General features: G+C 43.7%; 2 protein-coding genes across 2 annotated transcripts in view; one reads left to right on the top strand and one right to left on the bottom strand.

Moving 5' to 3' along the window:
* Positions 1-11,641, top strand: part of YPEL1 (yippee like 1) — a 16,960-nt gene extending 5,319 nt beyond the window's left edge. The window contains exons 2-5 of the mRNA XM_066603506.1: positions 91-369; positions 2,848-2,891; positions 5,284-5,392; positions 7,051-11,641. Of these exons, the coding sequence (XP_066459603.1) occupies positions 253-369; positions 2,848-2,891; positions 5,284-5,392; positions 7,051-7,140 (360 nt within the window). The 5' untranslated portion in view covers positions 91-252 and the 3' untranslated portion in view covers positions 7,141-11,641. The remainder of the gene's footprint in view (positions 1-90; positions 370-2,847; positions 2,892-5,283; positions 5,393-7,050) is intronic.
* A 23,325-nt stretch (positions 11,642-34,966) lies between these two features.
* On the bottom strand, positions 34,967-66,662 carry PPIL2 (peptidylprolyl isomerase like 2). The gene is made up of 20 exons (XM_066603504.1): positions 66,548-66,662; positions 64,071-64,120; positions 63,276-63,321; positions 61,306-61,368; positions 60,596-60,647; positions 55,630-55,681; positions 51,504-51,595; positions 51,230-51,319; positions 44,283-44,358; positions 42,909-43,069; positions 42,741-42,816; positions 42,424-42,530; positions 40,986-41,075; positions 40,524-40,557; positions 40,295-40,412; positions 40,141-40,197; positions 39,982-40,054; positions 39,579-39,641; positions 38,166-38,305; positions 34,967-35,847 (listed from the first exon to the last, which is right to left on the bottom strand). The coding sequence occupies exons 1-20, from the start codon at positions 66,577-66,579 to the stop codon at positions 35,757-35,759; spliced, it is 1,563 nt and encodes a 520-aa protein (XP_066459601.1). The 5' UTR covers positions 66,580-66,662; the 3' UTR covers positions 34,967-35,756.
* Positions 66,663-72,089: the final 5,427 nt, after the last annotated feature.

Below are 72,089 nucleotides of genomic sequence, written 5' to 3'. Positions count from 1 at the left end.
CATACAGCGTTAGCTTAGAGTTGGGTCTGTTCTCAGATGTCTTGATGTTGCCTTCTAACTTTTTTTTTCTTTCTCCTTTTCGCTCCACAGGTTGACTTTCTCCTTTGGCATCTGTGTGGGAAGTGCCACACACTCCCCAAACCAACAACGGCTTTTGCTTGCATTTTCCAGTGTTTCTTTTGTCAGAGAGTGCAGCAAAGTTGTAATTCTTCCAGTGCCAGCCCCGAGCTGAGTGAGGAACCACCGACAGACATGGTAAAAATGACAAAGTCCAAAACTTTCCAGGCTTATCTGCCAAACTGTCACAGAACCTACAGCTGTATTCACTGCAGAGCACATCTAGCCAATCATGATGAGTTGATATCCAAGGTAAGCTGTCATTGTGTTTCCTAACACTTTACCGCATATGCTTTAGAAAAAATCTGATCAAATCTTAAGACCGTTTTAGGTGACTGCAACAAAAGTTAGGAGTCAGCAATGACCTGCTAGACCTACAGAACTTTGTTGATTAGTGAGTGATGCACATACCCCCTGTGATGCACCCTCTGCTGGCAGGAAGCTACACATGGAAAGCCTGTAGTTGGCTGCTCTATGTAGTAGCTTCCTTCACTGGCCTCTGCTAATAGGAACACACACTGCTGTTATAGATCAATAGAGATGTCTAATCACTGTGTTCCTTCTCTGCCTGGCAGGATCAGTCAGCGGCAGGATGGAAGTCACCAATTGCCTATCTTGGTTGCCATGGTGTATTTTCTAATTCTCATGGTGACCAGGCCATTGGATAGTCTTACTTGAAGACAAGTGGCCTTTCTCAATTAATGTCTGTGGAGATGGAATCGTTTTGGGTTTTTTTTGGTATCTTTCATGGACTATAATGAAGAATGACCTTGCTGCTTCTCACAGCATTTAAGTTACATAGTAAATGTGGCTTTACACATTAGTGCAAAGTTGGTCAAAAAGACAGTTGCAACCAAAACAAATTATTCGTCCGGTGACATTTTAACAGCAAACTATTGTTTTTACCAATCAATGCCGGTCTTCATCTGGAGGGAAGTTGGCTATGTTTACAATATCTATTCGCTAGTTGGTAGTTCATGAATGATCTTTCCATGAAAGAACATTCATGCTTCGCTCAGTGTCACGGAGCATTTACTATCAGTTTGAATGACTATAATGGCCAATACAGAAGAAATAATGTGTATGGCTGCATCAGCATAATGTGTGGTGTTCAACCATCAACCTACTTCTATCTAGTGTGTACGGTCAATTTTAGTATGGTTGATAAAAAGATGTCCATGAAGTTTAAACCAGGAGATGGCAGCGGGTGTGGATGATCAGTAGGAGTTCCAGCAGTCTGAGCCCCCATTACTCCAACTTTTATTGCTTCTCAGTACATATGTGTTTCTGTTGAGCAATTGCAAGGAATCCACAACAAGCTTTCCCACCCATAATAAATAAGAGCTGGGGAGATGCGGGTGGCAGGGAAATGGATGGTGGATTGGAAAAGGTTAATGGTAGGTCTCATGAAGACGACCCCTGTCCATATTCTCTATAAGGGCATATAGATGTCATGAAGGGGTGGGGCTCGCATTCAGAAAGGGGTTGTCTACGGAAGGAACTCTTAGTAATAAGGAAAATACTTTTAAAAAGTATCTTACTAAGTTTTATGCTGGGGAATACTGCAATTTGTGTCTTGAAGATCAGCTGATGGACGCGAATCCTGAGCGGTTCATGCCTGTTGAATAACTACTGATGACCTATCAAGAGGAATTGTAATATGCCCGAATACCCCTTTAATGACTAAGGCTGCCCAAGCTGGTGGCAATAAATAGATTTCCTGCTGCGTACACGGCGAGGTACTCCTCCTCCAGCAGGCCTGCCGCGTACACGGCGAGGTACTCCTCCTCCAGCAGGCCTGCCGCGTACACGGCGAGGTCCTCCTCCTCCAGCAGGCCTGCCGCGTACACGGCGAGGTTCTCCTCCTCCAGCAGGCCTGCCGCGTACACGGCGAGGTCCTCCTCCTCCAGCAGGCCTGCCGCGTACACGGCGAGGTCCTCCTCCTCCAGCAGGCCTGCCGCGTACACGGCGAGGTCCTCCTCCTCCAGCAGGCCTGCCGCGTACACGGCGAGGTCCTCCTCCTCCAGCAGGCCTGCCGCGTACACGGCGAGGTTCTCCTCCTCCAGCAGGCCTGCCGCGTACACGGCGAGGTTCTCCTCCTCCAGCAGGCCTGCCGCGTACACGGCGAGGTCCTCCTCCTCCAGCAGGCCTGCCGCGTACACGGCGAGGTCCTCCTCCTCCAGCAGGCCTGCCGCGTACACGGCGAGGTCCTCCTCCTCCAGCAGGCCTGCCGCGTACACGGCGAGGTCCTCCTCCTCCAGCAGGCCTGCCGCGTACACGGCGAGGTCCTCCTCCTCCAGCAGGCCTGCCGCGTACACGGCGAGGTCCTCCTCCTCCAGCAGGCCTGCGAGCATTTTATTGCTTTTCAGGAGCTTTTTTTGGCACCCATTTCCTGTTTATTTACCAATAAAACATTTAGCTAAAGTCATTTTGTATTTCTGCTAATCTTCACTTTTTAAGCTCCTTCATCTGTTCTGAGAAAGTTGAATGTCTTTATTTCATTAAAATCAGCTCTATTACTTCATTATGTTCAGTGTACTAGGAAGTGGTTAGAAGCAGGAAGGAGCCTTAACAATAGTGAAGAAGAACATGTCTTTTCACCAAAGCCACTCTGATACAGTGTTTCCCCTGCACAAATCAATGCCAGAAATGTCCATTAGTAGATATTCATGTATTGTGTCCGTTCTGGCATAATGACCCATCTTGAGGATTTTTTTTTCTCCCCTACAGTCATTTCAGGGAAGTCAAGGGCGAGCCTACCTCTTCAACTCTGTGTGAGTATGTCCACAACCTTCTTGCTTTCTAAGATTTTCTCTGTCCTGTCTAGTCACCTGCATTGCCAGGCCTCTATATTTATCACCCCACTCCGGTATATGTACCCTTGGACCAGCCCAGCTTGTTTCCTATGGGTGATGAGGCTAGACGTTTTTTATGTATTTTTCTCTTTGGAGAGCATGGGACGTGTTTGACAATATATCTATGCGTTCTCTCATTAGTATCATACCTTTTATCAATGCAGAACGATCTCTGCACTTGGTTGATAAAGCAGTCTCCCACCTTGCATTACAAATTGCATTCGGATCACACCTAGCGGGGGCTATTTTGGGCTGGAGTGCAAAGCTCTTCTCAGTCGGGTCATTTCCTTATTTATGATCTTGAGAGGAGCTCTTCAAGCTGTGTGCTATAAATAGGTTACGTGAGCGAGAAGTCTGCGCTGCGGTCGGGCCCGTCTAGAGAGCACCTGGCGTAGATCGCATCTGCTGAGAATGTTTGTAGGCTCTACGAGCAGGAAATTCTAGAGGCCTCGTCACCCGCTTGTTCCATGTAACTTACACAGTCAGATTAGGAAAGTATCTGAAATGCTTGCAGTATTCGCTTCTGCTTGCCAAGATTTGCTGCTTTGGAATCTGACTAAGCTTTACCCCTCTGTCCTTAAGCAGATAGAAGTGGCTAGCGTGCATTAACCCCTTGTAGGTCTTAATGTGCGCATTCCTCGAGCGCTGCTGTACAGTTATTCTATCCATACTCTGCACCTTACAGGAATCTACTCTTCTTGGAGGCGGCATAGAAATATAATGCTTGTTCTTCACAACGTTCAGAAGTCTCCTGTTTGGGAAATTGGATGACAACCCCTATGAGTACGTTGCTGTTAGAGCCTGTCATCCATCACCTGTCAGCAATGCTAGGAAACTGTAAACATGACTTCAGATCGAAGCTACCTAGGGACTTGGCAATCCAGATTTTCAGGGGTTCCTTTTTTTATCTTAGGAATTAATATATAATGCTTAGACAAAACCATAGCCAAAAGGTTTTATTTATATTTTTTTTTTATGTGAAATAAGAGTTCTAGAAAATGTTTGCACAACTTTTAAAGTATTTTCCAGTTGAAGTCAATGAGGAAAAAACTCAGAGAAATCGTTCAAAAAAAAAGATTGGACTAATGTCACTCCTGGGTCTGCTCCACACAGGTGTAGGCGTATCTACACACACATTCGTGCGATGGGTGTTGTGTTTGCGTGAATCTGTGCATATGTTACTGTAACGTTTTGTGCGCACACAACACACATCGTGCTCCCATTGATTTCATTGGGCAATTAAGTTTAATTGGTTTAATGCGCTATTTTTGTGCATGAACATAAACACGCTGCACAAAATGCGTTCATGTGAACCAACCTATTGAACTCAATGGGTTCTATTTATTATGCGCACAGATTTTGCAGGCGTAATATACAGCACAAATGCGTTTGTGTGAATAAGCCCTTACGGTGTATTCACACAGGCAGTTTTGAGCATGCGAGGGAAAATAACCTGTTCATTAAAATAGGTAAATTTTTTTTTTTTTTTTTTTTTCTTGGACCGATAGTCTAAAAAAAATCGCTGCAAATCCTATCGAATATTTTCAAAAAGCGCCTCACAATCACATGTCATACAATTTGCATTGTGCAATGTGTTTTTAACACAAGTTAGTATGGAGACTACATGGGAAAAAGAAACAGGAAGTGTAGATCAAAGAAAAAAATGCACAAAAACTTCTTTTTTTCATTCGTGTGAGAATAAAAGGAAAATCACATGGAGAAAATGGGACGTTCTTCACCGGCCAAAATCCCATTCGCCCATGTGAATACAGCCCTATGTATTTGGCATCTGGAGGTTACCTCCAGAAAGAATTGGCCTCGGGGTGTCCCTCTATTGAAGTTGATAGGCCTGAATAACTTCTCCATTAGGCGGTGTTGCCTTGAAGTAAAACATTGCAATGTAAAGCCTTTATTCTTGGCCATTTATACCCACAGCCCTATTTAGTCCAGTTGCAACAGTTTTTTTTTTAATTGAAAATGGTCACTAAAAATATATTACCACACAGCCAAATTTCCAACGATTCAGATTAATTTCTGCCCCAGATCTGCGGTGTGTGAACCCCTAAATGTTCGGACAGATGGAAAGCTGACATTGTTTTGGGTTCCGTAGCGACTGTTGCTGGCATCCAGAGATGCCACTCTGCGCCTGTGATAAGCTATGGCCTGAGGAGGAGGCCGTAGCTCCTGGCATAATGTATATAATACTGCAGATTTGTTCTTTGGTGTTATATAAAGGGATCTTAAGATTTTCTAATGCTATTATTTTTTTTGAGAATCTCCGGGCTGACGATCTTCTGCTTTTCTCCTACAGGGTAAATGTCGGCTGTGGTCCAGCAGAAGAGCGGGTCCTTTTAACCGGGTTGCATGCCGTGGCGGATATATACTGTGAGAACTGTAAAACCACACTTGGCTGGAAATATGTGAGTAGTTAATACAGAACTTGGGCACAAAACTGCTTCTGATTCTTCAGGTTTTGGGAAATATTTTCATAAATGTCCTTTATGAGACTTGTCTATTTCTACAACTTTACAGAATAAACTAAGAATGTTAATAATATTTCAGTATTTGCTGACACAGTATTAGATCTACATTTGCATCTTGATGAGAAAACTACATTTTCGTGGTGGAACTCATTTTTAAGACCGTACAATCTAATTTCTTTTATTGTCCAGTGGATTATTGAGTGGCCGTTCCCTGTTAAATCAACTGTACTTGTTATTTAGAGTAACGTGTCCTATAAAATGGATGCTTGCACTATATGAATACCATATTTATTCTAACCCTGGATAAGACTCTGAAATTAATGAAGATCTGTTTGTTCTCCAGAAACAGCGCCACTGGTGCCCATGGGCTGTGTCTGGGATTGCAGCTTGGTCACTTACACATAAAGGGGAATGAGTTGTAACAACATATAAAGTCAATGGGTGAAAGTGGTGCTGTGTGGGGAAAAGAACCCTGACCCTTTTTATTCCCCCCAATAATGGACAGCCTCTTAGGAAATGTACATGTGATCTACTATGTAACTTACTAGGGGCTGTCCTATGGATACCGCAACCTAAAGCACTGGAGTTTGCCTCGCCAGCCACAGTTTGGTCTTGTTCTCTGAAATTTATGTTTAAAAACTGTCTCACTTTACCCCTTCACTTGCCTCCTGGACCCAGTAGTATGGTAAAATAGGCACACAGGGAGTCAATGTTGTTGCTAAACCACAGATTGGTACAATCGTAGAAAGGCCTGTGCAGCACAAGGCCCTTTTACACAGGCCAATCATTTGTTTCCAATAGTTGCCCCCTGTAAACAAACCAGTGATCAGACCAAATACAACCCAAGCGTTGGTTTGGTGGTTAGTCGCATCCTTTTTATGTGTACATAAAGGGTCATTTGTCAGCGGTACATCTTCCTGTGTAAACTATGCGCTGCTGACAAAAATGGGAACAAGCGGCCAGAAGAACGATCCTGTGACTGTTCGCTCTTTAACAATAGTCCCGTGTAAATCAGTGCAAATATATGTGCTGTATCATCGATCGGCACTTGTCAAGGGCAATTTGTCCTCCTGTATAAAAGGACCCTTATAATCTTTCAGTCAAAGCTGCTTTCCCGTCGGCATCTCGCCAGTGAGAAGGCACTAAACTAATGCCCCTTTTAGACGAGCCGATTCGCACTGGAACGAGCGACGTCGACGCTGACTAATTCCCATTTGCTCAGCCTGTTTAGACAGGCAGATGATGGTTGAGAATCGCTCACTTCTCATTCAGTGGTTCACATTCCTACGAGACCTACTGAGCGGGGAGGGTTTATACACAACAATAAGTGCAGCGGGCAACCATGATTTTTAGGCCTGCTGAATATGAACAAAATTCTGCATGATTCTCGTTCGGTTGTTGGCTCGCATTTAAATCGAGTGATTATCCTTCACTTTTGCTCATTTGAAAGTGTTTTTTTTTGTTTTTTTTTATTTATTTTTTTTTATACTGATAATCATTACGTAGCATAAGAATTGGAGATTCTAGTAGTACATTTCTGTAACTACATTTTCTATATGGCTTCTTTATTAATTCCGTTTCCTTGTTTCCCACAGGAACATGCCTTTGAAAGCAGTCAGAAATACAAGGAAGGAAAGTTTATCATTGAACTGGCTCACATGATAAAAGACAATGGCTGGGAGTGAGTCCCGTCAGCCGCTCTTGGTCAGGTTGCGTCTCTTTAAAACCTTAATTACAGGCAATGTAAAAACTGAACTGTGGATTTTGTTTTAGAGCAACCGATTAAAATACTGAACTTTTACGGAAAAAAAGTAACCTCATGGATTGGTAGAGTAGCGTATGGACACGTTGTGGCTGGACTTGAATATCCACATGTCCTTGAAGGTTCCTTCTCCCTTTTTCTTATCCTCCCTCCTACGTAAGCGTATTCTTGTGTGTGATCAGCTGTTATCTGTTGCTGCTGTAACACACCGGAATAAATCCTCCCCATCCTCCAAGTTGTAAACTTACATGTCCTTGAGACCTGTGTTGGCTTGCAGTTCTGTTTTTGTGCATGCCTATATTCTCTGTTTTATCCCCCCCTACACATCACGGCATCCTAGTTCCAAAGCGGAAGAAAGGAGTATGCATCGGATAAGAATCTGAAAGGAAACGACAACCCACGACCTTACAAGACTTGGCATGGATCTTGCCATGTGAGGTGGTCCGTGTCTTGGGACTGAAGCCACCGTGAATGACAAGATGTTTTTCAAAGCCTTCAGTGCATGTTCAATACTTCAAACTCCGTGCTGCTGTTAGGGGAGCTTCTCCAAAGTGCAGAGACGTGCCGGCTTCCAGTGATGTTACTTTTGGTTTACACGTATTTAGGAATTCCCAAGGATGGGGAAAGGTGAAGGAGAAAACCAGCTAATCTGATATTTCCTGCCCTAAAGATTATTTGCTCCAGACTAATTAACGTTTCAGACACCCTGTGCAAAGAAAAACCGAGTTGATGTCGCGGTGGAACAGCTGTTGCAGGCCTCGTGGGAGTAAGGTGGTTTGCAGAGACAGTCTTTTTGTATAGCTGGTGCTGCCGACATCCCAATTTGGTTATGGCTGGTCCATACACCATTCGTTTAATGCACTGGATAAAGAGGGCATTTGAAATGTTTAGGCGTGCTCCCGCTTTTTTGCACATTCACAATGTAGGGAATCTTTCTGGTGTAAAGGCCCTTCTTGTTTGTATAGTATATTCCCCATTTTTGTGTAGTTTTTAGGTAATTTAAGCCTTGGGGTGTGGGTGGTTTGCTGGTTGAATCTCTCCCAAAGTTTATTGCATCTTATGTTGTTCAGGTTCATTCTTATTACAGAAATATCCAAGTAAATGTTACCGACTTACATGTTACATTGCACAGTGCGGCTGCTGTGGAGGGAAGAAGGAAATTGTGAACAGACTGAGCCTAACCTTCCACCATTCCCTGTGTACGGCATGTGTCCCGGGGGGGCTGCTTTTTATTTTTTTTATTTTTTATTTTTTTAATTATATATTTTTTTTCATTATAACAATCATACCGCACATTTCTTTTCTGCCCCTTTTTTACAGGCCTCTACGAGACGAGGCATGGACATGTGCTTGAAATGTATTTGCTCTGTGCTTTTGTGATTGATGTGGGCTTTGCGTTGCCATAGCTTTTTTTCCTCCCCCCTTAAATGAGTGAAATGTAATATTCTATCAGTTGCACATAACCTATTTGGAAATGAATTAATGTATTCATGAGCCTTCAGAGGACTGGGGGATACAACCAGTTTTTGGCTCTTACCGGACCATTTTATTTTTCTAGAAAACACTACCACTACTGTGAGCACTTTGAATCAAATGCTACTATGAAAATCCATGCAATAGCAATGCTACTACCCCCCCCCCCCCCCCTTCAAAACATATTCTATGTAATGCTAACTCTCAGTGTAATAACTGATGCAATGCTGCTGCTTAACGCGTTATCTAGAACTAGGCTGAACTGCACTTTATGCTTCTCGTCAATTTCAGCTACTGCTTTCAGTACGTTTCTAGAAGGTAGATTACTGCTACAGCGTACAGATAGAAAACCTATTTCTTCAGTGCATTCTTCACATACAGACGTCATTCTTAGCTGTGTGAGCTGGATCATCCTATAGTTGGAAATCTACCTTCTCTGTAAGTTTTATCAAACCTTCGCTGGCACTGAAAGGGGTTTTCGAAACAGGTGCCTGCATTAAAGTTAAAAGGAACATGTTCTATAAGGGTTAGGATTCCCCATAGCATCGGCCAATCAGCCGAGACGCGGCCGGGTTGCGGCTATGAGCCCCCTTGCTATCCTGCAGCTAGCAAATAATTCTAAACTGGTTGTTCGTTGCATCACATGGATGTAACGATGTACAGCCAGTTTACAATTGATACATTTGCTAGCAGCACTAATCTGCAGGATGATGGAGCTTGTGGCCCACCAGCCACCTCTCAGCTGTGCGGTGACCGCTATATGCAACCCTACCATAAATGAATCCTTCAGCTGAATTTCGGTAATTTGGTTATGGTATATCCGCTCACAGAGGTAATGGTGCAGCAGATGGGGAGTCATTTCTATTCCCAAACTCTGCTACACTGTTACCGCTGCTTGTGAATCTACTCGAAGGAAGTGATGCCGCATGTAAGCGAAATTCCTAGAGTCAAAACATTTACTATATCCCTTTTCTATTTTGCTATGCACTTTGCTATGTATCCATTGAACATGTGCGCAAAGAAGTAATGCACAGTTCAAAGTGATTATTGGCCTCCAAATTTCTATTAATATATTATTTAATTATTCTAATGATTAAATAATATGATGAAAATAAATAAACAGACGCCATGAGAAGCCTGTTCTTGCCTCATGAACAAAGCTCCCACCAATCGTTAGTGGCTCCCGGTTGTGGCTACGGTTATATATAGATATATAGGACAGTCTGGTTACTGCTCCTGATTTGTCTTTTTGTTTTACAGCAGTTTGCATAAAACTTGAAAAAAAATGTTTAAAATAAAAATTTTTCCATCTAACCAATTTTTGTATATAATATTCTGGATACTATTTAAGAGTTTTGTGTTTAGGGTAAGGTTTCCTCCCTCCAAAAATCCTTTTTTTTTTTTTTTTATGATTTTTCTAGCTACTTAACACATTTCTGTATGTGTGCGCGTGTATGTGTGTTTTTTTCTTTTTTATAAAGTGTTTTTTTTTTTTTTTTAATAAGTTGTTTGGAAAACCATTAGGATTCATTACATTTTTGTGTTCCAGTCCTAAAAGTGTCCCTGTATCCTGATGGCAGGATAGCGATGGCTTTGCCATGCCTACTTCTGGGTACAAAGTGATTATAAGGGGGGGCGCCTTGTACTTGATCACGCACTGTTCTACACGTCCCAATGACAGTGAAGAAGTTGAATAGTACTTGATGTGACTTTTACTTGATCCACTGCTGAGCCAGGTTGTGCCCAGCAGAGATGAGTCCACCCATGCCTGATGTGACTTTTGGGATTTAATTTTGATAGAAACTAGAGATACTTGCATTGGGGTGGTTTCACACACAGCATTTATGGGGAAAATAGCACATTTTTAGCGGCTAAAAACGTGGTAAACAGTGCGTTTTTGTTTTTGCCTGCTTGCTGTGCGTTTTTTGAGTCTATGCCATTCTTTTTAGAGAACTTAAAAAAGTGTGACTAAAGAAATCACCACCCAAAAGAGCCCGTTAAAAAGAAACTCCCTTTCTCTTAAGAATCCAGCTATATTGTGTTCTTTTTGGGGCGTAAGACACCACATGAAGGACGCCTTGTAGTGCTTTTTCTTTTCTTCCCAGAGGGAACTGTTATCTAAGAGTCAGAAGAATGGACTTCATTATGTCTCCGCTCTTCCTGGGTCTGTTCTGAGCATGCCCAGATAAAACTGCTAGAATACTTGTACACACCATCTATAGAGGACGCCGGATGCGGTGGCTACCACCTAAGTCATGTGGATCACCGCCCATATGAAGAGATGGTCTGCCTCTCGTTTCATGTCCGCTGATTGGCCACTTGATATTTTTCCCATCTAGGTCCATAGTTCATTGTGAAGTGTACTTATTTTGCTTTCTTCTATGTGCGACTATTTTTCTAATCTAACAGAGGGAGGGAAATACAAGAATTTGCAAGTACTTTCCAACATTTGCTTCATATTTGAACGTTCTGCAAGTCCGTCGCGTCCCATGCCCCCGAGAGTTACATGTCTATATTCAGCATTACTTATCCCAACAGTGAAAGAACTAAAGAATTGTCAACTGTGAAATTCTCCCCCCAGGTTGGTTCCCCCAGTAAATAACGGTTTAAGCAGACCTAAGCTTTATTCACTGTGCATATTGTTAACTTGGACCACTGCAGTGTTGGAAGCCTGCTGAGCAGAGCTTCTCGATGTTCATCCCTGAAGACCACCTATACTGAGCTAGGATTTACAGAGTCACTGTTATGGATGGGACATGCTGCCACACAATGTGATGCCTAGTGCCGACACCTCACTCACTATTTTACACCATTTACACAGATTTTTTTTTTTTTTTGTTGAGATGTCATAGCTTTGCTGTTATGTCCTAGCTATATTGTACAACACTTGTGTGATTTGTTTCACGTTGTTGTATACAATTTGAGGTATCACAATAAAAGGCTTTAATCAGCATCAGTCTCATATCTTTTCCTTCCATACACAGGACACTCGATGCAGATTTAGTAAGGATGTTTTGTCGGCTCTCCCAGAATGTCATTTTATGTCAAATAGTCGCTAAAAATAACAATTATCAATCATATTTTCTTAGTGTTGTTCTTGCAGTTATTCTTTTTGATGTATGAAAAAAATGAACTGATTGCCACCATCCCCTTTTGTTCGCACTGCGCATGCCTCAGAGACAGTGTCGTTCTGCATAGGGACATACATTATAGATGGGGCGTTGCCAACCTCCTTTATCAATATATTCATAGAAGGAATAGCATAGGCCCGCTCGTAGCTGTATACAAAATGTACGTAATATACACTGGTCACGTTCTTAGAGACACCGGCCCTTTTACAATTGGAGCTTCCTTGTATGGAAATTAGAGACGTGACCCCGCAGTGCAATAGTAAAATCAAGGGAGCTAGTTTTTGCATGGATCAGTTTCAATGTAAATCCACATTTGAATGGGAAAGCTAATCTGAGCTTCTACAAATGAGTTCAGTTGGCGCTGGGTTCAAGGTGATAATGGCCACATGGTTTTCCAAGTAAAACTACAATTTGTTGCAAAACTGCAACCATTAACAATCAAAAACCAGCACACAGATTTAGGCTAATTTTGCATGGGCGAGCGCGGTATTGGGCCGTGAATGTGCTCTTGCCCCGCGGATGTGAGGCATTTTTGTGTGAATAACGCCTACCATCACTTCTGGGCAGTTGCAGTCCCACGGCGTACCTTTTAGCTACGGCAGAGGATCAGCAAGTGATTCTCAGTGTTTTCAATGAGAAACCTCGCATGCACATCACACACCAGGCAATGCTTTCGACGGCCGCTTGGAAAACCAAGGAGGGAACGCCCAACGATAGGACAAACCACATTTGTTATCTTAGAGCTTGGGGAGCTGGTTGTACAGGGATTCTACAACTTGGGGAAAACCCCTTTAAGGGCTAATGCTTAGTTTGATGGGAAGCATCCCAGGCACTAGTTGAGCGATTCCCCTGACCCACATGCACAAGCTGTACCTTACATCCCAGGCTTTTCCTTGTCTGTGAGGAGATAAACGGCACAGGAATTTGACATTGAAATCCATTGTGATCGTACGGCGGTATATTTGTTTTCCTTATTACAGTACTTGCTGGAACATAATCTACGTCCATGACGAACACCTCTGTCTGTACTGCTGTCATTCAAGGATGAACACCGGAAGCAGCCAGTCTACATCGGACCGGCGTGTATGTTCTTGTAAACACAAAGTACTGCAAGCATCAGGAACTGGCGCTCCCATGACAATGAAAAAGCACAGGGTTATGATGTTTAACTGAATATGATCAGGAAAGAAGGTTTTCAGTGCTGTAGCTAATCATCATATAAGGAACACTAGATCTAAGGCTGCATGCACCCGGCCTGTTATATAGGGGCAGAGACGGATGTCCCATACTGTACTTCCTTATAGCAGAGGAAGCACAGTGGGAATCTGTGAGAATTAATAACTAATACCTCGTATTTATCATTAACGTGCAGTGTGGCTTTGAAGCCTGGGTGAGCCTGGGGTGCCAGTGTGGTTCACCTATGCAGTGCATGGCAGCCCACTGGATTGAAATATGGTGTCACTAATAAATTGCAAGCCTGCATGGTTCACTACACATATCATGTGGCCTGATACCCTGTATATGCTTTTTTTGTACAAGAAAAGTACTAAGCAGCCTTCCCAGTATAAGGAAGGTGTGTGAGTGGTTGTTCATTAGTACTTTGCACCTGTGCGGTTGCTCCTCCATATAACAGTTTGGCTGTCTGCATGCTTGGGATGTGGTGTTTCTACCTGCCCTCTCGTATCAGTATATCAGTAAGTACATGACCGCTTTGTGGGGGAGGGGGGGGGGGTTGTTTTTTTTTGTCTATATTTTCCTTTTCTGTCAATATAACAGCATTAAAAATTTGATGGGGTTTTTCAAAAATGTCTATAATGACATGTCAGTCAAAGAAATCAAGCTCGATCGGTGGGCATGCAGCCACATAGATTGCCACTCGTTCCAAGTAAAAACCCTCAAGGTCAATGGAGTACGACAACACATGCACAGCCACTTCACCCATGATATTACTATTTTCTATACTGGTCAGACTTCCGAGAGCTGGATCAACCAATCATATGTTTATCACAAGCCTAATTGATGACGGTTTACTTCTTCATTGCAGTGACCTTGGTGAGGGGAGAGTTATTGCAATATTTAAGTACTAAAAATCAAATCCATTTTATATATATTACAGTTATGTATTATGTATTGATTCAAATAGTAAACGCACTGGCAACTAACATTATAATCTTTAAGCTTGATAATAATAATCGGCTCGCAAGAGAAAAAAAATCTAATAACCAAATTTAAAAGATTTTGTAAAAGAAACATTGCGTGGCGCCTTTGGTCCTCGAAAGCCTATAGTCATGCTGGTCACGGCCGTAGCTAATGAGGAAAGGGATCTGCATTGCTCAGGATGCCCTCTGAGGACATTTGGAAAGGGACTGTCCATGTACCATATTCCTCATGATTCTTCAGCAAGGCTGGAGTTAAAGCTTTCATTCTAGGTCAGACATTACATATTGCTGTCTGCAAGCATTGCCATCCCATTTCCTGAGCTCAACTGAGCCTAAATAGCAGGAAACCAGTCCCTGTGAAACAATGGTTCCCCCCATATACCCCACCCCTGGGCCTCGGACTTCATAGTTAGTCAGACGTGTAGGATAACAGGAGTGTAATAATTGTTATGTGATACATTCACAGGAGCTGCTTTGTATGCGCACTATTTATGTTCGCACTTGGGATACAAAGAATGAACAATGGGGCACATTTATTACTGGTGTTGCAGCACAATTCTAGTGGAAGTTGCACTTTTTTGATGCAAATGAATTTATCGGTTTGTGCCAAAAAGAACAAATGTTATTCCTTTCATTCCACTATTCAAAAAGGTCTAAAAAAGAGGATGGAGTTTGAGAGGAGTGAGATTTTTAAAGACATCAGGAATCATTAAAAAGTCGCTAGTAATAGGTGGGTGGCATAGAGCGTGACTCTCAATGGCAAGAAATATTTAAAGATGCACCAAATATATTAACAGCCTGCAATGTTTGATACATTTGTTGCATCTTTAAACTGGAGAGGGAAACTCTGCAGCTTAAAGGAGATGTCCCGCGCCGAAACGGGTTTTTTTTTTTTTAAACCCCCCCCCCCGTTCGGCGCGAGACAACCCCGATGCAGGGGTTAAAAAAACCACCCGCACAGCGCTTACCTGAATCCCGGCGGTCCGGTGACTTCAATACTTACCGCTGAAGATGGCCGCCGGGATCCTCTATCTTCGTGGACCGCAGCTCTTCTGTGCGGTCCACTGCCGATTCCAGCCTCCTGATTGGCTGGAATCGGCACGTGACGGGGCGGAGCTACACGGAGCTACACGGAGCCCCATAGAGAACAGCAGAAGACCCGGACTGCGCAAGCGCGGCTAATTTGGCCATCGGAGGCCAAAAATTAGTCGGCTCCATGGAGACCAGGACGCTAGCAACGGAGCAGGTAAGTAAAAAACTTTTTATAACTTCTGTATGGCTCATAATTAATGCACAATGTATATTACAAAGTGCATTATTATGGCCATACAGAAGTGTATAACCCCACTTGCTGCCTCGGGACATCTCCTTTAAAGGTGCAACAAACATATCGAACATTGAATGGTATTAATCAATAATCTGTTGCATCTTTAAACATGTCTCGAGATTGCAAAAGCTGCCAGAAAACTGGCATCAAAATGCCCCTGATGATAAAATCGGGTATTTTTAGTTAACCTCTTATGGTATAGTCTTATATGGTGACATTTTAATTCAATTTATATGAATACAACATTAAATGAAAACATACATGGGCAGCTTTATGAAACTCTAAAAGAAAGTGTCTGTTGCCCAATAGCAACCAATCACAGGGCAGCTTTCATTTTCCAAGAGCACTATAAGAAATGAAAGCTGTGCTGTGATTTGGTGCTATGGGCATTGATCTTCATGGGAGTGCGCACACACCGTGCAGGTTTCAGTCCAATGCATGGACCACCAGGGAGGTATTAAAAAAATACTTCCCCAGTCTGCTGGGAACTTGCCCTAACCTAGATGATGGTGCTTCTAGCTGGTGCCAGGTTCCCTTTGAATAGATGTTTAGAGATAGGATTATTTCTATATAGCAGATCTGATAATAATGTGTCATTGCAGCGGACAGCCTGTACTCTGTCCTGGGTGCAGAAATAGTCTGTCTAATGAAGACCTCTGATGTCAGGCCTGATGTGTGCAGCGAGCTCTCCTCAGTGGTTTAGGTTTGTAGCATTTGCTGCAGTCATTATCTTGTGTTCTCACTCGCTCCCCTTGGGATAAGCAGTGGAAGGCTATTTTCCATTGTTTCATTCCTACTGTTAAAGGCATGTGTTTTGCACAACAGCTGCATCCCACATGTGCTCATGAAGAACAAGTCATCAGGAACAGCATCTGTCCTCAGCACCGCTCTTTCCTGTCTGGAAAGCACCTACACATTTACGGAGAGGGGCCGACTTCTTAACAGTCACATTGCCAAGGGATGCAATACTGATCACCTTTACAGTAATCCAAAACCGGCTCAATTCTTCATGCGCCATTACTACTATCAGCAGTCCGACTGACATGAGGCCGCTATTTCATAAAACTAAGAAGGCTGGCCGTTTCTCAGAATAAAAGATCATTATTGCTTCAACTATAACCGTTTATTATCCATCGGTCAGGAGAATACACAGAAGGTTCTGTTCACATTAGCATGTGCATGTTGCTTCTTGACACGGACCTACACATGGATTTACTTCACTGGAAGAGGTGCATGGCTTAACCACAGATTATGAGGCAGATTCCGACCATGTGAACATAGTCTTATACATCTTACTGTATGACTTGTCTGCGGCTTAGCAGCACCTTCGAGTGCCCAAGCTAACCCCTCTCCACTGCTAAAAGTGCTAAAATGGCCATGTGAAGAGTGGAACTGACGTTGAGCAACAGAAGAAGGTGGTCTGGTCTGATGAAACGTAGAGGAGAGGTTAGCAGTCATAGACTGCACTGCCCCCGGATTGGACCTGCAGACTAGGGGAGTGGAATGCTTGTAAGAATGCTACCCGTCTCGAGGCCGATATGGAGGTCACTATTACTATTGTAGCCACTATTGGGGGGCGCTATTAGTACTAGGACCACGATGCTGGAGGGGTCACAGTTACTAGTGAGACCACTATGGGTATCACTGTTACTACTGCGCCCACTATTATTGCTTGGTGTAATCACATTTTGGTTATGCAAATACACGGTGACCGAAAATAGCTTATGCCCACGTTTTTCACCCGCTTTGGGCTGTTTTTGTGTGCTAAAAACACTGCCTATTTCCACAAGCAAAAAATAAAGGCAGATGGGCCAGATGCGGATGTTATTTTGAAATGCGACACCTATCTAAACATTATTACAGACCAAGTGCACCCTTCATGGCAATAGTATTCTCCAATAGTAGTAGCCTCTTTCAGCAGGAAAGTGCACCCTGCCACACGGTTATTCAGGAATGGTTTGAGGACCATGACAAAAAGTTCAAGGTGTTCACTTGGCCTTCAAATTTTGCAGATCTCAATCTCATCAAGCATATCTGTCTGTTGTGCTAGTAAAACAAGTCTGATCCATGGAAACTCTGCCTCATAACGTACAGGACGTAATAGGGTTGTCCAGTTGTAAACTATTGATGGTGTTTCTTTGGGTTAGGTCATCAATACTACATCAGTAGGGGTTCGGCACCTGGGACTTCTGCTCATCAGCTGTCCACCTGTCTGGTGAGTTTGTGTCAGGTTAGCTGTGTCTTGCAGGAAGCAGGCAGCTCCGTTCTCACTGCAGTGGCCAGGCTTGGTAATACAGGCAAAGTTCCCCTTCACTTCAGCACCTGCAATACCAAGCCCGGCCACAGCAGTGGGAACAGAGCTGTCTGCTTCCTGCAGAAATCAGCTCAGCGCCCAGGACCACCAGCCTAGCGAACAATTGATTGGGGGGGGCTGTGTGGAGGACACCCACTGACTTACTATTGATGACTTATCCTGTAGATAGGCTACTAATAGTTTACCACTGGACGACCCCTTAAAAGGATCTGCTGCTAATGTCTTCGTGCCAAATATCATAAGACAGCTTAGAAAGTCTTATGCAGTCCATACCCTGGTGTCAGAGCTGTATTTGTAGCACAAGGATGTCGTACACAATCTTAGGGCGCATTCAGACGACCGTATATCGGCCAGGTATTCACGCCGTCTCTCTCTGCAGGGGGAGAAAGCTGGAAGAGTCAGGAGCAGTACTCTGAGCTCCCGCCCCCTCTCTGCCTCCTTTCCACCATCTGCCTGCCCCCTACACTATTTTCAATGAGAGGAGAGGAGAGGCGGGACGGGGGCGGGGCTGAGTTCCAGGAATTGGCTCCGTCCCCGCCTCCTCATTGCAAATAGTGCAGAGGGACGGAGAGGGGGCGGGAGCTCAGAGAACTGCTCCCGACTCTTCCAGCCTCCTCCCCCTGCAGAGAGAGACGCGGTATATCAGCCGGCGTGAATACCTGGCCGATATACGGTTGTCTGAATGCACCCTTAGGCAAATGATTTTAAAAAGTTAGGACTGATTAGCGTATCATCTGTTCCATTTTTAACCTGATCCTGCGTAGTAAATGTCCTGTTGGGGTCCACTACGTTGGAGAAACAGGACAGAAACTTAGAGAGGAGGAGGTCTCATCTCCACACAATTAGGGCTTATTCACAGGAGCATATGTCGGCCGCCGTTTTCATGGACGGCTGATATACGTTACTACCTGAGCTGTCCTTCCCCTTACCGGCTCTCTGCCTCTCTCCTCCCCTCCGGCAGCCAGCAATGGGAGGAGCGGAGCTAATCTCCACCCCGTCCCCTCTCATTGCTGGCTGCCGGAGGGGAGGAGAGAGGCAGAGAGCCGGTAAGGGGAAGGACAGCTCAGATGGTAATGTATAGCAGCTGGCCGTGAAAACGGCAGCCGACATATGCTCCTGTGAATAAGCCCTTAAAACAGAGAAAGACAGAATTCCTTGTGGCAGGGCACTTTTCTCGTCATGGACACAACTTGGAAGACGTGAAAGTTATTATATTGAAAGGCAATTTCAGATTACAAAGCCAAAGAAGAATTTGGGAATACAAATTTATAACTACTTTTGACACTTTCAACAGGGGCCTAAATTCTTCAAGAGGATTCATGCATGACTGGGAAGTACGAGACATCTCTAACACAGATAACACTGCTGGCCTGATGACCCCCTAACACTAATTCAGGGACCATAAAACCTTTACATCTATGATTGTATTTCTGTTGAAGTATTCTTTTAAGTGCAAATTAATCCCACCATGTCTGTGCCTTGTCATAATAAAAAAAATAGTAATTTTTATTTGTATAGCGCCAACTTATTCCGCACCGCTTTAATTACGTTTGTGTATATATGCACATGCTTCTTCGGATCCATTTCATTATGCCCTGATGAAGGATCCTGCGAGGTTCGAAAGCTCGCATGAACATCATGTATTTTTGTTAGCCATTAAATGTATCATATCTACAAGATTACTTGGTTTCTCTTACTGAGAACAATCACATTTTAACAACCAGCACTCCAAAAGTAAACCATACCAGTTTTCACTAGAATACATTCTTAATTCTCAAAAATATGGCCTTCGAATCCAATTGTGTAAACAAGCTCTGAACTCGAGAAGAACAGCCAAGCTTCTATTCTAGAGGTCAGAAAACCGTAAATGAAGAAATGGAGACGGCTGCAGAAATCCTCGTCCTTACAGACCCTTGTACTGATGTTTTTATGTTGTTTTCAGATGCAGCCAGAAATGTTGCATCACAGCGCATGGCACAAGGGAGGATTTCGAGTTGCTCGTGTCTGTGTGTTCATGAATAATTCGCAAAATTGGTCATCAAATTGTTCATAATTTCAGAGAACTGTGAGTTAATATCTAGTTGGGAAGTGGGTTCTGTGGGTGGAGCGTGAATACAGCAAACACTCATAAACATGGAGAGAGACAGCATAAAGTGCTATTGAAGGGAGCGGAATGAAAGCGGAGACGCCAGTTATACCAAGCAAGCTTTATGTATGAGGCACGGGGTAGAGCAGGGACCTATAGACCAGCTCACCACAGAGGGCCTATAGATGTCGGCTGGGAGCACTTCCAGCAGCAGGCTCTATTTTAAGAAGCTGATGTCACAGCTCAGCCGGAGGAAGATGTCAGCAGCGTGTGAGTCAGATTGATTCAGCTGCTGGAAAGAGACTAGATGCAAAACAGGAGGGCTGCTGGGGATCTGATAGTCATAGGAGAGGGGGAGATGGGGATAGTGAGAGGGGTCCAACTGGGAGCGACAACTCCTACAGTCGTAAAGTAAAAGCTCAGCAAGCTGCTCCCGTGCCATCATTATCACAAATAGCTGGCTGAGTAATGGGGTCATTTTCCATGCAGTAGATGCTGTCACCCTGTAACAGGCGGTTATTTCATGTTACAGAGTCTGGCTGCCAGCTACATGACATGCAGAGAGCCAAGATAGTTAGCAGGCTCATGTATAAAATAGCTGTTCGCGTTGGCTATAAATTTGTGTGTAAACCAGGGCCTGTCCGCGGTAGTCGCCGTCGCACTACATGCATTATGTTCGGATTTCAGGAGCTGGAAATTTCACAGAACTGTGATTGTATACTCTGCAAACTTTAAACCAGAAGACATTGGACTTTTCTCATGGTGAGAGGATGTGACTCATGCTTGCTCCGGGTATTCAGAAAAAACCACACATTTACAGTCAAGGTCCAATGAATGGGTCACTAAAAATGCAACATTATTTATACTTTATTAGGGGTTGTATAGGGTCAGACAAGTCTCGCAGACTATCCTCCAAGGAGCTCTGACACAATCAGGCCGGCTTCCATCTGCGTTGAAACCTTCAATTGAAAGTACTGTTGCAGATCCGGCTCAAAATACAGGAAGAAAAAGCACTGCATGCTCCTCTTCCAAAAGCTGGGCAATTGGGCAGAAAGTGGACAGACCCCTTATAGTCAATGGTATCCGTCTGGCGCCATTTGTTTCCATTCAGAAACAACTAGTCGTAGGGATCCCCATTTTCTGCTCCCCAAATGGACCAATAAAGCTGAACCCCACGCGCAGATGTGAAACCACCCTAATGGACCCCAAAAGTCCAGCAGAAGGGGACTCTTTACAGTTGGGCTTGGTGTCAACCACTTTCTACTGAAGTCTTGTGGTTGATTCACTAATTACTTATTGGACCTTCTGTATGATGATGCGACCTGCATGTGTGCTAATGGTTATAAGAAGATATATTCTGCGCCGATGGAAAGTGGCGCCTTAGAAACATTTCCACTGATGGGCCCAAAGAACTCAAATTGAAGGGGGAATTCACACAGGCGCATTGGGGGGTTTTGGTCATGTAGATGCGCTGCACAAAAACACAGCATATATACGCACTTGGGTGCGTTGTTGTGCAGCGTATTTACACGCTCAATATACCTAAAGACAGTAGTTCAGCATGTAAATACACACAAAGATAGGATTTTTTTTATGTGACCGAAATATACCACAAAAATGCGCAAATATGAATGAACCCATTGAAATCAATGGGTTCTATTCACGGAATTACATGCGCAAAAAAAAGAGTGTGCGTAAATGCACTTGTGTGAATGAGCCCCAACACTGCATTGCATTAAATGGATGAGCAGATTTGACTGCTGAGGTGCTGTTATACATATGAAGTTATTGCTAACACATAGGTGGTCCGGGAAAGGGTTGGGGTTCAAAGTGTCAGTAAATGTACATACAGTTAGCAAAAAAGGTGTCTTTTTTCTGCTGTCCATCCGCTCACCCCAATTATTGCAGACCAGTTTTCCGCTTGTTTGCATACACAGTGCAAGGAAGCCTGGATTATATCTGCCAGACCTAAAGCAAGGTGGCCTGATCCCTGCTGCAGTCACACGCCGACTCCTCTGAAACTGTATATAAGGGGCACTGCAAGATCATTTGTGAACCTAGCTCATTGCACCGAAACTGCCCCAAAACCTTCAACATTGACTTGTTTTGGATAATCAATAAAAGGCATATGAATCATTTTCCCATTGAGGCTTTGTATAAGCATGGCATCCGCTACCATAAGCCAGTAAATGAGCAGTGTGTGCAGTTTGTAGGACTAACCAGATGAGATGCAGGGAAACAAAGCTTCATGCAGCATGAGCACAAACCCCGAAACAAGGCAATCTTGTGACCTGACAACAAATGGGAGAAACTGCTGGAGGCTGGAAGTGCTGAGTGTCCCTGAACTGACAGGAGAGGACAGAGCTCCATGGGGGGAAGGTAATAGAAACAAATGGGATAGATCGCATTGATACCCTCCTACATATGTTTGCAGCAGTAACACTTTAAGATCTCCTTCACATAGGGCTATTTGCTGGAGTTTTAAAATGCAAGGAAAATCATCAGTTTGTGGGTTTTCGCTTTTTTTTACATGCAACATTTTATGCCATTTGTTACATGCATTTCGTACGTCCTATAGAGAAGTCTATGGAAAAGTGCCTAAAAAACACCATAGTCAAGCATGCTGTGCTTTTTAAATAATGCCCATGACCCAATAATACTACAAAGCATAATGCTGTGAATGTAGAGGTGCATGTTTTACTAGAGACTTGAATATCTAGACACAAAACAGTGGCATTTTACAGATAAATGCGGTGTCTGAAACCAGCTGAAGCCCTCCGGTATACTAGTGTATTTGGGGCAATGCATGTGCATGGACAGCACATGGTCTCCACTACAATCATAGGGGGCTATAAACAGACTTTCATATAGACCAAAGGTCCACGTGGAAAGACTCACCACATGGCCTGTTGCAGTCTGTTTGTGCATGTGCTGCCCGATATGCACCTAGCCTAAGGCCCAATGTCCACGGGCAGGTTTGATTCATAGCACCCGCGCATGAGATCCGCAAATCAAGACGTCCATAGGGAAGCATGAGTGTCCGCACTTCATTTAACACCTGTGGATTTATTTTTATTTGATTTGTGGATGCTACGTACGGATAATAAATCCCAGCATGCTCCATTTTACTGCGGATCATGTGCGGATGTGCTCCATTCATCTCAATGGGAGCTTATGAGCCGCAGTGCATCCGCAAATACATTTGCAGATTCCCCGTGGATTTGAAAGTTAAAAATCAATTAGGAAGGTGGGGTTGCATCCGCACGGGGAAAGGAAAAACGCAACCCCAACCTCCCTAATTGATTCTAACCTTCAAATGCGCAGTGAATCCGCAAATGTATTTTAATGTATTTGCGGATGCACTGCAGATCCTAAACTCCCATATAGAGATCAATGGAGCCACATGCACGTGTGATCCACAATAAAATGGAGCATGCGGCGATTTATTATCCATGCGTAGCATTCGCAAGTCATTTAAAATCAAATTTGCAGGTGTTAAATGAAGTACGGATGCCCCATGCTTCTCTAGGGGTGGCTTGAACTGCAGATCACCTGCACGGATTTTGCAAATCAAATCCGCCCATGTACATTGGGCCTTAAGGTGAATTCACATATGTCACATGGAATACCGTGTACAGTTCTGGTCACCGGTGCTCAGGAAAGATATAGTAGTGCATGAGGGGGTTTAAAGAAGGGCAACTTAATTAATAAATGGAATGGGAGGACTGGAATACTTAGAGAGTTTATCAAAATTTGGATTATTCACCCTGGAAAAAAGACGGTTAAGGGGCAATCAAATAACTATGTATAAATACATGAGGGGACAATACAAGGATCTCTCCCAAGATCGGTTTATACCCAGGACTGTGATGGTAACAAGAGGCCATCCACTATGTCTAGAAGAAAGCAGGTTTCATCACCAACACAGAAAGGGGTTCTTTACTGTAAGAGCAGTGAGACTGTGGAACTCTCTACCTGAGGATGTGGGGATGGCAAAATCCACAGAGGAGTTTAAAAGGGGACTAGATGTCTTTCTAGAGCGGAAGGATATTACAGGATATAGACATTAGGTGACCAGCGGTTTTGTAGATCCGGGTCTAACAGTCAGGCAGGAACTATCAAAGGTTGATCCAGGGATTATTATGACTGCCATTATAGAGTCGTGAAGGAATTTTTCCCTCGATTGAGCTAATTAGCTTCTGCCTCCTGGGTTTTTTTGCCTTCCTCTGGAACAACAAGGGGGTTGAAACGGGCTGAACTAGATGGACACTGTCTTCATTCAGCCTAACATACTATGTTGCTATGTATATTTGCTGCAGAAAGTTCTGTAACTGTCCCATACATTTGAACAAGGCTTACACACATCCACATGTTCACTGTAAAAGCTCATTTGTAAAACTTCTGTAAATGGGCAAAATCCCCACGAGCGGTGTTCTGAATTGGAAAGTTGTGTTTTCACATCAAGAACTGACATGTCACTTTTGACATTGCTAAATCCACACACAGATCAGCAGGAAAAGACACGGATTTTGCCACAGTTTTTAGAGGTGGAATTCACACGGAAAATTGCGCCATGCGAACCCTAAACCATATTAAATTCCGCATCAAAATCCACATGACAGCAGTATGGATTTTGGTGTAGAATTTTCCATAGGACTGCAGGTTCCACTTCATCCTGACAGAATAATTAGAATCCTAAAAAGGTCTCTAAATTTTGAGAAAGTCCATACAGATTATCCAGCGGAAGTCAAACCTTTAAGTACTCTGGAAGACTATTCAAATAAACATGCAGAAGTATATAAAGGATCTGAGCACTATACTGATCTGCTTACAGAGACAAGATTATACTGCTAACTATTAAACTACTATTAATTTAACTATTAAATTAAAGTACAACAAAAATTACAGAATAAAACTACTAACAACCACTTGTCTGTATGTATGTGTGTGCGAGTTCTTCTCATGCGCCACACCTAGTAACGTCATCGCATCACCCCTGGTGACGTCATAGAAGGTCCTACAACATATATAAAACTCCGAGTCTGACCGAGAGAAGAACAACACAGTTAGGGCTCTTGGAAGGGGAGGACAAAAATAACATACTGAGAATACAGCTAAGCCGTTATCTCAGACACAACTCAGCAGTCCTGAGAGAAGACAACAACCTACCACCACAGAGATCCAGTGTGCTAATGGAACTGTGGTGATGTCACTGCTGTGGGAGGAGCCAAGCTGTGAGTGATGGGTGGGAAGTAGTAGAGCTGTGTGCGAGGATCATAATGCATGTACCATGTAGCAGAGCTGTACTTCAATTTCCTACACAACTCAGCAGTCCTGACAGAACACCCTGACCTACCACCACCAGAGATCCGGTGGGCTGAAGGACCTGTGGTGATGTCACTGCTGTGGGAGAAGCCAAGCTGTGTTTGTCTTTTGTGGTAATCAAGCTACTGTGAGTGTGATGTGCCACCAGGAACACTGGGACTATAATGTCCTAATAATTACTAGTATATACATAAGAATGAAAATAACCCAAAGCAGACGCCAACCAAAACAATTTTGATAGCTGAAGGGAATATAAATAAAAAAAGTGGTCAGTAAAACTACCACATGGGTAAAATCCCTAAAAAAAAGAAAAAAAAAAAAAAAAGTGTCTGGTCCTTCAGGTACAAAACAGCCTGGTCCTAAAGGGGTTAAAAGTTGGTCCAATTGAAAACATAAGGAGTACATCGCGCTCCCCTGCCACAGCTGTGGCAGGGAATTTCTTCATCCCCGCAGGGATGAAGTAATCGCCTGCCATAGCTGTGACAGCTGTGGCAGGGGAGCGCGATGTACTCCTTAGGTTTTCAATGGGGCCAATGCTGCTGCTGCTGGCCCCATTGAAAACAATGGGTGATAGCACAGGTTCCTATTAGCGCTGCGTGGCTTGAGTGCAGACAACGCAAATGAGTATGAAACCATTGAAAACCATTGATTTCATAATCATGCGTTTTTACTCACTCTCGCATCGTAAGAATACCTATCGCTAGTGGGTTGGAGCCCTTGGAGAGCCGCCTCCCTGTGTCAGGCCATTTAAATTCCACTGTCAATACCGCCAGCAGCATCTACATAGTTAATGCCCAAGATCAGAGTCATCCCCAATACTGGCCATTGTAGAAGGGTATCAGCTGTCAATGACCATAAATGCCTGCTGCATATGGAGCAAGCTCTATACAGACCCCACGCCCATCTGATGTACATAGGATGCTGACAAGTTAAACAGTATAGAATTCTATGAAAGAATCTTATTTGTTACACTTACTTTTCTATTGCTACTTTTTTTTTAATTTAAAATATATTTGGGTCAAAAATGTGCTGATAAAACACAATCCTCCACCCACAAAAAAAAAGTAAAGGCAGTTGTTTACAAAATGTTAAGAAAATGAGGGTTACAGCACTTGTGACACAGCTGACTTCCTCTCTCATGTTACTGACAATGACAAGTAGCAGCTGCCGACACTCAAGCTTGTAGAGTCTCTTACAACTTCGTGATGATCCTCCATGAGGCCTTACAAGCTCTACTCCTATCTGCAGTCACAGACCATCTTGGACCTGAGAGTGATATGAGACTTGCAAGTTTGAAAACAATATAGCAGATGATCAACATTTGTGTAGTAAAAATCTCAAGTGTATACTTTACAACCGACTTAGAACACATAGCTATGTACGATATGAAGTAATGGGTCTGCTATGAATCATGTTTTGGGATCATATATCCACGGTCCTGCAACTGTTCTAGCCGCCTAGTAAACTGGGGCCCCTTAAACATCCTAAGACTGTACATAAACATTGCAGAACATCTGTGGAAAGTTGCCCTAGTAGTTCACATCCAAAATATGTCCTAGTTTGGTAAAAGTAAAGTATTTCTAATTCCTGTCCACATAGTGCACAGAAATGGCTTTATGTAACCGATAGAGACAATGAGGAGAATATTCATTTCTAGCACTTTGCAATGAAATAAAGGATGTTGAACGCCCTTGGCAGCTCTACTTGGTGTCACTGCTTATAAAGAGAGCAGATCCAATGAGATGATCTACATCACAGGTCAACCGTTAGCCAACACTTGATGGTCCCTTCAGAGCAATGACCTACTACCCTCATCCGTCCTAACTACATCATCTTACTGCCTTCTGTAGGGCCTCCTAAGCTATACCCATTCTATAGAATGCACTGCTCTAGACCATTAGATGTATTAGGAGAAGCATAGAGTCTAGATCACGTGAGGTAATTATCCCCCTCTACTCTTCCTTGGTCAGACCTCATCTGGAATACTCTGTCCAGTTCTGGGCACCCAACTTTAAAAAAAAGGCATCAACAAACTGGAGCAAGTTCAGAGAAAAGTTACCAAGATAGTGAGCAGTCTGCAAATCATGTCCTATGAGGAACAGTTAAAGGATCTGGGAATGTTTAGCTTACAAAAAAAAAAAAAGGCTGAGAGGAGACTTAATAGCTGTCTACAAATATCTGAAGGGCTGTCACAGTGCAAAGGGATCAGCCCTATTCTCATTTGCACAAGGAACGACTAGAAGGAATGGGATGAAACTGAAAGAGAGGAGACACAGATTAGATATTAGAAATACTTTCTGACAGTGACAGTGATCAATGAGTGGAACAGGTTACCACGGGAGGTGGTGAGTTCTCCTTCAATGGAAGTGTTCAAACAAAGGCTGGACAAATATCTGTCTGGGATGATTTAGTGAATCCTGCACTGAGCAGGGGGTTGGACCCGATGACCCTGGAGGTCCCTTCCAACTTTATGGATTCTATGATTTGCTCTTAACATTCTTAGTTTTATCATAATGTGACTCAGGAGTGTTTATGGTCCCACATGCCTGTACGCACTCCAGACAACCTCTGTGCATGCTCCTTATTGGATCTACTCCCAGACCTGGATCAGAGCATCAGTAAGCTCCTGGACAGTTTGTCCCAGAGCTTCCCAATTGGACTCAGGCTGGGGGAATGCAGGGGCCAGTAAATAGCATAAATGTCTTAATCATCCAGGAATTGACTATACACTCTGGCCACATGAGGCCAAGCATTGTGCTGCACCAGTGTAATATTTGACAAAAGGTAGTGGGATGAAACCTTCAAAGCTACACAGCAGTCAGGGTATTGGCCATCACATGGAAGCTTGTACAACACTCCAAGGATATCCCTCTCCAGGCCATAATTGGCTCACCGCCAAATGGGGCATGCTAGAAGATGTTGCAGGCAGCATAATTTGCACCCTGGCATCTCCAGACATTTACATCTGTCACGCGCTCAGTGTGAACCTGCTCTCATCTGTGAAAAACCGGGACGTCCATAGCGGACCTACCAATGCTGGTGTTCTGTGATGAACGCTAATCAAGCTGTATGGTGCTGGGATGGGAGCAGAGGTGCCACTACAGGATGTAGCGCCCTCGTGCAGTCTGTCTGACAGTTTGGTGAGAAACATGCAGACCAGTATCCCGCAGGAGGTCATTTTATAGGGTTCTGGCAGTGCTGCCCCTGTTTCTTGTTGCACAAAAATGCTGATAACTGTTCTAATGCCCTTCTATGGTTCTGTCAAGCTCTCCTCATGTAATGGCCCCTGACCTGCTATCTGCTCCATGCTCTTGAGACTGTACTGGGTAACACAGCAAACATTCTTGCAACTGCACATATGGCTGCGCTATTCTTGAGGATCAGGACTACCTGTTCAACCCAATTAAGCTACAGGTAGCGCCTCATGCCATCAGTAGTGACAAGGACACTAGCCACATGCAAAACTAGAGAAGAATCCACCTACAAAACCATTCCCTCTTGGGGGTTATCTTTCTGTTGCCTCTCCAGCGCACCTGCTGTCCCTTTCATTTGCACCAAAGCAGATGAAACAGATTCATAATCACTTCTGCTTCCTAAGGGTACCATTACACAATTTCTCCCCGGCAAAAAGCAGGCAGAGCTATGCTGATTGCAGCTGGCACCTGTACTCGTCAGTTCAGTCACTATGAGTCCAGGTCCCGGCCACAATTAGTAATAACAGCCTAACTGGACAGACTGGTCTCCATGAAGGTTAAGTTACTACTGTAATGTGTTCCCTTAATGCATTGAGCAGTCTAGTTATGCCCCTGCCTTGTCTCATCACTGCACTTTACCAGAGTTGGGTCAGACCCTGTCTGATTACTGGTTCATTCTGCTTTACTTATATTCCCCTAGACAACACAATGGGCGCCTGCACAACATTAGCACCACATACCTTTTCTGTTACTCCTCTTGTAGGTTCTGTACCTTTATAAAAAGGAACAGATCACAAGCTATGCTGAATCTTTTCCCAGAAAACCACATATGAATCTGCTCAGCTCCACCCGCTCTGTACTGTGCTGTCTGCAGATCAGAACCGCTATGTTTTCTCCCTAAGGAGAGCACCTAGACGGTGAGTAAGGAGACTTAAAAGGCCCTTTACCCTCCTCTGGTTAATATGCAAATAAGGGAGATGCAGTAGGATTCTTACTTTGCTAGAGAGAGGCCTACGACGCGAGTCAGAAATGCTATCGCTGCCTTCCAATAGGTGGCACTGTGGAGGTATAGTTTCATCTGCCTTATTTGCATATTACCCAGAAGAGCATAAATTGCCTTTTAAGTCTCATCACTCACCGTCTACATGTCCTCTTTGAGAAAAGATAGCGTCTTACCCACGTCATAGGCCTCTCTCTAGCAAAGTCAGAATCGTACTGTACTCTGATGAAGGGCAAAAACCCTGAAACAGCTGTCTGTGCATGGGCTCTGACTTTGCTTTCAATTCCTAGTCATTGTTGCAAGGCTTGTATAAAGAGTCTAACATTGCCTTTCAATAGGTGGCACTGTGGAGGTATGGTTTCATCTCCCTTCTTTGCATATTAACCAGAGGAGCGTAAATGGCCTTTTAAGTCTCCTCACTCACAGTCTAGGTGCTCTCCTTAAGGAGAAAAGACTTCATCTGCAGATCGGAAAAGGATCCCTTTTAGGGAGGGTTTACGCAGGACAACTATTGGCTGAATAATCACCCAATCAAGCAAATACAAATAATAGATGTTCCGTGTAAACACAGCTGCCAACAAGAATTCATTCACTAGGCGCTAGTCATTTCAGCTTACCTGAAAATGGTTGCTTCATTAATTATAGTCTAGTGTAAGCAGCCAATAGTGTGTCTTTCAAGGACTAACCAATAAGCTTTGCAGGAATGTGTGAACTTTAACAACTGCGAACAACCACCGATTTGTGTAAAAGCACAGAAGAGTCATTCTTACACTAACAACTTGCTGCACTTACTGCATTTCCAGTTACTATTTGAATAATAGTTGTCCCTCGTAAACCCACCCCAAGGTCGCTCTCACACAGCCAGCTTTGTACCGCGCTTTTTGTTGTCGCAGATGAGGTAATCAGTAGTCAGGTGACTGATGCAGCCAATCAGAGGCTGCAGCATCACTGCTCATTCCTGGCATCAGCCGTCACATCCTGAATGTCATGATACAAGGAGTTCAGTAATGTGATGCTGCAGCAGTCATCTGATTTCTAGTGACCGCAGCAGCAGCAGCACACACTGGGGCTGCAGTACTAGATTGCAGAGATAGGGAACAGGCAAGTACTGCTCCTCTTATTTTAGCACAGGGGGCATTAAAATGGGGCAAGTTGTCTGCTAATTGAACAACCCCTTTAAATTGGGCCTATAGTAACATAAGAAAATACAATTATGCCTCAGACGGTTGTAGCTGTAGACTATTAGTGTAACCTTATTAATGTTTTGGGGTCTTTCCTCCCGTCTGCTGGTTTAGGTCAGTACATATTCTCCTCTCCATGCTCCGTGGGCAGGCTCTGGCTGGTGTAATGTAAAAGCCGTACAGTGTGAGCTCAGATAATCAGATGTCACCCCTCTATGCTATGCATGTGAGTAGAGGGATATTTGGTGACTCAGGAGGTTTCTGAACATTTTCAACAAGTGTTTTCCAACCTGGCTAAGCTCCACAGAAAGCCGCTCAGTGCTGCTATTCCTGTCTTCAAATATGTTCTACATTCTGGGAAAGAAATAGCATATAAAAAATTTAGTAACTGTGAACTATAGAAATCCGTTAAAGTTACACCCCAAAATCATCATATAATAATTGTAACTCCCACAAACCAGCAATAGTGGCCACAGCCCCCCATACTGCTAACAATACTCACAACAGTGATTTATGATGCAATTACCAGTTTCCTACAGCCACAATAGATCATTTACAGTGCCTCATAATGTCATTCATAGGTCCAATAGGGCTACATGAAGTCAGTCATAGAACAATCCACTTTCAAAGTCCATGTCCCCACGCTGCAAGTCCCTTGTAAGGAGCTAACCAGAAGCAGCTTTATGTCAAGAAAGACCTCTTCTGCAGATAGAACTACCTTACTACACCACAAGAAGAAACCCCCTTTAAAGGGAGGAAAAACAAAATCTGCCATTGTGTCCAACACAACCTTTCTTTTATAGTTGTTCTCGCTTTACATTACACTTTTGAGTTTTTTGGCAAATTTCAAAAATCATGCAAATCCATAATCTGTCCCGTAGAAACTGCAATATATCCTAAACATGCCTTCATATTCTGCTAGTGACACTTCAGATGTTTTTTTTCTAGTTGAGTTACATGAAATTAGACTTTAGAACTGTGTCATCTAATGGGAAGCCTAAGCGCACAGAGCATGTCGCTTTGTCTTGGGTTCTGTCCAACCAAGTTCAATGCCAGTGTAGATAACACCAGAATCTCTCTACAGGCTGCAATGTCATCAGAGCCCTTCTGAGAACATTCTGGGATAGAGGCTTTATACAGTTTGGTAGGACACATCTGCATCCTGCCATTTAAAACAAGAATGATGAATGAAGGTGTCAGGATGAGGACGAACAAGTGGTATAATTACACTTAAGCACCTTTAATGGGTAGAGAATCTGCATTTAGGGAACTCATTGCTGCAATTTAAATAGGTTCTTCTTCACCTAAATCTATCTTTCTAAAATAACCTGATAAATAAAGGCTGAAATGGAAACGGCGCAGCTTAACTGCGGCCAAGGTGCCTCTTCCCCTGGTACTTAATAGTAATAAGTAATATTAGTGATCACATGTATCTTAGCGCCTGCACTGTGCTGCTACAATTTGTGATTAGCCACCCCAACCAGGTAGGAACATCTGTACATTCTAGGAGGGTTTCTTGAAGGAAACAAAGAACATTGATGAACAGGTGTATGCGCATTTGCCCGTGTACCATTTTTAGGTTCAAAAGAGATTTTATTGAACATTTTCCAACATACAGAATAACATTAACAAAGGTTAAGGGAATTGGGCAGGCTAGGGATAGGAAAGGGCAAACGTTAGCGTTACTCAATATGGTGATTTCAACAGTAGTGAGTAGGTGGGGCAAGGCAAGGAATTTTCCAAAACGAGCATTGCAGTCTATTAATTCAACAGTCTTGCAGAGAAAGAAGCTCGATCATCAGGGGTCACTGAGCTACAGATAGTCAACTTAGCCCTTATTGACCTGAGCGGGGAAGTCCATCTGTGTTGGGGTGGGCCAGTGCCACCCTGGCTGTCCGTTTGGGCATTCATACACAGGTCCTACTAGCTATAGCTTTCCCATCTCTCCCGGCAAGTCCGCGCCCCCCCCCCCCCCCTTCTCCCCGGCTAGACTCCCACAAACCTGCTCTTCTGGTAATAAACCCGAAATGGGGTCTAAACTGGTAAACATATAGGAGCCACCAGACAAATACACAGACCAGGAAGGGTCACATCCAGGGTTGGACATAAGGGGAAGGAGCGGGCGAGGTGGGGGCGGAGGCTGAAGCTGGATCATCTCTTCGTCGGGGGCTTCCCTCCAAGTCCTGATTCCTCCATCTCAGGCTGTGTACCATTTTTGAGCAAGATTTTGATAAGCATGCTCTGCCATGTACCTCGAAAGTAAATAAAGGTCTAATCGGTTTTCAGTGCGGCCTTACTGCCCACACATACATTATATTCCCATACCAATGAGCTCCATCGTAAAAGGAACACAGCACAGGAGAAATCTAAAAACTTTACCCTTTAGAATAATTCTGTTTACAATGAAAAGACTAACCTGTGATAAGAATAAATGTCAGTCTGCATCTTCTTGCAAAGCAAATATGTCAGACTAGCTAAAAAACAATTACAACCTATGACTCATGGGATGACGTGCATAGAGGTCAGCTGTACTTGCAGTAAACTACAGATTGAAAAGTGTGTCACCGGCAGAATATGAAGGCATGTTGAGGATTTGTGGCAATGTCACCAGCTCCTAGGATTTCACGGATGCTGTAATACAATTCTATACAAAGTCAGGACCACAAATGATTTTGTCTGTCTGCATATGTGCAAGATTCATAAAAAGGTCTTAAACATGTGTACTAAAAAAAACAAAACACACAAATGAACAAAGCCCTTTGATCAGGTTGTAGCCACCGTAAACTATGGCTATATAAAGGCACATAGCCACCCAATGGGCTCAACACTTTATAAGAGAGAATATATTGGGATCAGTAACAAAAGAAAGTAATATCACGCCAGTCCCTACAAACATGGCGATACTAAAGGGCCCCTTCTACATGACTCGATCCTCTGCTGTTCTAAACCAGCACAGATGGCCATAAATGGTATGTTAGACAGCGCTGGTTCTACTGTTCACACCGGCAGAGGATGGGATGATTACATGGGCCAATAATCGGGCACAAATGTTCACCTGCCCAATTGGCCCATTTGAAAATGCCACCAATGGCACACAAGCAAATGCGTGTTCATCGGCATCTCCAGATGTGAGCAGGGGGATCTGCATCCCTCTGAGCACTTTGCATGGAAATGAACGATCGTACTGATGACTGTCCAGCGCTGACAGACATGCTGTTTTGTCAACTGGTGCTTGATCAGACTGCCTGACAGTGGAGAACAATGATGGAACCGGCCAACAGCATCATCAAAACAAAGCTATATTATTTGCCAATGGCAAAATGAATGGAAATCTAGTCCTCAGCCCATATCTGATAATCTAGTCTCATAAGTGCGCTTAGTAATATGTTAATGATGGTAATTAAGACAGCTTCTGCCTGCAGATCAACCATGAAATTCAAGGTGCTGTAAATGAGGCCTGTATTCTACTGTAGAGCAAAACTGGGAATTTCATTTTCCCCAGACATTTGATCATATTATGTGAACAGATCTTGTAATATCACATATAATGTGGCTAGAAAGTCGAGCTTTAGGCTTCTCTCATTACAGGAGTCTGTAAAAAAAAAAAAACCCTTTTTTTTTTTTTAAAGTGGCACTTTCAAACATGTTCGACAGTGTTTTTAAACGCACCCCCATCATTGCACTGGGTGATGAGAAGTGTTAAACGCTGAAACGCACTAAAATAATGCAGCGCAAAAAGAACCAAAAAAAAAAACAACCAAAAACCACATTTGAAATGCAGTATCCAAACACTCATCTGAGAAGCCCAATTGAAAACAATGGAGGAGTTTTACAGTATTTGGCACAGCAATTGAAACCCCACGCTAAATGCTGTAAAAACGCCTGTGTGAGAATGGCCTTAGAGTGAGTCTCCCATGAGTATGCAACACAAAATCTTACTGTGATGTAACTAGTACTAAGCAAAAAGATGGCAAGTTAAATGCTAACAAAAGCTACATATTTTTGCATGTAAAGCATTACCCATGAAAATAAAATGTATATTTCCGTTTGCTTTTTTTTTGGCAACTGTAATCTCAATTGTGCAACAGTTAATGGCTTTGGGGTCCTTTCAATATACAGGATGTAGTCGATAAACTGATCTAGCACTATATGTCACTACTAGCATCCTATAGCACACTTGAATAGGAAAGCATGGATTAGCTATGGTATGGCGCACAGCCCCTGGGGGCCCAGGACATGGATTTCCATTTTGTGTTGTGCAAGAGAGAATAGAACCCAAATTGCGAAGTTGAAGAATAGCATGTGAGAAGCAGAAACCCACTTTCCTTGTCATCCTATGACTAAAGTAAGGAAAGCGTACTCAAAGTGGCCTCCTACTGCTACGACAGGGGCAGATCATCCAGGAAGTCATCCACTGTCTGTAAGAGATTCAGCTACCGATCCACATTGAGAGTCAACACTAGATCATTGAGATATAGCACTAGATCAGTCTTTGACTACAATCTGTATAAACAATGAAAGCAAGGAAAATGGACAAAACACACTTTTTACATGAACAATTCGAGAAAATATATTTTATGTACAGAAACAAAATTAAAGCCTAATAAAATGGAACATACAAACAAACAAGAAAACGCATAGCTTTCTCTGATGGAGACCCTGAGGAGAAGAATAACTTAGAGCATAACTGGATAGTTGATTGCAAGCTGGTTTGCAGAGCTTTTCTATAGCGTTCAGCAACAAAATGACCCTTTAAAATAGGACTCCCATAGTAGAATTTTTTTAAAAGAACACGAAATGTAAAGTTAACATCAACTATAACCGAATGTTATAAGTCGGAGCTGCTATTATCAATTACGTACGAAAGACGACTTCTGTTCTCAACACTGGATATGAGAACTACAAGTAGCGATCGTGGGGCAGACATTTCAATAGACTTCCTGTATCCAATACCAGTGTGATGAAATATAGTCATCCTGTCCCCCCTGCCCAGTATGACTACTCCCAGGCACCAATACACAATGTTCAACTGTCAACAGAGGAGACTAAGAAAATGTAGCATCCTTTTAAGGGCAGCAGTTAAAAAAGATGAAAGGGGACAATGACAAGCCATACTTATTAATGGGTGCCGAGTTCGGGTATGTACACTTTGTTCTGTTCAATTACGTCTTGGAGATGAAGGAAGTAAATACCCTTGGTTACTGCTCCCTTAACATTCATTGAGTATTGGCTATAGACTGAGAATCGCTTCTCTAACATCCAGAGCTATATTTTATCAAAGGTGTCAAGACTTCCCCACAAGAGAATAGGTGATCTGCAATTCAAAAAAGTGGTGCCGCCCTGAAGTCTCTACCAAGAGCTGAAATCCTCAAAGCCACGAGTCACCCTCTCTTTTTTGCTGGTAGAGGCACCACTGTCGTCATCCTCAGCAGCACGTTTCCTGTGGGTAAGAAGCAGAGAGCGCATTAGTGGTGGCAGCAGTGTTACCAGCCAATACCTATCTGGAGGTCTCCTCTCAAACACTTAACTGGGCGAAATCTCTTCAACTGCGTAGCAGAGGCGTCTGCTGGTCAACGAACTGTACACAAGCAGAGAAATCGGTCCACTACAGACAAGTAGCCTTGGAGAGTCTTTGTATAAGCCAACAGTGGAACCACTTAGGGCCTCAGGTGGCAAGATCGTTTATCCAATTACATCACGATTCTATTCATTTGTATACCTGCCTGAGTTGTAACTACATGCAGAGTTTTTCAGCAAACCAACAACTTCTAGGTGCTGTATTTTTTTTTACAAAAGTATATTTAAGACATTTGTGAATGACAGCCAAAGATTGCAAGTCCTTAACTTTAGGGATATGAGGGCACAAGCTCTTCAGAGGATTTTGGCATACATTTTTAATAATTACAAATTACACCAATGCAAAATTGCACGAAGGTGCTTGTGTGTATAAAGTGCCAAGAGGTCTGCTTTCGGAAAATATATGGATAATTTAGTCTTATTAGTCTAATTTTTTCAATATTGTATATTAGGCTTTATTTGTGCATGACAAAAGTGTGAAAGTTGTCCTGGCTACTGGAGGTGCAAAATGGCAGCAAAAAGGGTTAAATCCCACTTTTAGACCATTGGCTCCCACAATAAATATGCTTTTATTAGGCTTTGCCATTTTTTTATTGCTAAATCATTGTGACTATCAATTCTCTGATCAAGTCAGTCCTTTATTGCTTTATGGGTACCAAGATGTAGTGGCTGTACTAACGATAGACTAGTTTCTAGAACCACGTCACTAGATTGGATGACAACAGTAAATGATTATTAGCTGCACGGAGTACAAGGCTTAAAGACACCCAACCATATAACACAACTCCACTTCTATGGAAACAGAAAATACGAATTTCCAATAAATGCTTGGATCAGGAATTCTTAAAAGTTAACTAGAGATGGGCAAAATATTAAGGCTGCCGCAATATAAGTTTCCCTCCAATTCCCAGAGACAGTTTGTGCTTATAGGTTAATTTCTTCCATTGTGAATCTAGAAAGCAGCAGCTAATACTGCCACAGTCACATCTAGATGTGGAGACAGGAGCGATAAAGGTTATACTATCCAGGTGCCGCAGAGAATTCATGTGATCGCTGCTCACGTGGTGGAAGCAGCTGCTAGGGGCAGAACGAAAGCGCCTTGGGTTTTCCCTAGGGAGTTCATCCTTGCACAGAAGCACCATGAAGAGGAGATAAAATACTCATTGAGAACAAAGGATAAGAAATACTGTGCCGGCTCCCAATCAGCTGATCACCCGGGCAAATCAGATGTTATTACTACTGTGATTAGACACTTCCTATCCATTGAAACCACTGAGATTACATGTACAGTATTAGGCTTCTTATACACAGGGGTTGTGATTTTCGTCTGCCCGCATCGCAGCCGAAAAATAAATAGGAGAAAGCCGCTACCAAGTCCCAGCTAAATCTCCTGTTTTCTTGCCCATTTACACGGCTGAGCTACAGCCTGGAATTCCGTGGGAAGAGACCTTAGCGTTGCTGAACTTTCTCCCTCTCCCCTTGCCAGCTGATAGCAGCAATAGAAGCCTATGGGAGCTTCTGGCAAAGGGAGGGACTTTAGCAGCACTTGCCATGCTAAATTCCCTCCCCAGCCTATGGGAGCTGCCGGCAAGGAGAGGGACTTTAGCAATGTGAGCTGCTGCTAAATTCCCCTTTCCTTCCCTTTTCTGATGGCTCTCATAGGCTCCCAAAGAAGTCTGTGACTGGCCGGCATATTCCCACAAAAGATCGTACAAGTCCCATCTTTTTCAGCCACGCGTAAAAGTAGCAGGCTGAAACGCGCACCATATGCGCTATGCTTTCCAGTCTGCCTATTTTACGTGCCGGAAAATCGTTCATCTGGATGGATGCTTTGAAATCGAATGCTTCAGATGGTCGTGGTTTTCCTCGGCAAAATAACCACGATAAAACGCTCATGCGAAGGAGGCCTTACATGGATAGCTGTATGTGTCAGAACAGGAGCCACTATTTGTACCAGAAAAATCACACCGACTAGTAGAGGGAGTCCCTGCTAAACGTTAACCTATGGGCCTTAAACCATCAAAAATTTTTTTTTACTGTTCTTTGACGAAAATATCTGAAAAGGGGGTGAAAAAAAAGAAAGAAAAAAAAAGCCACACACTTATTAGCATAGGCATTTTTGTATTTCTTACTCACATGATGGTGTCTGGAGCACAAGCCTATTATGTGTGGGATACTTACGCTGCACTCATGTCGATATACTTTCCAACTCCTGTCCTAAAGGTTTTAGGCTCCTTTGCTTGCTTTTTAGGCAACACTGGTAGTGCTTTCATTTTCTTTTCTTCTTCCTCTTTCTGAGCTTTCTCCCTCTCTAAAGCGACCTGAAAGGGGTGACAGATTATTTAGCCAAGACAATTGCTAGTCGTCCTCAGTACTTCCTACTGCCCAATCTTAGGCAAAACTGCCGTATGCAGATCAGACTGCCGCTGAGTAGGAAATAAAACTATACATAGATAAAAGCATCCTGCCCATGACGGATCACTGCACACCGACCGGAGAATTCTAAAGATTGTGAACAAAATAAGGAAAATGTAGAGGATCATATGTCTCACAATAAAGGGACATTGATAACAATGGCAGCAAATCCGAGCACAGCCAAGCTTGACAAATTCAGCCAAGTCTTAGGAGGTGGTTCGATTGTCACAGGATGAGCCGGCATTTCAGGGGCAATAGTTTTTCAAAAGGTAGTCTGTCACTATATTAGATGGGTTGTCAATTAGGTCATATAGTTTTAGGTCCCCCATGCTCAAAACTATATAACAAATATAAGTCGCCGCAGCACCGGACCATCTGACAGGTGACATCACCTGGCCAGAAGACCTGGTAACTTCCCGTAAAACTTCAAAGTGGACTTCTAATGTAGAAGTCCCCAGCAGGTTTACGGGTGGTCATCAGTAACGTCCCCGTTGGGCTTTCTATTGACTGCAGCAGTAATGTGGTTTAACAGGCAGCACTTGTAAACAGAAGATCTAAACGCAGCAAGTGGCAACAGGGGAGCATCGTAGCAGGTGAGTATCGCGTTTACTTTTTTTAATGTACTCTGTATTCCCCAACTGTAACCAATTACTCGAAAACCCCTTTAATTCTGCGCTATCAGAGCAGCCTGACTAGTGATAGAATCCCCAAGTGTAGCACCAGGTCACTTATGATTTTCGGCACAGTACTTTTCTGTAAGTGTTGATCTCCCACAACACGCACACAGTTCGTCCTCCGACTACTGTGCTCATGCTGTGTAGTCTGGGATATTCATGAACTACAGCTGTGTCCCTATGGATGACTGACAGGAAGAAAGCTGCACTGCAAAACATGAGTGATCCGATGCTGCACTAAGGGACTGCCACAATATATGGCAGCATTAACATGGTGACAGATGCCCTTAAAGTGGTCAGAGTCGTGACAACAAGAACAAGAATTCCAGATATACACTCATTCCCATAAGCTCTACTTGAACTCATTTAAACTACCCATAAACATTTACTTCCATATCCATGTAGGATATAAGCAGCTCTTTTTAAATGATTCAACTTTAATAAGCTGTAGGTTAAGGCTAAGTGGTGCTTTAAACGTTGATCAAAGAATGATGCAGCCACTCACCTGTGCATCTGCCTCCTCATAGGGATCCACAAATACCGCAGAACTTTCTATTCGGATGTCCTCCTAAAAGTGACAACACATGTAGTTAGGACATCATGGCAGTCGAGTGCAAACTACCCTGAAGACTAACTTATATCCATTACAATGATCCAATATATAATCCAAAACAATAAGAATAATGAGCAATTGTTACCCTTCTGTTCTAATTACTTATGAAGTCCAATATTTCTGATAAATTCACACTGACATGTTGCTGGTACTCTGCTACCTAGTGAATAGATCATCTCCTCTAATGAACGAATTAGTTTGTACTGAAAAATCTATTTGTCAATAAACAGGCTACGTTTTTGCAGAATTGATTAGAAATAAGGTCAGGCTGGAATAGTTCTACAGAAAACATTACCTTTGGCCTGTCGGTCTTTGCATCCGTGTCCACGTTTTCCATAGCAGTAAGAGTATCGAATCCTCCAACAACTCTAAGAGAGAATTAAGTAGAATCCATGATACAAACATGACAAAGTTAAACTTTTTTTTTAATATTAAACGTTTTATATGCGCTTACCGCCCAAACACGGTGTGTTTTTTGTCTAGGTAGACACAGGAGCGGAACGTTATAAAGCTGCAGGATAAGGAAATAAAATAGATGTTAAATGCAATTTCTCTTTTGGTGACAAACAAACACTTGATTCAGTCCCACAACCAGAAAAAGCTCTTACAACTGGGACTTGTTGGTGTTCGGTCCAGTATTCGCCATGCTAAGAACTCCTCGACCTGTGTGACTTAAGTTTGGCTTAATCTCATCTTTGAAAGGCTTCCCCCAGCAGGATTCACCACCTATTTAAGAAGCAAAAGGACTTTTGCTTGATAGTACACTCATAGAAAAGGAGGGATAATAGGGAGAACAGAAATTGTATGTCTAGCCACATGAAAGAAGGTCTCTCTTACCTGTTCCTGTGCCCGTAGGGTCTCCTCCTTGTATCTGGAAATGTAGAGAAAAGTGCACCTTTATAAGATATCTTTGCAGACCACTAAGGGGGATCAGATCACATCTTTACAACGGGTTGCAGCATCTGGACAATCCCTTCCCATATGTCTTATTAGAGGGGAGTCTCCTACACCTTCCTTATCCCTGCCAAAGTGAACTTTATGTAACCATGTATATTATGGTCCTCCATGCATTTGAATTTGGGCTTTGTAATGTTCTATTATGTCTATAGCAGCCACTGTAGGGCAAATGGGTGACCGCACAGAGCTCATTATCGGGCGTTCGATCAGATGATCGCTGGGCTGCTTCATTCTAAATAGCTGGAAAGCTTCAAAAATTCAAATGGGGATCTAATTAGCTGTGGACATATTTTGTTCCAAGAGTTTTTATGTATGAATACCAATATACCGATATTTACATACCACAAAGTTCCGAATAGAACGGTGGAAGATGGTCCCATCATAGTAATTCTTCTTACAGAGCTTGATAAAATTCTCACATGTCTTTGGTGTCTGAGAAAGAAAATATATATGAGAAACAGAAAGTCTTAACAATGGCTTCTCACAATACTCTCAAGACCGCCCTCTATGAGCCAGCAAGTAAATTCAATCTGTAGGACAGGCTCCCCATTTTGGTGGAGTCCAGCCATCCTTGCATTACCCGGACTGGCATTTATCTGAATGGCCACCTACCACTACATTCAATCTGCAGCGGCAGGGAAACATCCAAGATAGGTGGCATGAGCAAGTCCTGACGTCATGAAATGAAGAGTCTCCCTACGGGAAAGTTTCTGTATTCTATCACTTGCAGAGTAGGTCCTATGAAAGGGTTTGGGTGCACCAATATAAAACCAGGTGCAAGAACTTACTCATCATTCTGGAGGAGCCTGTAGAGAACGACTGAGAAATACTATACAGAACGCCTGCATGTGTCTCATAGTAATCTCTGGCAGAAGTAAAGAATTTATTACACTACTTCCAATTCTTTCCAAAAAAATAATTTCAGACTTGACGAGTAGGATCTGTGTGTTTATACTAAAAAGGAAAAAAAAAAAAAAATCTATTCTTGTTGCTGTAAAGAGCCATCGTTAAGTGCGAATTCCCACAGGGTATAATTTTGCGCCACAAGAATTTCCACCGAAAAATCCACGTCTTACATATATATTTACCAAGGAATTACTGTAAATGTCACCCTTTATAGATCTGCAGCAGTTGCGCACATCAAATATTTGGATTTTTGTGGTGGATTTGTCTGTGGAGTCAATATAAGTCACGTGTGAATCTACTAATTCTACAAAAATGGTGATATTATTTGCTGGTTTACTATGAAATGTAATACAGAGGATGTCCCTGTACTTTTCAGATCCCATAAAATGGGTCACAACTTCTTTAAATATTTAACACTTTATGTTTCTCTCATCCACCACTCCCAGTGTTAGTAACTTGCTGGACACACCCAGATCCCTGTTGCCACAGCAACCAAGAGGGGGGGGGATTCTAGAAGCCGATAAGGTGTTGCTATGGTAGCTAGTGTCTTATATTAGGCAGCGTTGAAGGTAAAAAGACATTCAGTTATTGTTCGGCAGTCGAACCTCTAAGACTCCTTGTTAGAGAAAAATGCAACATAATTAAAATCCTAACATTTCAGCAAACAGCACATCAATCATAAAAATGTGAAATCTGAAGAGCAGCATATTGATAGTTATCTCAGACTAGACGCATCCGCCCACGCCATGAATCATACCAAGTGATTAACAATTACCGTGTATGTATCCCCATGTGCTGCCTCAATGCTTTAGACGTGTGCAGGTCAATGCATCGGATATCACTCCAAATACCCTATACACATCTAACCACTCACTTTGTCACAATAAAGCTCCAGATTAAGTTCACCCTTGTTGGTGTGAAGACGAACATAGCCCTTCTTCTTGACATATTGATAGCGGACCGTATCTTCTGCAATGGCAGCTGCAAGACGGAGAGCGAAAGATCAGTTATCAGGAGTGTAAGAGGAGAAAAAACCCCGAAACAAACGCCAGAATACATCAAATGACAATATATCCCCAGCCATAATGTGATGCCGGAGAAGTGGATTCCGGAAGTGCAAAACTGCTGTTACATTCAGTAGTACAAGGACGACAGAGTGGCAATGGCGGACACGGTTAGGGGGAGACTTACCAGCCTCATGGGTGGTCTCCGGAGTCATTGCAGTGGAGGTAAAAGACGCGCTTACAGCTCCGGTAGAGTAATGTGCCTGAATAAAAGAAACCATCATTACCATTAGCAATCACTACCCAATCTATACATAATAAAGTGAAAAACCTGCATGGGTCAGTTAGCTCTCACCGCATTTAGTTTATCTGTAGCCTTTTTCTCTGGACCCTTCATGGTGGCTGCCAGCATTTCATCGCCTTTGAATTCCTTGTACAGTTCACCAAGTGTCTCTCGGGTTTCCATGTTGGCATTTCTCAAGTAGTAGGATGGGTCCTGACGAGCCTTTTCCTCCTCTAGAATTTTTCAACACAAGAGAATGAACAGTGTTAGACTCAATTATTGAAATACACAGCAGTGCTACAACAGTAACAATGTGGTTGTCAGAAATAGATTTAAAAAAAATAATTGCCTGAAAACCCCTTTAATTGATAACCTATCCAGAGGATAGGTTATTAATAGCTAATCGGCTGCGGTCCGACAATCAGGATTTGGACCGATCAGCTTTTCGGAGAGCCAACTGTTACCAGTAAAACACACCAGGTACAGAGCGGTAGCAGATCACTCAGTCCCCTGTGCAGTGGCCTGCGCTGGTAGATGTGGGCGCACCTCTCACGGAGGTTATCTGCCACTACAATTATCAGTGCCGGCCACTGCAAAGGGGTTGGAGCAATCTGCTTCCGTTCTGTATCATGTTCTTTTTCGGTGGCGAAAGTGGGCACTGTGCCAATTAGTTAATTAATGACCAAACATAAGGATAGGTCATTAGTTTAAAAAAAGAAAAAAAAGGCCTGGAAAACCCCTTTAATACGGCACTGATGGATGCAATCACAAGCGGTGTGCCCATCCAACAACAACTGTGTAGAAGGCGATAGGCCTCTCTGCCAGCTTGGTACAAAGAACGGATCAAGCTGTGGTTTAGAAGCAGATGACTGAAACCTATTTGATTAGGGTCAGACTATTTAGATTTAATGAAGGAGTTCATTGAGTAATGACTAGACAAAAGACACAGCGTTTAAACTCAGCAAGCCATGTGTGTCCGTTCTTACAGGATCTTCAATCGGGGACAGTATAAACCATCTATAGACTACTCTAGCTTATTAAAAAAAAAGAAAAAAGTAGTCTGATGTGTGTAAGGCTGTAAATTAGATGAGTGCAGAGGCTGTCCTGGGACAATCTCTTATTCCCATTTGTGCTGAAAATGAAGGAGCCCAAAACCCCTGTTTTCCCTGTGGTCCTTTCAGCGGCTTCCAACAACCCCATCAATCTTTATGGAGAGGGAGAAGGACATGCTTGTCATGCTCTTCAATTGATGATATGGGGCCCCAAGTTCTCTGAAGTGGTGGTGGTGGTGGTGGTGGTGGTGGTGGGGGGGTCACATAAGTCAGACCCCTAGTGTACGGTGATAACCTGTTTGCCAGATTCTAAAAGTTAAAGGGGAATTGCAATAAATGGAAAAATGTGTACCAACTGAGAGAACTGCCAAACGGAGTAGATGACCAAACTCACCAGGGTCTATGACTTTCAAGTTGTTTTTGACGTGATAGAAATCGGATACATTAAATTTTTCCAGCTGTGAGGGATCCTGGAAAACAAACAGAAAATACCAATTCAGCATCTATATAGTAGTTCAAAAATGCTTTAATTTGTCTGATAACACTATCGCATAGAGCCAGGACAGACGGTCAAAGTCTGGGATTGGAGTTCACAGTAGTAGACCCTTATCAAGTTCATGACAATTGCGTTACAAATCCTACCCCAAGATGGATCTGATCTTGGCCTCGGACTATTAGAGGGAATTGATGACATTTGGAGGGTTTGGGTAGCAGTGTTAATAATTTACAGTCCATCCCATATATCTTCTTGTACCATACAACATTCATCAGACTGCATTTCAAACTATTTCTGAGCTCATTTAATGCAGAAGGATTTGAGATATCCTGTCCTTCACAGTCACAAGATATACCGGTAGTTCCTGGCCTGTGTGCTCGTATTCGTGTTTGAGATCCTAGCACCACATCACTTTGCTGCAGGGTTTCCCATCTTATCAAATGTCTGCTTCCTTTATCTTTATTTCAATTTCATTTGTTGCAGTTAAACTCTTGTCTATGGAACAATCATTTTATTGTTGTAGTTTGATCCATCGTCAAAACAGTCTTCATTGATCCAAACAACTCAATATCAAATTAAAATTCACTCTTTCCTATACAGTGATACCTTTGGTTAAGAGTGCCTCAGCTTACAAGCCCTTTGACTTGAGAGCAGGCTCTCTCCCGAATGTCTACTCTGATTTAAGAACAAAAACTTAGGTTAAAAGCCTTGCTTTCAATGGGGCCGCCGCTGCTGCCACTGGCCCTATTGAAAGCAATGGCCTGCCGGCGACCCCTGTAGTGATTTTGGGGGAAGAGCTTTAAATATAAGCCCTTCCCTGAAAATCATCCCTAGCTGCTGTAAAAATATATACTGATCTGTCTGCCACTGCCGGGGCTCAGGCGTGTCTAGCCACCGCTTGTTCTCCCTGCATTTTTAATTCCCGCCTGCTGAAAGGCTTTAGAGCAGTGCAGGGAGAACAAGCGGCAGCTAGACGAGCCGAGCCCCGGCAGACAAGTGAGTATGTAGATTTTTTCCTTTTACTACAGCTAGGGATGATTTTCAGGGTAGGGTTTATATTTAAAGCCCTTCCCCGAAAATCACTGCGTGGGTGCCGGCACCCTATTGCTTTCAATGGGGCCATGCCATCCCCATTGAAATCCGTGGGAGAGCTTCACGATCTGGAACGGATTAATGTATTTTCCATTCATTTGAATGGGGAAAATGGATTTGACTTGTGAGTGTTTTGGGTTAAGAGCTCTGTCACGGAACGAATTAAACTCTTAACCCAAGGCACCAGTGTACTTTAAAACTAGTCTGGGTTTGTAAATTCAGTTTAAAGGGTCACTCCAGTAAAAATAAATTTGCCATCCCTGCACCGTCACTGATTATCTGTCACACTCTAAATACCATATCTATCTATCTCAGTCACTTCCCCCTGTCTGATGCTCATCAGACACCATTTTGACTTTTAGATTTCTCCCCCTTTTCTCTTCCTCTGTGCTAGTAATCCCATGATTTATCAGCACAGCATCACATAACCAGCTAAAGCCAGTACTATCTGTTTGCTGTGAGGACAGCGTAAAGATCATTACCTTGCATATACTCCTAAATAAGCTACAGACTATATGCATAAAGTCATGGAGGATGAACGGTCATCTTCTCCCCAATAATGGTGTAACAGGAGCCTCCGGTCATCAGAAGTAACTATGATAGGAGTTTTTGCTACTACAGTTTTTAATCAGGAAGCTTGGCCTTTACCAAAAACTTTAAAATACACAATTTATGAGAAATTATTGGATTACATAAAATGTTCCACATCCTATAAAAAGCGTAGACCATTTATTAATCTGCACTTATTACATGATTTTCCTCACATACGTTTGGCAAGAGTTATACAGCTTATGTAGGCAAAAGCCAGGAAAGGGGGAAGGGATATCGTGAAGAGCAAAATACTGAGCTTGCAGAAAAAGTGCACAAGGAAACTCAACTGTGCCCAACAACAAACAGGAGTGTACGGAGTATAACCTGGGCTCTAAACACGCCATTTCCTATAGCACGTCATAGAAGTTTTGCTTCCACACTCGACTGCCTAGCACAAACATGTAATAGCTAGAAATATTCATCGAGGGTAAACGGTACAAGAACAAGCATCGAGTTCAAAGCTTTCACCCCACATAGCTTCATGCGGAGGAGGCATTCAGTATAGTTTAATGTGAAAAGAGGTGAATTTGGAACGGTGTTAGAAGAAATAGGATTTCACTTTTAACAATTAGGCTCTATTAGCCAAAATCACTTAGCCTGCCTGCACGCGAGTGAATTTTTGCTGCGGAATTCGCGGTGGGCGTGCGCACCACGAATCCGCAGCAAATACTGCCCATAGCATGCTATGGAAAAACACTTTCTTTCACACTTGCGGAAACCAACTGCGGTTTCTGCAAGCAAAAAAAAAGTTGCAGCATGATCCATTTTCGTGCCGATTCCGCATGGACAATTTCCACTGAAGTCAATGGAAGCCGTTCAACCCGCGGCCCGTCCGCACTTAACACTGCGGACAGGTCACATATTCCACGTCATTGCCTAGTGACGGTGCGGGGAAACAAAACTGGAAAAAAATCTGTACTGCGCAAGTTCGACAGAGAGCCATGCGGACCATCCGCAGTACAGATGAAGACGACGAGAGGTACGCATGGATGCCTCTGCTCCCAGGGCCTGATTCCGTTGCGGGATTCCGGCTCTGCCGTGTGCAGGAGCCCTCATGGGTCACAGATTCAATCTCTAGCTGGCCCTACACATCAGATCAGAATCAGCCAAAACTCGTAACTCTGGCAGAACAGGCTGACCGTCTGATGCCAGACCTGATACTAAATTTTCGGGGTAAAAGACTGCAAAGGTTTACATTTCTTTCACATGTTTTTCAGATGTTTATTTACCACTTGGTATGAAGATGCAGGCTCAACCAGATGCAACTCATTCAGCAGATAGTCATCTCATGCTTTAGACCAGATATCAGAGACTGCCGTTGAGAAAGAGTTCATGTCTGCTTACACCTCTGCTGAAACTTACGACTGTTCTACCCCTGAGTAATGGGGGAGGGGGGGGGGGTGTCACCCACAGCACATTGGGTCCAACAACGTTAGGCCCTGATGACTTTATTCTGACATGCGTAAGCGATTCTGGCAAAATGCTAGGAATCCTAAACTTACATTTGTAGAAAACAGTTTGAGAAATTAAAGAGATTGTCTGGACCTTTGAGTGCTCTATTGATAACCTATCTTCAGGATATGTCATCAGTAGATGATCAGCTGAGGTCCACTGCTCAGGATCCCTGCTGATCAGATTCCCCGCCACTGCTGACAGCAACAATGGGAATCAGCTGATAGGCGAGGATCCAGAGCGGCAGAATGACTCATTCATAGAAAAAACACCAAAAGCCAGGAGCAGGAACTGAGCTTCCGCCCCCTCTCTGCCTCCTCTTTACCCCCTCTGCACCATTTGCAATGAAAGGAGGCTGGACAGGGGCGGGGCTAAGTTCTGAGAATTATCCCCGCCCTCGTCCCGCCTCACCTCATTGAAAATAGTGCAGGTGGGTGGAGAGGAGGCGGGAGCTCAGAGCACTGCTCCCGTATCTTCCAGCCTCCTTCCCCTGAAGAGAGGGACGCCGTATATCGGCTGGGTGTGAAAACCCAGCCTATAAACGGTGGTCTGAATGCACCCTACGGGTGTTGATCATTCAGCCACGTAGGATGACGCATGTGTGTTGTGAACTGCATAAGAGTATATAGATGATGTAAGTAATCTAATGTTCTTCGTATACTTTAAGAAAGTTGTGTGTATTTTGCACAACATTCATAAAACATTATATTCTAAGTCATCCCAAGTACGTTGTCCTGAAAGTCCAATGACAGAAAAGTCATGAAAACCCAAGTACACCCAGTCCCATCCTGTCTTTCCGCCCAGCTGACGAGCCACTTTCATATAAAGGCCTATTTACACTGAAAGATGATCACTCAAAATTCGCTCACAGGGCAGTTTGAGTGACAGTTTTGAGTGATCACTTTACATAAACTCTTAAGTAGCTAATTAGCTACTTAAGAGTTCATTAGTGTGTAAATAAAGGCTCAGCTGTATGCAGATGACAGCAGCACTGTTATCTGCAAACAGCTGCTTTGTTCTCTGAGCTGTCAGCTCAGAGCGGAAGAGCAGCTGAGAGAATACTATTAGCGGTATCCCGCTGAGAACTTTGCGTACGGCGCTGATAAGGCTCATCGCTGACTTCAGGCTGGCTTGAAATCAGAAATGAACAAATAGTGGACAATGGCCAGGTGTTTAGATGGCTTTTGAGCAAATTTTGAGCGATAATCGTTGCGTCTAAGCGGGCCTTAACACAAGGGTAAAAGTGTTGATGCATTCTGTTAAATAGTGATGCAGAATTTCACAAACTCACCTGAATTGCATCCCTTTTAAAGACTGACAATATTGACACTAGGCCCCACACTAACACCAGCCCAATTACAGTATCTGCACTACCACCTAGAAAGTCAGCTGCTCATGGTTCCTAGAAATTCAATCACAAATAGCATTGTGTCACCCCAATCCGAGCAGTTCATTAACCATTTCCACAGATCATCAAGCTGGGGCAGTATCAAGGGTCAAATCAGGTTCCAGTCACTGAGTAACCTGCCTCCCTCTTCCCAACCAGTAACGGCTTACCTATTGGTTTCTGCCTGCAGCACTGATGGGGAAGACAGACATCTGCAACCCGAGTTTTTACACTTTAACTAATTTTTCTTTCTGTTATACAATCCGGTAATCGAGATTACTGCTATAGCTCTTAGAAGAACCCCTCTAATAAAGCTACCCTGTCCAGTGGAGCATGTAGTTAATAGCCTCTCTGCACCACTGGTATCCCCATCTAGATCTCGCCTAAACAGTTTGTCTCGATTTTTATACATTATTGATTTTTCAGAATAAAGCTATGGTAAAAAACACAGAAAATGGTTTATTCAGAGGGGCTTCTGACAACTTAGTATAAGCAGCAAGGCTCTTCAATGAAGAGCAGATAGGCCATGCTTGTGTCATTTTACAACTTGCAGGCTGGAGCCTAGTAACACCGGGTTGAAGAATTAATGAACTCCTGTGGTTGCAAGTTTCTGGTTATGAAAAAAGAAGATTTACAACACCTAATAACCCTCTCATATACATAAGGATTCCGTATTTCTATAGGGACTCTCAAAAACAAACAAAAAAACTAACAAAACAAACTGACTTTATTGGAGCATATACTTCTGTAATACAATTTGTGTGTTTCTAGGGGGCAGTATTGTGAGCTACGCAAACATTGGCCATCTCTGGCAGACTGTTTAGGAGACTCCCAGAAGGGCTGGCAGACCTCCGGGGCAGCTATACTTGCCTCTTCCTATATTTCTATGTAGTCCATTAGCCCTGGGGTGCAGCACACAGTGTCTTCATGCTGCCTCTGGCGTCAGGACATGGTGTGCAGCAGCAGTGCCCGCAGGAAGAATACAGAAACAGGGAGAAGTAGCTGAACATCCGCTCTGTATATACAGGAATAGACTGGCGCTCAGGTGGGGTGTGCTGAAGGGGGTCATAATATATCCTATTGCGATTCAAATGTTGTAGTTTCAAATAAGAAAAGATCCCCGCGCCTTCAAGAAAACCTTCTTTAACCCCTTCCCGCTCCAGGGAGTACGTTCACGTCCTGGGAGAGGGGTACTTCCCGCAACAGGGTGTAAACTTACGTCCTGGGGATAGCGCGGGATCACATATGATCCCGCAGCGGGAGCCGGCTGTCAATCACAGCCGGCGTCTCGCTGCAACAGCGGGGGGGGGGGGGGGGGGGGGTTCTGGTTTAGGGGATATGGTATGCATCCCTGATTAGGTACGTTTTTAGAGCACGCCTGAAGTTGTGCGTGTCGGGGACTTCCCAGATAATTATAGGTAGCGCATTCCAGGGGACTGGTGCTGCTCTGGAGACGTCTTGGAGGCGGGAATGAGAGGTTCGTGTTAAAGAGGCACTCAATCTCATTTAGTTAGAGCGGAGGGCACAGGCTGGATTGTGGATTGAGATGAGGGAGGCAAGGTAGGACGGCGCAGTGCAGAGCTTTGTGGACGAGTGGGGAGTTTAAATTGAATTCTGTATTTAACGGGCAGCCAGTGCAGTGACTGGCACAGGGCAGAGGCGTCCGAGTAGCAGCTGGACAAAAAGATGAGCCTGGCTGCCGTATTCAGGATGGATTGGAGAGGGTAGAGTCTGGTGCAGGGGAGGCCGATCAGCAACGAGTTGCAATAATCGAGCCGGGAGTGGATGAGGGCAACAGTAAGCGTTTAGCGTGTCCACAGTGAGAAAAGAGCGGATTTTTACAATGCTCCTGAGGTGCAACTGACACGTCCAGGCCAGAGATTGGATGTAGGGGGTAAATGAGAGATCGGCGTCGAATATGACCCCAAGGCAGCAGGCGTGCTGTTTGGGTGTTAAGATGGTGCCACACACTGAGATGGAGATGTCAGGAGGAGGTCGGTTAGAAAAGGGCAGAAACACCAGGTGGTCAGTTTTTGAGAGGTTCAGTTTTAGGTAGAGAGAGGACATGGTGTTAAAGACAGCGGGCAGACAGTTGGTGGCATTCTGAAGGAACAGTGCTGTGACGTCGCAGGAAGGGGGGTAAAATGTTGGTAAGTACGACAATATTGACCTCTACTGCCCACAATACAATATGCCCCTGTACAGCAGCCTTACTTTCTCCTATGTGTGTTACTAGATCATTTTATGCTTTCTACTTGCAGTAAAATAATTTGACTTTTTCCAGCCTAAAGCCCCCACAGAACTGGATAATGCAAGTTCCTACCTGTACAGTTATAATGTCTTTGCGGGTGAAAGGTTCATCAGTTAGCAGGTCTTTGTAACTCTTCGGTTTAATATTTAATTGTTCCACTGCCTGGGTGGGGAGATTACAATAAAATTAAATGTGTAAAGTATATGCAGCATACCTTTAGAAGTATGCACTGTACATTAAAGCTGAATATTACTCTGTGCAAAGAGGGCAACCCAGACCTCAGCACAGTAGTTGTACATTAACCACAATGTATACGGCAGGAGGAGTCTGCAGAGTTGTTACTTACATCATAGGAGAAGACATTTCCCGTCTTGCTAATAGCCACAATGTGGGAATTATTGGTGAATACAGAGAACAGCACTGGGCAGTGATACTTCCCTAGGAAATAAAAGTTGTAATAGTGCAAAAATGTAAAAATTCAGTATAAAACAAAAACACGTCATTTTACAGAAACCTAGAAGTCTTCCGCCCGGAATTGCAGAGTGGTTAGAACTAGACCACCTTGTTATCTCAGGGCCTTGCAATTGGTCATTTAGAACCCAACTGCTGTGATATCTAGTTATCAGCCTTAAGGCCCATTTACATGCAAGGATAATCTTTCAAATGATTGAAATATTGAAAGTTTTAGCAATCTATTAGCACAAAGTGTTAATGGCCATTGATGTCCATTAACACTTTATCATCTTCATTTGCATGTAAAGGGGCAGCCAAGAGCTGTTTGCAGAGCCCAGCATGTGATTAATCACAGGACCAGCTGTGTGCGCAGCTGCATTGTTCTCGTCGTGGGTGCCTGCAGAATACAGTGTTAACTGCCAGCTCCGCACGGAGATAACAGCGTATGGTCTACTGACAGATAAAGGTGTTTGCTTTATCTCTAGTAGCTGAACAATGAATTTTAAGTTCACCTTAAAATCATTCAAATGAAAAGTGCCTGATGCCTGCGTTTACATGCAACGATCACATGCCCGCGTTTTAACGAATTTTGAGCGATATTGTTGCATGTAAATGAACCTTTAGTCCAGTGTACTGAAGAGCTGAAGAGTAAGGGTACGTCATGAGAGCGGGGTACTTCCCGCAAAATGGCGTACCCTTACGTCATAGGGATAGCGCAAGATCATAGCAGATCTCGAGCTTTCCGGCAGCGGGAGCCAGCTGTCAGTCATAGTCGGCCTCCCGCTGCAATAGTGGGGGTGCATCGGAGATGTGCCCCCCCGCTGTTAACTCCTTCCCTGCCGCGATCTATGTAGATCGCGGAATGGGAAGGGTTCACAGAGGGAGCACGCTCCCTCTGTGACTTCAGCCAGCTCTCACGATATACTCAGAGAGCCCGGCTGGTTGCCATGGCAAAAGGACGCCAGATACCTGCGTCCTGTGTTGCCAGAGACTATAATCTCTGTATAAGCGATAAGGCATGGCAGGATAGAAGTCCTGCCGTGCCTTATCACAGCGATCATCAGTGCTGTGCTTTAAGTCCCCCAGAGGGACACAAATGGTGTAGAAAAAAAAAAAAATGATATTAAAAATGTACAAAAAATTAAAAATGTAAAAAAATAAAAAAGCCTTTTTAGGTGCTTTTTCTCATATTAGCATAAAAAAAAGGTAAAGAAAAAATAAAAATTGCTCATATTTGGTATTGACGCGTCCGTAACGACGTGTACAATAAGTTGAACACGCTTTTTATTCTACACGGCAAAAAGCGTAATTAAAACAAACCTCTAAAAAAAAAGAGGCAAAATGCTAATTTTTAGCATTTTGCCTCCCAAAAAAATGCAATAAAAGTGATCAAAAAAGCCGTATATTCCCCAAAACGGTACCAATAAAAACTATAGCTCGTCTCACAGCTCGAATTTTGGTAACGTTGTAATCGTACCGGCCTACAGAAAAAATGTATTGTATCATTTATGCTGCATGATTAACGCTGTAAAAAAAATAAAGAAATCTATGTCAGAATTGATGCGTTTTCTCTCCGTTATCATAAAAAAAATAAATAAAAGTTTTACAATATATTCTATTTACCCAAAAATGGTACCAATAAAAAACTAAAGTTCGCCATGCAAAAAACAAGCCCTTATACGGCCGCGTTGACGGAAAAGTAAAAATGGAGATGGAAATCCACCAACAATCGTTGCGTCCTTAAGCCGAAAACAGGCCAAGTCATTAAGGGGTTAAAAGGGACGGTTTGGGAGTGAAAATCTTTAGGATGGCTTAAATTGCTATTAAATAAATAGAAGTCATATTCACTTTACCAATATCCTGCTGTTTTGGTTCCAACTCCTTGTGGCTCAACATTGTGGCTACATGGTTGGGTAGATTGTGATCAGCTGAAGGAAAGTACAAAGGCCAGCGAAGGAGTAAAAGGGGGTCAGAACCAAATCTGCAGGGGATCAGTAAAGGGTGTAGGACTTATTTTTAAAATGGATTAGATTGGTTTAAAATAATGTTCACTGCTGGACACTCCCTTTAAAAAAAAAAAAAAAAAATCTTTCAAAATTCACCTGGATCTTGGAAAAGTCTCAACGCCTAATGCCGACACTTTTATTTTTACCGGTAGGCCGCATGATAGGTTTCATAAGAGCATACAATACACCACAACAAGACTGATAGGAAAGTACTTGTAGTAGAGACTAGGTTAATGGCAAGAACTGAATGATCATACCCCAGATATCAGTTACTGCATATGGTATGTCTGCATCTAATCACGTGTGGTCAACATCTCTTAATAAGGAGTCTGGTAGATTTTATCATTTGGCCCGACTGTCCAAAAGTTAGCTCTAACCAAGACTGACTAACCTACTTCTGCCAACCCTGATTACCACTGAATACTCTGGGGAAAGAGTTACTAAGCTAGATGTATGGACTTTGTGTCTTCTCTTCTTCCTCCCAAGAAGTAAGAAAAAAAGAAAAACTAAGCATGGTGGCTCAGTTGCTAGTAGTGCTGGAGTTCTAGGTTCAAATTTGACTGAGGCCAACATCTGGATGAGGTTCTCTGTGTGATTATTCTTCTTGTTCTCCATATGTGAAACCACAAGCTTGGGGGCTCATGGATTAGCACTGCTGCTTTGCAGTGCTGGAGGCTGGAGTTCTACGTTCAAATCTGACCAAGGCCAACAGCTTGATGGAGTTTTTCAAAGGCCATGCAGATGCTGTCCTTCATGGAATTTGTACCTAGGACCCCATCGCTGAAAGGCAACAGTGCTAACCACTGAGCCACATTCATTAAAAAAAATAATTTTTATATATATATATAAATAATCAAACACTCGCACTTTGTTGGATATTTAATTTGTTTGCAATTTCTGCTAAAAACTGGGTCGGGATGAGCAGATCCAATTTTGCAAAAATTGACCTGATCTTAAAATGTTGGTCCAATCAATGCAAGCATCACTACTTCTGTTGTAAGTGTGAACTGAGGTTGTAATCATAATGGAAGTGTTGTAAAAAAAAAGTTTTGCTTAACAATATTGGGGGACATTTATTGTTACTTTTGCCCCATATGTACACTGATAGGGCCATCTGCATATGGGCGGATTTGCATTCTGCAGCAAATCCAGCCTATAGCATGGTACGAGAAAATGTGATTTCCTGCCCATGAACGAAAATCAATAGCGATTTTCAGCTCGAGGGGGAGAAATCACACCATGCTGCGATTTTGTGTGGGTGACGCACGGCCGGCTTCCATTGAAGTCAATGGAAGCTGTCTGTCCCGAGGCCATTCTGCAAATCATTGCAGAATGGCCGCAAAAGCTGCATCATCGCCATAGCAACAGCAAGGCGTCGTCTCACCTGCAAGTGCTGGCCGGCGCTCTGGCTGGCACATGCTCAGTAGAAGAGGCTGCGTCATAGCGACGGCGTGGCCTCCTCTGTACTGCGCATGTGCTGCCCGACACATTTGTAGCAGAGGAGAAGACCGGTGGAGCGGTAAGCTGGGGTCGCCAGAAGGGCACCAGGTCGAACTCCGCTGTGGGAATCCCGCATGCGGAGTCTGCCCCCCCCCCCCATGTGCAGGCGGTCTAAAGGAAGAGAATATTTAGGAGTAGAATATAAGTATTTATATAGGTGAGGCGATTGGACAACTGAACTAGTGCAGTGGTTATATCTGTAACACATGCATTCGTTCTCTTCTAATTTGAACATATGCAAACCATTCAACCATGGGGAAAAAATCACCAGCAGATGTAATCGGTCTTGTGAATATGTGAACAGAAAGGTAAAAGTCATATGAAGTGCACCAAAGAGTACCACCAGTTGGTGATTACATAGAGACTACTGAGCACTATGCAGAAGGCCATATGAAGACTAGTTACAACACTGGCCTCCTAGTTTATGGTACAGATAGAGCGATACTTTGTAACAATGCATATAACATTACGCCAATGAATGCACTGTGGAAACCATAGAGCCAATAAACTTACCATCCTGATTCTTTGCAAAGTTCAGTTTTATAAGGGATTTAGCTTCCAGTTTCTGCATAAAAGGATATAAATAAACAAAAGGAATAATAAATTAATGTAGCCCATAAATACTGCAAGGCATTCAATGGCCTGCTATACATCATACATTCAGGTTTCCTTACAGCAGTAATTGCACCGTCATTAGATAACGTTCCCTCCACAATCCACTGGCATACTACTCTTCATACTATCTATGTGTAGGGGGCATCCACTGAGAATATAATGTCTATGGGGACTAGGAGACCCAACTGCAGGTAGCAAGGGTAAGGGGCACCATGATGGATCATGCCTTTCTGAACCTCTCTGTGGGGGAGGCAGCACTCATCTCCCCAGATCCTAAAATGTGCTATAGGAGAAACCTGAGCTGACAGACATCGGCCAAACTATTTAGCTGTCAGCTAATTAAAGGGATTGTCTGTTACCTGAAATTTTCCCTGTAGGGCTCACTGTGCTAAAATAACAAAAAGAAGCGCCGTCCTCTGCGATCCAGCAAGTAGCCCTGCCCTGGTCCCCATGATTGTTGTGGCAGATGATGTCACCAGAAGTCACCTGACTGCTGCAGCCAATCAGAAGCTGTAGGGTCACCGTTCTGAACTCCTGGCATCATGTTGCCCAGGTTTTGAGCACTGATGCCAGAAGAATGAGTGGCGATGCTGCAGCCATCGGGCAATTTCTGGAGACATCATCTGCCACAACAAACACTGGGACCACAGTGGGTATGAAGTGCTGGATCGCATGACGGCAGAGAACGGGTACATACTGCTCCTTTTGTTATTTTAGCACAGTGGGTGATATAGAGTAAATGCTGTCCAGTAACCGGACAACCCCTTTAATCGCTACTTAAAACCCATTTTCTCTTGTATTACAACGCCAGCCCCTTTTAAATTCCCTTGAGCCATCATCCATAACCAACTACATAACACAAGACATTCTGGCAAGAGAAAGCGTAATAGGTGACCGAATATCTACAATAATATTTATTTAGAGTTGCGTTTTATAGCTGCCCTTCTGGAAGGAAGCAGGTTAACTAATGGCAGGGTGGAGAGTCCGTGACCTACTTTCTAAGGAGCTAGCGCAGTGAGCTTGAGGGGTTGGTGACATTACAATCCCCTGCAGGGTGTGTGCATGACATTCTTCTTCTAAGTATACATAGACAGCAGGAGAATAGGATATTAAATATACTACGCAGTCAGCAAGGGACCGGCACGCTCCAGGGAATGCTCAGGCCTGAAATGTGACTCCATACTGTAATGGATATCCTGTATAATTTGACTACAGATCCTTCTAACACACCTGGTGTAACCACAGAGTACAGCTTAACAGATCACACTTTTATATAGCTAGGATCAGGAGATTGGGTCACACCCAAATACCTGTAGGGCACGAGTAAAGTATCTACTGCCTCTGCGCCTATAAAGTCTGCCATGCGCAAGACATGCTTACACACGCTAATAGAATGCCAACCATTTAAAGCATGCAGACGGTCAGGGTGGAACACATAATTAATAGCTAAGAGGTTGGTGAGAATAGAATCTGTAATTATGTGTGGATATTAATACATTGGTAATATAATATGCTTCCAGCTCTGAATCCTGCTATTAGAGCGACCCTCCGGGTCTGGATAGACAAAGATGGCCGCACCAGCTTCTCCGACTACACATCATTACTCTAAGACACTACATGCTGCTCCTACTGGTCAGCACTACTCACATGGGGAGTACTGGTCAATCTCAGCAGGTGTAAGGTCTTAATGAGGTATAAGAATACACAGTGTACATCAGGTAGTCAGAGAAGCGGTGCAGCCATCTTGGTTTGTCCAGGGCCAGAGGGTCACTTAAAAAATTTTTTAAAAAAATGGTTACAATAGTATACAATGTAATAGAATAAAATAGAAATCGTTTGCCTCTGTTTTGCCCAGAGATCTTGTTGCTGATAATGTAAGAATGGGGACAACCCATTCACACGGCCGTGTTTTTGGCACGTATTACAAACGCGATGCACGGTTACATGATACGTGGTGAATGGAGTCAATGAAACTACATGGATTTTCATTGATCCATTCACATTAGCGTGTAAATACTGCATGTAGATGCTCTATTTCTCAGAGTATCACGCAGAATGAGCCCTATGCAACGCTGTCCATACGAAATACATTGCGTATGGGCGGCATTACATACACAATCCCGCTATGAAACAGGGCGGAGAGTTAAAAAAAAAAAAAAGACACGCTGCACATGACTGCGCTTGAGATACGCAGTCATGCGCAGCACACTCACTGACATACGTGGCGGTAGCCAGCTCTCTGACAGCAACACACAGACTGGTAAAACGCTATGGGACTCCCACAGCCTTTTGCGCATATGATTGTGAGAATGAGCCCTTAGTTTGGCTTTTGTTACAAGACCCCTCAAAACTGTCCCTTATTTGAGGATATCCCCAATTAATACACCTTAAATACAGCAGATGGGAAAAGGACTACTTTTTGTACATTGTGTAAAAAGCAAGAGGAGGATATCAAACGTGATATGAACTTGGCTCATCGCACTGTATGTATCATAACATGGTTATAAACAACATTGCTGGGGTTAAAGTATAATCATTAACCTACTGAACCAGTTACTGTTCCTACAACTTCCTTAAGCCTAGCAAAACAGACATCCCTTATAAACATATTTGCTTCTGATAGTCATGTGATGAGTCACTTTTTCAGCACCATTATGATCTGTCCCTGAATTACCATGTTCAGTGATGCAGGGGTATACTAAGTGGTGCTTAACAGCAATTTATCACCATCTAGTGGTGAAAGATAGGCATTGCATACAGACCTTTGGGGACATTGATATTATTCTTTATGCACTGTTGACTTGTTTTGGGATTCTAGAATGTGACTAGCGTTACAGGCATCAAAGTTACTAAGCAGATGACAAGAAACAACAAATATTGCCAATACCCATTTATATTGTACACTATGGACTTGTACTGTTTTTTTAAGCAGGATCCTTCTAATGTATTGCCTCTATTTAGTCATCTGCATTTTCCAGAAACAGTAACCCTTTGTGCTTTTGGCATTGCAGTTCAACTGGGTTCAAGTAAATCCTAGACAGAGCACAAGAGTCAGGAAAATGTGGTATCAGAGATTAATCTTTCCCTCACCTGCTTAAAAGGCCTTCTACACAAGTTAATAGTCTGTATAAAGAGTGATGTGCTGCAGGCAACAGTGGAGCTGTATGAACCCCGAGCAACTGTACTAAATCAATCTGGCAAATGCAGTAGTGGTAATCGTTCCATGTAAGAGGAGCTGAATGAGGCCATGTCAACTTGCAAAAATGTTGATCGTTGCTCATTCCTGGTAGAAAACGTGCCAGTGAAAAAAGAACTTTATACGGGTATGTAAAGGAAAATCCTCACAACCACCTGCAATAACCTGCAGGAAAATGTAGATGGTCTACAGCAGGGGTCCCCAACAGGTCATGTTTTCAGGATCTCCTATAGTAAGAACACCTGTGGCAATACCTGAGGCACAGACAATAATTACATCACCTGTGCAACACTGAGGAAATCCAGAAAACATGATCTGTTGGGGGTCCCTGAGGACTGGAGTTGGGGGAACACTGGTCTATAGTATAGCATTGCCTGAGCAAATATGATCTGCATGCTACAGTAAAAACTCTTGTCATTAGTTCACAAAGACAGATTTCTTGAGTGTGCAACATAGGCAAGCCCGAACTAGTCCGAAACAGAAGTCAGAATCACCTAGATATGCTCGGTGCTACTATGCTTTGGGGCTGAGCGACAGACAGCCACTGACATAGTACAAAGGGACTGTACAAATGCAGTCCTGGAAGCGGGTGAAGAAAAACTAAAAACGAGGTTGAATATTAAAACAAGTCAATCATTCAAAATGGTTTGCACACATCTAAGCTATTGATTACCTATCCCAGAGGATAAGGCATCAATAGTTGGTTGGAAGGGATCTGGCACTTGGGATCACTACTGATCAGCAGTTCACCGGGCTGCCATCAACATGTACAGAGCAGGAAGCCAGACATTGGACTCCCACCAATCAACCACTGACGACCTTTTCTAAGGGTGGGTCAGCAATAGTTCAGACATGGACAACCCCTTTAAAAAGTGGACCTGCATTTTCAGATACCGTCTTAGTAAAAGCTGCTGTGTGTACATGAGGAATAACACCACTTCTGTCCATTAGAAGATCTGTATCCTGCATTTTTCACAAGTTCTCCCCTCTGCAAGTTGTATAGATAATTTTCAGTTAGGTGCCTCCTCCTCCACTTCCCATAAACTACTACGGGTGAGGACACATGCTGTCCTGGCCAATCTCCCGTTATTACCGATGGACATCACTTCACAGCAGGCATTGAACAAATTGAAACAAAAAAAAAAAAAAAAAAGGGAGAATTTCAAGAATAATCATTGAGTGTACACGCATGCAGCGACGGAACGAGAATTGCTCAGTTTCTGCATGCAGAAGAATGAATGATGTGTAGTTCAGCATTAACTTCTGAACGATTGTCTGCTTACGGTGAATAGAGGCGAGGAGAGCGCTCCCTGGCCCGCTTCCCCCCCATGCCAGCAGCAATGTGAGCGATACTCTTGTGCAACAGCACAGGAGAGAGATCAGCGGGACAAGTGTCGGGCACCAGTTACCAGACAGCTTGTCCTTTACTGTGACAGACTGTACAGACTTTTGCACAAGAATGTATATAGGACACAGATTTAAAAAAAAAAAAAAATTTATATATTTATTTTATAATTACATACACAACTCTGGATGGGTCATCACCATTTCTGTCTTTTTAGTATTTTCTACTAGTATAAACAATATATCAGATAAGGGTTTATAAAGAAAGGCAGAAGAATAAAGTCAAGCGGTTGTGTTGCAGCATTTGATTACATAGACACTCACCTCTCCTGTGATGGGGTTAGTGCCATACTTCTTTATCCATGGAACAATGCTTCTACAAAACAAACCAGTAGTTTATGTTATACATTTGCATATCTCAGAGCATTAGGTCAGATTTTTCTGCTGCAAAATTAGATTGGGAAAATGTGTGAAGAAAAAACAGTTTGTTTAAACGGTGAAAAAGTAAAAACACAAAAAACAACAGTTCACTTGATCTGCCTCAAAGGTGAAGTTATAAAGTTATCCGCCATCCCCAGGATATCCCACATGAACAGAGTGGATGTGACGCTTGCGTACAGTTGCTTAATTCATTTCAGTTCGAAGTGTCGGAAATAGCCGACTACAAGTCTTTGGTGACTCTTAACCCTTTCCAATCCAATTTGCATCCTGGTTTTCCTAGGGGGCTTACTCTTTTTCTGCCGTTATACAACGGCGCTATATGCTGGCTAAAGCCAGTACTGCATGAGGTGACACGTTGGATAGGCTCCAACAGCAGAGAGTCTGGCAATATACAGTAAGAGAACCCCGACGGACGTCTTCCAACATCGGAGCTGTACAGCCTTAAATCATAATGTCTTCAGAAGTCAGACAGTGGATTGGAAAGGGTTAATTTATACACATTGTTGAGGTGTCTGTTTTCTACATAAACTATGGGTAAGCCGTCTTAACATTGTGGGTTTAATAAACCTTGTAAATGTACACTAGATACTTACAACAAGTCAAAGACGATTCCATCTGGGGTGCACACAGGATACTCGAAAGGCTGCAGAGACAAGCTGGAAGCAAGTTCTCAATTATTAAGAGGAAGACCACATAACAGAATGGGTACACAGAATGAGAGAAGTGTAACTCCCTTTCTAATAGGGAGTTACATCCTAAAATCAGAAAACTAACTTCAAAACATCACTGAAGCATAGAAAGTATTTTATCAGCAGAAATGCAGTTAACTGAACAATAGGCTTTTCTATAGATGACCTACCTTTGACAACTTAAAGAAACTAGATGATCTTTTCGGTTTGGTAGGTAATGTCCAAGTGGCTAACCTTACTTCCACTACCTTAAAGCCTCTTTCATACGGGCTACAAAACGTATGTATGTGAAGCCCATGATTTCCAATGGGCTCTTTCACATGAGTGATGTTTTGTAGCCTGAAAGAACCCATCGGAAACCCTGGGCTTCAGATACGTGCCTTTTTTTAATTTTGCTACAAAAAGTATACATCATCTAAGAAACAGGTGTCCAGGCTCCACTGCATAGTCTTTCCAGTGCCCGGCGCAGTTTTTCATCTCTTGTGGCCGGGGATTGAAAAATCCCTGCCTCCTGAAAGCGCTGGCTGTGATTGGCTGACGCTTAGCCAATCAGAGCCAGCGCTCGATTAATGGCTGTGATTGGCTCATCGAGCGCTGGTTGTGAGTGGCTAAGCGTCAGCCAATCAGAGGCAGCGCTTCCAGGGGGCAGAGATTTTTCAATTGCTGGCCAGAAGAGATGAAAAAGAACAGTTCCGGGGACCGGGAGGAAGCTGCAGCGGAGACTGTTTCTTTTATTTTTTCCTGCAGCTAGGCTTTAGGTTATGGCTTTGACAGTAGGTATGTGTGGACGTACCCTTTGGATGCCATTACATAAGTGTTATCAGTAGTTGCCAACGCTCATGTGTAACCAACACCCTAAGACTTCAAATATTTATAATGAATAAAGCATACACAGTGCCCATTTTATACACCCCTGAACTGAAGTTCAGCATCTGAATCAAGACTGATGGTCCAAGCAAGCACTCTCTGCCAATACTGCCGAACTGGTGTAGAACATCCCCCAAACTTTGGTTCCAGAGGTTGTACAGGGCAGATCTGCAGTCCTACTGGGTTAACCCTTTATGGACATCCTATAGGTGACCTCATGTGAGGAAGAGTTGTCGTATCCTCATGTTAGCAGGGTCAGCTTCACAGCGTTGCAGCCCCGCTGACTTCACTGGTTTTCCTCTCTTTCTAGCGTTCCCTGCTCTGAGTTTCATTTGAAAACAAGCACAGGGAGCAGTCTGTCAAGTGGACGGTCTCCATCGCTGTCAATAGATAACATCAGATCTGATTGGCAGCGAGTGGATGAGACCCATACTAAATGTAGCGGCATGGGTGAAGAGGAGGGAGAGTATAGAACGAAAATAAAAACTGTGATAAAGTCAGCTGTGCCAAAGATGCAAAGCTATGCAGCCCTGCTAACACAAGGGCATAAGTCTACTTCCATCAGGCCGGGCTCACACGGCCGTATGCGGAATCAGCTTCGGCTGTGAGCCCGGCCATGACCCTGTGTACAGCCATGTATTTGTATTGCACATGACTGTGTAACTCAAGCAGGCGGTCAACTGCAGTGGAACTTTTTTTTTCTATTTCCGCACCATTGCTGTGGGTACGATGATTTGGGTACCTGCAACATGGCCACTCATCTGTGTGCTGTCCGGTCTGCATGGACACTGCATATACCATATTCTTGCTTGGAAATACAATGATAATGGGACACAAGAGATTTCTTTTCCATACATACAATCGGTCCGTGTGAAAACTCTCTCGTGTGTATAGGCTATAATGGGGCTGTGTGCTATATGTGAAATACACAGACAGAAAATATACCCATGTGAAATAGCAAGACAATAGAAGCAGTATGAAATACAGATTAGCCATATATAACAAACCTGCAGTGATCAAATGGCAAGCGTCTGAAGTTCGACTTTGGAATATCTGTTCAACAAAAACAGAAAATGTGTTATGTTTGCATGAATTTCTCTCACTGCCAACATGTAATTTGAAAATCCTCATATGGAATTTAACAAACCAGTTCTACTACATGTCTACAGTCCCCAACCAATGGCTCCTGACCATGTGCTGCGTGGCACACCATGCGGGTCCTGCATTATGACCATATGTACTTGTAATTGACATTATTGCAGACCCATAGAGTGCCAACTCAGACGTAAAGTTACACACAAAGACTTATCAGAAAATGTTTGCAAATTTGATAATTTCTTGTTTCTCCATATTTAGTCTAGGGCTACATGGTGACTTTGGGAATGGCATACGTCAAGAAGTCAAAAAATAGCAGAGCCACCCTGTTGTATGGCATCCTACTCTAAGTCAATGTGGTCTCATTGTGACTCAAGAGTTGCTGCGACCCAACGATAGCAAGAAAGCCATTAGGTCTGGTCATGGCAATGTGACCATATTCACTTACAGTAGGGTGCGAAGTAGCAGGGCAATAAGTGCAATCTTTGGCCCCATGAGGTGTGTCATATGAGAGAAATCTTTAGGCTAGGGCCACATGTTTTTGAGATGAATGTGGCTCCCAGCCCTCACTCACAGCTGAATGTAGCCCACAAGGTTAAAAAAAAGGTTGAGGACCTCTGGCAAGGACTGTAACCATACAGAAGTGAAGAACTAGAGTGCTACAGAACATTAGCTAAAGTTACTTCATTGCATCACGCAGGTCATACCGGCTTTCTTTCCTCCATAGAAGTTGGTGTACTCCGCACAGGTGATGTACCTGGAAAACAGAAGAATTATATGTCAGCCAAGAAGAAATACTACAACCTTGTAATGCATAACCAAGTGCAGTGTCGGGAAGCACAGCAACCCCATAGGAAAAGGATCAACGAGCAATTCATCCACCCAATGTACAAGCAAAACGTGAGATGCTATGGACACCTTAAACCAGATTTTGTTATTGAGTTGCATGGATTATGGCCAAAAAGAGGCATTTTTGTAAGTTAAATAAATAAAATGCTGAACAGTTTGGCTTCTGCGGTCTGCATGTATCCCAACACATAGCAAACTGCCGATCACCATCAATGCCATGTGTGTCTCTGACACTTCAGTCTTCAATCCTATCAAGTCCATCTAGAGTCTAAAGATTTGACAGATTTAGCATTCAGAGCCCCCGTGATAAACCTGGTGCATTTTAACAATATCTAGTCGAAGTTTGGACTGATAGACAGTTTTATGAATGTGCGCAATACTAATATCACAGGTGCTATAAGTTATATCCAGTCCTGCCGTGTCTTACGGTGCTTTAACACTGATGGCTGGGCAGGTGGTGCCAGCGATAATAGTTCATGTGATTTTACACAGGAATGATTATCGCTAGTGGATGGTGGTGAAGCAGGTCGGAGATCATTCAGGACCGCCCGCCTCCATTCACAGTAAGCAGGCAGTCGTTCATAAAAGGCGGACTGTCTCTTTACACCGGCCAATTCATCATTCGGTTTTCTGTATGCATAAAATGAACGACGAACGAGAAGCGAATGACTTGTCGTTCGGTCGTGGCAGGCATTTACACGGAACGATAATAGTCCACATGCTCGCTGGATTGTGCAAATCTGAATGAATTACCTGTACGTGTAAAAGGACCTTTGCATTCCAGAAAGATGTGCAAACTTGAAGGCCCATTTACATTCAAATATAATCTTTCAAAGGACTGAAAGATTTTGCCATCTTTTTGCATAAGGTGTTAATAGCCACTTTATCATCTTCATTTGCATGTAAAAGGCCTCCAGGAGCTTTTCACAGAGCCCAGCATGTTATTAGTCACTAGCCCAGCTGTGACATGGCTGTCATTTAAATAAATGGCCATCAAGTAAAACATCAGTGACTAGGACGTCCATGTGCTGTAATGGGGTAAATACAAAGGCTGTCTTCATGCGACAACACTTTTAGCTCCTTTGCATCACACATGACTATATACATGTGTCTAACTACACATGCAGATACGTCATCTATTGCCGCCCGCAGCATATGCTGTGTTTGGAGCAGACTCGGGAGTTGAACCTGCTATATACACAACTAGTAACAGCGGTCTTTGACAACCGACAACTGCCAGCAATAGCCGCGATTGCATCTGTTTACCCTTTAAATGCTCTGACAGCAGCATTTAAATGTCCCAACTGACTGGGATTTAAATGCTTTTAAAAGGCCCAGAGCACACCTCCTCCAAAGACAAGATCACCGGGTGCCATCTGGTTGTCATGATAGTCCAGGACCCTCTGAAGGCCCCCAGGGCTACCATGACATCAATGGAGGCCATCCGTGCAGAAAATGTAGCAAGATACAACATGGCATTATTTTTTTCCACTTGCAGAATACACAATTTGTATCTGCGGTTGTGAACGATAGAGCTGGCCTTTCAGTGCCCTCGTTTTACCGTGGATCTCCTGCGCAGACTGTGATCACTGACTCCGCAACACAAATCTGCCCGTGTGAGTTCGGCCTAAAGAGCCATATCAATGGTTGGAAACAGGTGGGTTTTTTTTGCACGTGGAAAAACAAAAAACAGCAAAATATATAGCAATGCTCACGCAAAACTAATTACAAACGGTTTCTTTCACAAATACGTGGCGCTCAGGGGCGCACAAACACGCTTGCACTCGTGTCAAGTAGTTCATATGAATTCGTAGGCTGGGTTCACATTGGGCGAAATTGCCACAGAATTTCCGTGTGGACCTTTCGCACGGAAATTGCGCCTGCAATCTTATGCCTGAGAGTAAGCAGCAGAGTGGATGGGATTTACAAACATCTCGTCCACACGCTGCGGACAAGTCGCGCTAAAATTGACATGCAGCACGGAATTCAACGCATGTGAATTGTATCGCCGTTTCCGACTCTCATCTCTATGGGAAGACACAGCGGAATAAGCCAGTCAAATGTCTCAGGACTTCTCAGCTACAGAAATGTTGCGGAATTTCCGTGCGGTCCCACCGCAGACATTCTGCCAGATGTCCGCCCCGTATGACCCCAGCCTTACATGTGGTCACTGCTAGGAAAAATGGATGGCAAGTACCTGCACAATACAATATCATATAGGTGCAGAGAACAACACATGCAGGTCAATTACTGAGGAGGGTGCAGGAACACATCTCCATTACAGCTATACTAATGACAGCTCTGCTACACGTCTGCCATGAAGCCCCGTACTCACATCTTATCCTTCTGGTGCTGTCTCTTCCCCATCTTTGCAGCTGCTTAGTCTCACACACCAACAAACCTCACAGCTCACAAATCCTCCAAATATCTCACTACTTCCGGCCGTCTCTTACGACACGCCGGAAGTCATGGACCGGAAGCGCAGCGGTAGCCATCTTGGGACTCCTATTCGTTTTCTCTAGAGGCGTACTTACATGGGTGTCTATAGAACGCTGTCTGGTGCTGAAGTAGTGCGGCGGAGGGTTACACCTGACGCACCGTTGTTATATTCACATTCTGCACAGTTGCTTCTCCTTTCACGCTGCTGCATTTCGGCCGTAAAGCGAGTTCTGGAGGCGGATCTATGAGGCATACACACCCCTCCCAGGATCAGGTCTTGGTACCGGTTTTAGACACAGGAGACAAGACTTTGGTCTGGGTGTGACAATGGCCGTTGTAGATGGGATAACTTCATCCATAAGTTAATGTCCCCGGTAGATGCAGTCAGTTCTTCGCTGCATTAGAGAGAATGTAGAAAAGGGCTGACAATAGAGAAAGTTTCACAATAAAAGAGAACACTGACGCCTCCTGCGCACGGGCGGATTATTGCTGTGGAATCCACGGTCAGCGCCGCGAATCCCCAGCAAATACCGCCCGTTACTTCCTATGGAGATCCGCTGCTTCCTCTACACCAGCCGAAACCAATTGAGATTTCCACTCGCGGAGGGAAAAAAAATCGCAGCATGTTACATTTTGATGCAGGCTCCGCACAGACGGCTGCCATTGAAGTCAATGGAAGCCGTCTGACCTGTGGCCTGTCTGCAATGAACATTGCGGAATCCGCGCCGTCGCCTAGGCGTTTTTTGTGGGATGAGTTGCACTTTTTAATGGTACCATGTGTTAATCCATGCAGGGTTTTGATCACTTTCTATTCCATTTTTTGTAAGGCGAAATTAGCTGTTTTTACCATGTTTTGTTTTTCATGATGTGCGGGTTGAATAATGTACTTACTTTTATCTGTGGGTCATTACAAATGCAGCAATAACAGTTTTCCAGACGCTGCCATGTCTCGTCCAGCGCGCACGAGACGTTGGCTGTGACACCCATTCCCACGATACCTCCGGTTTGCTCATTAACTGCAATGGAAGCCCCCCCGTACATTTTTCCACACAAGATAGAGCATGCTGCGATTCTCCCCCGCAAGCGGAAAATTGCAGTTGATTTCCGCTTGTGGCCAGGGGAGAATAATTTAACACAGCATGTCTATGGACGGTTATTGCTGCGGAATTTGCGGCGGTTGTCTGGCCACGATTTCCGCAGCGATAATCCATCCATGTGCATTGGGCTTAAAGCAGAGTGCCAAGTAGTACCCAAAAAAACCAGTCTTAGGCCCAATGCCCATGGCCGTATTTGCACTGGGGATCCGGAGTGGGCGTTTGCCTCCAGTTCCCGTAGCAAATCCCGCCCATAGACATGCTATGCAAAACGCTTTTCCATGCCCACGAGTGGAAATCAACTGCGATTTTCCGCTCAAGGGGGGAAAATCGCAGCATGTCCTATTCTAGTGCGAGCCTCACACGGATGGCTTCCATGGCAGTCTATGGAGGCAGTCTGTCGTGCGGTGATCCGCCTCGGATCCGAGTCATCACCAGCGCGATAGCGCATTATTCTCTGCACTGCGCATATGCGGCGTGCCAGCCGGAACATCCGCAGCACAGAGAAGAAAACTGACAGGTACGTGGGGGTCACCGCCGGGGCACGGTCGGATTTCACAGTGAGATCTCTCAGTCGGAATCAGACTCAGCTCCACACCTATGGACAGGTCAGCAGGTTTGGTATCACACTGAGGAGATCTTCCGAAACTCCTCAGATCAGATGGTCAACTTTGTCTTCTCCGTTCTCTCTGTTGTTTAGGGAAGACCTCTTGCCATTGCTCTCTTGGTGAAGGGATTGGGAGGGCGCAGAAGGCCATTCTAACAGAGACACCATAGGCAATTCAAAAGTCCCCAAGAACTTTAGGAGGTCGCCCAATGATCTGAAGATTTCAGATTTACCATCTTTCCTTGCTGAAAGTGAAAACGGATACCCCCATCTCTAGGAAATTCCCCTTTCTTTTAGTAAGGCCAGTAGTGGTCCGAGTGCGCGTCTTAGCTGGAGAGTATGCCCCCCACTAGATCTTGCATGATCAACAACTAACTACCATTATGTGATAAGCCCTCTGTATCTCTGGCTTTTTTCAGGATAGCGTCCTTACCCTTCCTAAATTGTATACGGCAGATTATGTCTCGTTGCCTCTTAGGGTCCGTTGGTTTAGGTCCTAAGGATCTATGTATTCTGTCAATTTCTAGCAGTTGGTTTTCAGGACGATGTAATAACTGCCCTAGGAAAGATTTGGCCCAGGACTCCAGATGTTCACCCATGATATCTTCCGCGAGGCCCCGAATGCGGATATTGTTGCATCTGTTCTCTAGATCATCCAGGTGCTTCATGATATCCAAGATCTGAGTTGTGTGTGCTTGGATCACCTGACTGTGCGCCTCCAAGACTGTCGTGGTTTCTTCCTAGGTTTCCTCTATCTGAAGCACCCACTGCCCCACCTGGTGTATTTCTTTCTGTAGTGAAGCGAGGGCCTGCTTATTGGAAGTTTCAAATCTTTAAAAGAGAATATCTAAAGGCCAATTTACACGTAAAGACAATTGCTCAAAATGCGTTCAAAAGATAGGGAGATTAACCGCTTTATCGATAGTTTTGTATAAATTGCTAATGGGGACTGTGTTTTCCTCATACAGCTCCTTTGTTCTGCCGTTGGGATGCAAGCTGAATACAATCTAATAAGCGCTCCAGTGGAAAACACAGCGTATGGTCCCCGCTATCAGTTCTCTGACCGAATGATGGATTTTATGCTTCCCTAAAAATCATCGGTCATCTGAAAGGTAAATGATGGTAGCGTTAAACACAACTATTATCATGCAAAATACATCGTTCAAGTGAATTTTGAGCGATAATCGTTGCGTGTAAATGGCCCTTCACTTTGCTTGAGTGGGAAGCGACATTATAACGTCTTTCCATGCCTTGTCTGTATCTTTATCTCTCCCCCTGGCAGAGTAATCTATTATAGCTCTTCTAGTTATATCTGCTGACTACAGCTGAGCAATTTCTGCTGTGGGAGGGTGAACCTGTCCCTGGACAACTACTGCTCTCAGGTGATAGTACAAATGCCTTAAAGGGGTTGTCCTGCAAAAGCAAGTGGGGTTAAGCACTTCTGTATGGCCATATTAATGCACTTTGTATTATATATCGTGCATTAAATATTGGCCATACAGAAGTTATACACTTACCCCCTCCGGTGTTGGCGTCCCCATCTCCATGGCGCCGACCGAAGCCTTCTTCTCCCTTGATTAGACCCGCTTGCGCAGTCTGCTCTTCTGTTCTGTTGAATGGGGCCGCTCCGGCGTGCATGCGCAGAAGACCTGTGCGGCGCGAGCACGCGCCGGAGCGGCTCCATTCAACAGAACAGAAGAGCAGACTGCGCAAGTGCATCTAATCGAGGGAGAAGAAGGCTTCGGTCGGCACCATGGTGACAGGGACACCAACACTGGAGTGGGTAAGTGTATAACTTCTGTATGGCTCATATTTAATGCACGACGTATATTACAAAGTGCATTAATATGGCCATACAGAAGTGTATAGACCCACTTGCTTTCGCGGGACAACCCCTTTAAGTCCTCAAGATAAATCCAAACAGTGACAGGTTAATAAGCAGTAATTAACTAAATAGCCTACCCTATAAAGCAAGTCTCCCGTGTGGGAGACTTGTACTGCCTATGGACTCCAGGAATTGGAAATGTCGGGTAAGCAAATTTACACTTTTCTGATAGTCCTAAGGCAGCACAAGCACAAATGGGATTTGTAAAGCAATTAAACGCCCTATATGTATGGGATAGCAGATGCTGTTTCTTGCACTCTGTCACAGTTTGGAAGATGACCATGTGGTAACTTGGCAGGTTTGGTCTAATGGTGCATATCCCTCTTCAACCCAGGATGCAGCTGTAGAATGTGCTCTGATAGGGAAGGTAGCCCCTAGAGGTCAGAATATTTTCAATTAGCCCTCTAATCTGTCTTGTGAGGGTGGCTTTGCTGGCCTTTTGTCCTTTATTGGGACCTTGGTATTGTAGTAACAGTGCCTTTGAGTCAAAGGGCTTTTATTTGTTTAATGAAGAGATCAACAGTTTTGTTAAAGTAGTGAAGTAGACAGTGGAGTCTGAGTCCCTTAGGCCGGGCTCACACGACAGGGTCAGATTGAATCTGTGAGCCCGGCTGGAGACCCTGTGTATGATGCGTAATTGTATTGCATATGCCGGTCATGCACAGAACAGCTTTTTTTGTTTGTATTTCCCCCGCCGTCGCTTACCAAGGACATGGGTGCGCGCAGCCCCTATGCACTATAACAGTAGATGTCAGCCTGAGGTTGCCTACCCACTTGCGATTTTTTTCCTGTGATGTTTTGCGTTTTTTCTCAAGAGCAATTAGTATAGAATGTGTTCTTGTCCATCTGGGTTTTTTTTCCGTTTCGTGGGTTTTTTTCACATAGGAACTGTCAGTTGCATATGTCTCCTTATTTTTCTTTTAATGCACCCATGATTGTCAATGGAGGGCTGCAAAAAAGCCCCGAAAACCGTGCAAAAACCGCCGCGGAAAACGCAGCGTTTTTCACGTGCGAAAATCGGCAACGCAAGTGGGTAGGCGCCCTTAAGCCATAGGTTTAAAGTGATGTTTAGGGCTCACTCATTTGCAAAAATCCCATGAATGAGAGAAAGCCGCGGCCAAGTTGAATCTTGATTTAACACTAGCTAAATCTAGTGTTTTCTCGCCCATTCAGATGGCCGGGTGTGGCGTATATACACCACAGCCCGGAAACCTGTTGGCTGGAGGGAAGAGAGTATAGCGATGCTAAACTCACTCTGCCAGCTGATCACGGCAATAGAAGCACCCATAGAAGCCTATGGGAGCTGCCTGGAAGGGAGAGGGAGTTTCGCAGCGTTAATTGTGCTAAACTCTTCCTACTCCCTCCCCCATGTCGGCAGGTCCCATAGGCTTCTATAGAAGGTGCCGGCTGATCGCGGGCAAAAGATAGGGATCTATCTTTTACAGCCACGCGTAAAAGCGACCGTATGTGCTGTCTTTTCTGGCTTGCCGGTCGGCTTTACTGGGCAGGAAATCTCCCATCTGAACAAATGCATTGGAATCCAATGCTTCAGACGGTTGTGATTTTCAGCAAACATTTTATTGCGGCCAAGTAGCCTCGATAAAACGTTCGTGTGAATAAGGCCTTAAACCTGAAAAAAAGGTTTAAAAAGTTGACTTGGCAGCTGACATATTGTCAAAAAAAGGTCTTAATTTCCTTGTGAAGCTTAGAGCAGAATCATTGCTGAGATGTAATTACTTGGCTTTATCAGCAGCAGGCAGCACAGCCCTTGCCCCTTGTCTTTCCCAGTGACCAGAGAGCTTTGAGGTTCTGGCTTAGCCAGTTAACAAGCGATTTATATTTCTAGCTTCCC

This window comes from Eleutherodactylus coqui, chromosome 5 (genome assembly GCF_035609145.1).
Source record: "Eleutherodactylus coqui strain aEleCoq1 chromosome 5, aEleCoq1.hap1, whole genome shotgun sequence".
NCBI classification, from domain to species: Eukaryota; Metazoa; Chordata; class Amphibia; order Anura; family Eleutherodactylidae; genus Eleutherodactylus; species Eleutherodactylus coqui.
Note: the sequence above shows the minus strand (reverse complement) of the source record. Positions and strands in the feature narration are given on the sequence as shown.

Bases quoted from the DNA above. Each gene is read 5' to 3' on its own strand.
- PPIL2 (XM_066603504.1), bottom strand. From the start codon at position 66,579: ATGGGGAAGAGACAGCACCAGAAGGATAAGAT. The intron at 64,121-66,547 runs GTGAGTACGGGG...TCTGTTTTCCAG, and splicing joins CAGCACCAGAAGGATAAGAT to GTACATCACCTGTGCGGAGT. The intron at 51,320-51,503 runs GTAAGTAACAAC...CTCCCCACCCAG, and splicing joins GAAATGTCTTCTCCTATGAT to GCAGTGGAACAATTAAATAT.